This window comes from Orcinus orca, chromosome 9 (assembly GCF_937001465.1).
Source record: "Orcinus orca chromosome 9, mOrcOrc1.1, whole genome shotgun sequence".
Classification (NCBI taxonomy): Eukaryota; Metazoa; Chordata; class Mammalia; order Artiodactyla; family Delphinidae; genus Orcinus; species Orcinus orca.
The window spans coordinates 60,679,269-60,751,357 of NC_064567.1; the positions used below are offsets into that span (position 1 = coordinate 60,679,269).

At 38.7% G+C, this 72,089-nt stretch overlaps 1 protein-coding gene across 3 annotated transcripts; it reads left to right on the forward strand.

Moving 5' to 3' along the window:
• Window positions 1–4,734: 4,734 nt before the first annotated feature.
• C1GALT1 (core 1 synthase, glycoprotein-N-acetylgalactosamine 3-beta-galactosyltransferase 1) lies at window positions 4,735–44,725 on the forward strand. 3 transcript variants are annotated; one of them, XM_033420447.2, is made up of 5 exons: window positions 4,735–4,986; window positions 5,287–5,543; window positions 29,909–30,145; window positions 33,355–34,022; window positions 39,786–44,725. In XM_033420447.2, the coding sequence occupies exons 3-5, from the start codon at window positions 29,926–29,928 to the stop codon at window positions 40,002–40,004; spliced, it is 1,107 nt and encodes a 368-aa protein (XP_033276338.1). In that variant the 5' UTR covers window positions 4,735–4,986; window positions 5,287–5,543; window positions 29,909–29,925; the 3' UTR covers window positions 40,005–44,725. The 3 variants fall into 3 exon arrangements, with proteins under 3 accessions (XP_033276338.1, XP_049570786.1, XP_004265604.1); XM_049714829.1 differs by lacking the exon at window positions 5,287–5,543 and adding an exon at window positions 11,513–13,364; XM_004265556.4 differs by lacking the exon at window positions 5,287–5,543 and having other exon boundaries at window positions 4,738–4,986.
• The last annotated feature ends 27,364 nt before the right edge of the window (window positions 44,726–72,089 follow it).

The window sequence follows — 72,089 nt, forward strand, 5'->3', positions numbered from 1 at the left end:
CTTCCTCTCTGAAAGAGAAAGACATGTATTCTACCATTTATTTTCTTGCTCTTGGGTGTAATTTTGCTCTAGAATAAATGCTTACATTCAGACCAAATTATTGGTTAAATGTATGTTTATTACTAAGTATGTTTAACTACCACTGTTACCATAAAGAGGGGCACACACCCAACCATCCATAAAGAGGGGCACACACCCAACCATAATTACAAATTAAGTCCTGAAAAGAGAAAGGAGCCAGTCATAATTATGTATTCTTTTTAAAGTGCAATCATATTTCAACAGACTAATAAAATGAGCTCTGACATATAATAACTTACCATCCTTCCATACTCTTAAATCCTAACTGCTTACTGTGAATGATGCTAATATTTTACAAAGGTACACAGTAAAATCAGTTATTAGTTATCACTTCTTGAAAGAAAAATCAATGTTATACACACCTAAAATATTTAATACTCAATTGCTTAAAAATAAAAAAGGACAGGGCTTCCCTGGTGGCACAGTGGTTAAGAATCCACCTGCCAATGCAGGGGACACAGGTTCGAGCCCTGGTCTGGGAAGATCCCACATGCCGTGGAGCAACTAAGCCCATGCACCACAACTACTGAGCCTGCGTTCTAGAGCCCGCAAGCCACAACTACTGAGCCCACATGCCACAACTACTGAAGCCCACGTCCCTAGAGCCCGTGCTCCGCAACAAGAGAAGCCATTGCAATGAGAAGCCCACGCACTGCAAGGAAGAGTAGACCCCGCTCATCGCAACTAGAGAAATCCGTACGCAGCAATGAAGACCCAACGCAACCAAAAATAAATTAACTAATTAAAAAAAAAAAGTAGGATAGACATTACAAACCTAATGTAATTAAAAAAATGATATTGTCACATATAATCACATCGACTACCTTTTGAGGCCAGTCAGGATTATTTCCCCCACTTTATGTATAGTGAAATTGAGATTTAGAAGGCTTAGGTGACTTGTTACTCAGCTAATCACTGATAAAACTGGGAGCAGTATTCATGTCTCAAGGGTTCCATTGCTTTGTTCACTATATGTTTCTTCCAGGATTGTCAATGTTCAGATCTCAGTAAGATTCACAATTGATCTCCCTATGATCATGTCAGAAAAACCTTACGTAACACAGGTGTCAGGGATCAAAAATAATACCAGCATTGTATGTTACCCTTTAAGTGAAAAAGATATATTGATTCAACTGTTTACTCATTCAAGCAACAAATAATACCTACAAATGTGTCAGGCATTGTTCTAGGTAGGCTCTGTTAGACCCAGCTATAGTCATTACCTTTGCTGCACAACAAATTATCCCAAAACTTAGTGGCTTGAAACAACAAACATTTATTATTGTACAGTTTCTGAGGGCCTGGAATTTGGGAGTGGCTTAGTTGAGTGGTTCTGGCTCACAAACTCTCTTTGGGTACAATAAAGATACTGACAAGGGATGCAGTCATCTGAAGGCTTGACTAGGGCTGGAGGATCTGCTTCCAAATTCACTCACATGGCTGTTTCCAGGAGTCCTCAGTTCCTAACTGGCTGAAGCCTTAATTATTCATAACATGGGTCACTCTATAAGTTGCTGAGTGTCCTTATGACATAACTACCTTTCCCCAGCGAGCAAACCCAGAGAGAGAGCAAGAAGAAAGCTGGCATATGTTTTATAGTCTCCTCTAAGAAGTCACACTACAGCATTTCTATATTCTCTTCATGAGAACAAGTCACTAAGTACAGTACAAACATTAGGTGAGGGGAATTAAGCTTCACTTTTGAAAGAAGTATGAAAGAACCTGTGAACATATTTGAAAACTACTAAACCAGTAAATATAATTTAATTTATAGAATTTAATCTAATTATTACAAAAAGATTTGTTAATCTAATCGTAATATTTGGGTATTTAAAGGAAAACTAAGTTTATTAGAGAGTGTTTTTTTGCCGTTGCTTGTTTCCATTTTCTGCCCCCATTTTCATCTTACCCTGTCTATTAAAAAATTCTACATGTAGTGCTAAATAAATAATGACTTTTCCTATCTTGTTATGTCAATTAGGACTTTGATTCAGTGCTTATAACGGAAAACCCAAACAACAAGACCTTAAAGAGGAGGAATTTTCCCTCACATAACAACAAATCCAGAAGTGGGTAGTCCAGAGCTGGGTAAGCTTACCCTCCAAAGCAATCATGAACCCAGGCCCCTCTGGCTTCCTATGCTATTATCTTGTTCTTGCGGTTGAAATAAGGCTGCTCCACCTCTAGCATCATGTCACTGTTCCAGGTAAGATAAAGGACAGGTATAGGTCCAATGGCTAACAGGAAATTTCTTCCATAAAACTTTGAGCCTCTCCTAGCAACATCTACTTTCATTTTGCTGACAGGTCACATGGCTAAACCATGGCTTATTAGAGACTGAGGAAGTAAATATTTTTAACTGGACACACTGTCACCCTGAAAAAAATTAGAGTTCTGCTAGTAAGAAAGAAAGGGTTTAATCAACTATCAGTGTCTATCACCCTGCTCCAAGGAGCCTTGACACACATTATTCTGCTCCAAGGAGCTTTGACATACATTACTGAAACGCTACACCAGACAGACAAACATACTGTCCAAGGTTTATCTGTGTTTCAAATGGGAAAATCTGGTCATTTTGAGTCTCACATATAAATTATATTCAAAGTAATCACACTTTCTTTTTTCTAGTTGATGATGAAGAAAAATTGGCTGACATGAATGTCATTTCCAGGAATTTATTCAAGGTGACAGCTGCACAGTTGTGCAAAGGTACATGCATTAAGAAGCTCATCACAGAGTTGTTTAAAATAGTAAACATTTGGGAAAAAAACAGAAATAAATCTATAGAATACTGGTTAGATAAATGATAGTACATCCACTTAATGGACATTATGCAACTTTTAAAATGCTGTTATTCATGATATAGTGTTCAGTGAGAAAAGAACTGTGTACATAATGAAATCCAGTTTATCATACATTGTATTTATATATCTTTATGTATTTTTTATTCTTAGAGATGTCTGGAGGAGTATAACATGAACTTTTAAAAATGGTTACCTCTGAATTATGGGATTTGGAAAATTTTTTTTTATTTGAATAAGTATGTATTGTTTTCATGAAAATAACAGCTATTTTCAAAAATACCCAGAAGGGTAGGAGGGGCTGATTTGATCTGGTGTTGTTCGTATCAACATACCTTCTTGTCACTAAGAAAATTATCTTAGACATGCTGTATCTGAGCTTATCCTTGGAAGGATTTCTTATCTTTGCTCATTGGAAAAATATTATTCCTTGTTCATTATAAATATTAATAAAATTAAAATAAGAATCCTGAGGTATTTTGTTTCATTTTGCTTTCTAGTTGGAACACTTTGACCTCTGAAGGGTCTCTTTTCCCTGTTTCACAGTGGCTGTGGAAGGAAAGGGGGTGAGGCTGGGAAAGAAAGAAAATGATGGAGGTAAGGATCCAAGAGAGAAGTCTGGAGGTATGGGCCCAGGAAACAGCACTAACCTGGACATCAGATACTTGCACTTCTCTTCCAGAACGGGTTTCTCAGTTTATCTTTCTGACCTCAGCTTTCTCATCTGAAAAAATGAGAGGTTTGGATAAGAATCTAGATGTTTTAAAACTCTTTTGGAAGATTCTTTCGGATTTATTAATCGCATATACTGCTAAACTACACTAAAGCTGAATGTAAACAAATTAAAGGGGGGTGGACAACAACAATACCTTACTAACGTTATTATTTCTCCCGGACATGTTAAGTAACTTGCCAAGGTTACACAGCTGATAGGTGGAGGAAACCAAGATTCCAGCCCAGAGGCCAAGGCACTAAAGAACTGCTGAGGAGGGCATTTAAAGGAAGCAGGGTAGCTTTCTCACCCTCAGGCTAGGCCTTGTAAACGACTGTTAACACCAATAAAGTCAAGACCTTACCCCACCTCCTGACTGCTGTGGGGTTGCCTCAATCGCTCCAGGACTCCTCACTCTAATCCAAAAACAGTTTTCTGATACAAAGTCCCTTTGCCAACTAAAGCGGGGAGGGGGGGGTGAGGTTTTGCAAGGACCCGAGGAAGCTCTTCTGGCCATTGCCTGACAGCAGTGAAGTAATTACAGAACCAAAGACCACGTGTGCCTTCAGGAGGCTTTGTGGTATCACTAATTGGGTTTTCAGCCCCTGCTGGTTCACATACCTGGTTATGCAACAACAGTTCGCGTACCTATCTTGCCGTATTTCCTTTCATTAAGGCCAGAGAGATACTGAGTAAAGAGAGTCGGGAGAGGGGCATAACAGGGGTAAAAAGAACTGTTTAAAAGCAGGCTAGAGGCCATAAGACTCCTGCAGGGTAAGAGCCTGTCCCTCAGACAAAGGTCTCTCAGGTATCCGCAGTCTCGGTCCCTGATGTCTCACTGCTTTTAACTCCTCTCAAGGTCCGCAAGCTAACGCAAAACCCTAGAGCAAGATCAGGAAGCCGGAGGCCGCCAGCGAGGAGCCGCAAGAGAGCTGCGACTATCGCTCAGAGAAGACCCGACTTCCCAGACCCCTTCGCACAAGGGCGGGGCGTGCTCTCGACTGCCAATCCCCGCGCCCACACGTCGTCGTAGCCCCGCCCCACCCTGCCCCCTCTCGCTCCTCCCTTCCCTGGGGCTGGTGCGGCGGCGGCGACGTCAGCGCTAGGAGAGCCCTGGGTGGCGGCTGCGCTGTCCGCGGGCCGCGGCCTGGACGCGCTGCGGGGAGGGGCGGAGCGAACGGACGGGAGCGCGCGCTGGGCCCGCCTCGGCTGCTGCCGCCGCCGCCGCAGCAGCAACCGCTGCCGGGGAATGATCTGGGCGGCAGCGGGCGGCCCGGGCTAGCAGCCACGAGCCACTTCTGCGGCTGCCGAGAAGAGCGAGGGTCGCCGGGCTCGTGTCGTCCCCCTCTCTGCCCCCCCGGAGGGGCGAGAGGGAGCCGAGGCTGATGTCAGGTACGCCGGCGGAGGCGCCCTCAGACTGTGGGTCCAATGTCTCGGTTCCCCTCGCCCTCCCCCTCTCGGAGCGTGAGTGTGTGAGTGGGGGAGCGTGGAGGGTGGAACCCCACCCCCGGCGCCGCCAAACAGGTGTCTCGGAGTCGTCGCCGGGGCTGGGGACGTGCGGGTTCCTGAGGGAGGCGCGGGGCACTTCCTGCTCCCGGCATCTCTGCGAACTGCCATTGGGGCCGCCCGCCCACCGGGCCGCTATTTTGTTGACATGTAGCCTTCTCTGGGTCGTGGGTCCTTCCCTTTTAGCCTCTCGTGCCCCTCGCCTCCTCGCGCGTCGCCTGCCGTCGGGTCGCGACGGTGAGACACGGGCTGCGCTCCGGACCGCGCGGCTTGAGCACTTAGCGGTCGTGCCCCGTTGGGCCCTCTCCCTGCGGACCTGCGGGCGCTCAGGTGTGGACATCTTCCAGGAGAGCAGCCGGGCTGCCGCGCCGCCCCGGCGCCCAGCGAGCGGGCGCCTTCCGCAAGTGCCGGGGGACTTCCTCAGGGCTCTCTTGGACCAGCAGGTTTGTCTGTGGCCGATTTGTTCTTTTAAATTTCCCTGCCTCTAGTGAGGCAGGTGTGTTTTGGCACTAGCTGCGTGGAGGACGAGGAAAGGAGTTTTTTCCTTCCCTCCTCCCTCCCCCACCAAGTGTGATGGGATTCGTAGGTGCTGACAAATTGGCTTTACAGCTCTGAATTTGGATGTATTGTATACGCAAAAAAATGAACGAAATTTAGGGGTGGGGATTTATTCTTGCCCAGCTCTTACCCTCTCCCTTTATTATTATTGTCAAATGACAAAACATCACAAGCTTTGGAAAAGTTGACTAGATTTATAATCTAGTTCTCTCAATTCCTTATAGTTATTGTGGTATATCCTTTTAAAGCATTTCAGGTTGAAAATTATTATCCTAACCATGAATTGGTTTCCTTATGATTTTAAAAGTTAATTATAAAGTTAGAACTTTAATGCAATAGAGTAATTAGGCCAATGTGTAACGAACAGAAATATGTTCATTTACCAAAAACTGGGCAGTGATAGCTCTGCCTGGGTGCCAGGAAAAGGTGTCATGCATAATTTCAAGTTGTTTAATTCTGGTGTTGGTTTAGACAGTGGGAATCTGAGGTTTTAGGAGGTAAAACTAACTTTTTGCAACTTTCCACACTTTTATCAGATAAATGTCACTTGATGCTGTGTGTTCTAAGTATTGTGTATAGTAATCATACTTATTTTATTTTCTGCCAGCTGTAGTGTATACTAATGTACAGTTTAATTGAGTGTAAAGTTTCAAGTTACCAAACAGTTAACTCTTTTTACCATATGTTAAGTAAAACAGTGATTTAGTAAGGAAAGTATGACTCACTTAAAATTCTTCACAGGAAAAGAGCATGGTATTTTAGTACTAGTGGAGAACGATTAGATGTCTCTCTTATATTTGCTTGGAGTTTGTGTTTTTCTGATCTTTTTAGTTAGGGTTCAGCATTTTAAAAATATTTTGTGGTTACTACCCATTTAAAGATAGGTATTTTTCTTAAATATGGTTTTTTGGGGGTATAGATTATACTAGTCTATATTTCTGAGTAAATTCAGTATCCAGAAATTATTAGAATTTTATCACAAAGTCATTTAGGAGTACATATCTATTAATGATCACCTAGTCATAGAAATAGAAAAGTGTGTCATTTAGGTATATGCTATATACTATTTGTATATTGACTTGTGCTCACTAAGATAAAAATTGCATTATACAGCTTACTTTATAAACCATGGTAATTTAAAGTAGAGTTTCTGTGTGAAGAAATCATTGATTGGAATTCTTGTGACAGTGCACCTGTAAACAAACAGTAAATGGAAAATGGACAACTTGATGCTGAAATTTCATTCAGATTCACTTAAAACTTTAAGCTTCCCAGTACAACCATGTTACTTTTAGAAGATTTATTGAGATTTGAGTAAAGAGGCTAGTGTACAAACCACAGCAAGGTGGAAAGAATATGGCAAAATTCTTTTACCCAGACCTAAGTGGGATTAAGGTCATTCTTTTAGAATAAGGGGGAAAAAATGGAGAATTGTTCCATAAAAGAGAAGTTAGCATTTTATCTTGAAGTCTAAATGTGTATCGAATGTGTATTTAAAATTTCACTTTATAACTAATTCAGATGTCCTATGGGAAAATACATGCCAAAATCTATAATATGTGAAAATAAGAAGTGTCCCTTGAAGAAAAAAATATAAAGAAGCTGTTGTATGTGAAATAGGGTAGCCCATAGGAAGGTAGGAGAAACCAAAAAGAAAATCTGAGTACATTATCTAGAACCTGTAATGTGAGCTGCCTTGCACATTGAAGGGACACATGGAGGGCAGAGAGAGGCGGTATTAAATTGGGGAGATTCTGAACAGGAAGTCTGATTAGTTCACAATGAAAGCTATATATTAAAACAAATTGGTGCAAGTTGGATAATAGGGAGACATGAAATTATACAGCTTGGTGTAGTCATTTGCATTTTTGGTCATTGTGTTAGTTTCCTAGGGCTGCTATAACAAAATACAGCAAACTGAGTGATTTAAAACAACGGAAATTTATTGTTTCACAGTTTTGGAGGTTGGAAGTCTGAAACCAAGATGTTGACAGGGCCATGCTCTACCTTCTAGGGAAGAATCTGTTCCGTGCCTCTTAGCTTCATGTGTCACTGGCGTTCCTTGGTTTAAAGTTATATCACACCAGTCTCTGCCTCTGTTGTCACATGGCATTCTCCCTGTGTGTCTCTGTCTTAGTATGGTGTTCTCCCCTTTTTGTAAGCACTTCAGTCATATTGAATTAGGGGCCACCCTGCTGACCTAATCTTAATTTGATTACCTCTCCAAATGCCTTATTTCCAAATACGATCACATCCATAGCTCCTGGGATTAGGACTTCAACCCCAGTCTTTTTGGGAGACACAGTTTAACTCATTACAGTCATGTAATTTATCTTTTACAGTATTCAGTAAAATTTTAGCACCATATAGCAGACCAAATCAGAGGGTGCCTTGGGAACAGAGTAAATTCATTTACCTATCTCACTGCTTACCATGTGCCAGGTCATAGAGGTAAAGCAGTGAATAGGTGAACAAAAATCTCTGTTCTCATGGAGCTTACATTCTAAAACATTGGTTCTCAAAATGTGGTCCCTGGAACCTCAGCATCATCTGGTAACTTGTCAGGAATGCAAATTTTCAGGCTCTATTCCCCAGACTTCTTGATTCGGAAACTCTTTTAACAAGCCTTTCAGGTGATTCTGATGTAGACTCAGGTTTGAGAACCACTGATCAAGATGGAGAAAAGAGACAATAGACAAGATGAGTAAGTAAAATATGTAATATATTAGATGTTAATAGGTGCTGTGAGTAGGAATAGGGTGGCCAGGGAAGACCCCCTGAGAAGTAAAGACCTGAAGGAGTTGGGGAGTGAGCCATGTGAGTATCTGGGTGAGTTGTGTTCCCAACAGAGAACAGCAAGTGTAAGGACCCTCATGTGTTTGAAGAACAGCAAAAAGTCCAAAGTTAGAACACAGCAAGGGAACAGATAGTAATAGGTTCAGTTTTTGAAATTGCTATTTGTTCCTTTTTGACCTACAAAAACCAAATACTAGAAGGAGAGTTCAGCAAGAGAGGAGTGTGGAGGGTAGGATTGCATACTGTGTGAGGTTCATCTTAAGGTTTTGGTTATGTCTCTGAGTGACATTGGGAAGACACTGGAGGGTTTTGAGCAAATGAGTGACATGATCTGATTTAACTTTTAAAAGGACTGGTAAAAATGGATTGAAGAAGCCAAGGTTGAAGAAAGGGAAAAGTTGATTAGGAGGCTGTTGCAGTAGTTGGGAGAGAAAAAGTGGGAGAGTAAGAGGAAGGGGGAAAGGTGGCTTGGATTAGGGTGGTAGCAGTGGAAAGGTTAGAAGAGGTACGAAATTTAAAACACACAGGATTGTAGTGAAAAGTAAGCTTTTTTCTTCCTTCTCTAGTTACTTCAGTCACCCAGTTGCGAATGTAAGGATACACTAGTATATAATCTACGTATATTTTATGCATTCATTTGGCAGTGTCTGAAGACATTTTGGGTCACAACTAGGGGGAGTGTTACTGGCATCTAGTGAGTAGAGGCCAGGGATGCTGCTAAACATCTCACAGTGAACAGGACAGCCTCCAAACAGAATTATCCAGCTCATGATGTCATTTATGCCATGGTTAAGAAACACTGGCTTAATGGGATTTACAGAGGTTGGGGTATGGACGGTGGAGGGAAGGGGATGTTGTATAGACAGAAAAGACAGTAAGAGTAGAGCAACTCACTGCATTGAGATATTTATTGAACTGTAAATAGTTCATAATTGCTGAAGCATAAATTATAAGGGAGGGAGAGACAGAGGGGGGGCATACTGTACCTGTAAGGTAATGTAATTCTTTGAAAACAAAGTTATAGGGCTTCCCTGGTGGCGCAGTTGTTGAGAGTCCGCCTGCCGATGCAGGGGACATGGGTTCGTGCCCCGGTCCGGGAGGATCCCACATGCTGCGGAGCGGCTGGGCCCGTGAGCCATGGCCGCTGAGCCTGTGCGTCCAGCGCCTGTGCTCCGCAGCGGGAGAGGCCGCAGCAGTGAGAGGCCCGCGTACCACAAAAAAAAAAAAAAAGTTATAAAACAGGAAAACTAACACATTATTAATTCTGTGTTAAATATCACTCACCTTATGCCTATGTAAGGATAGGCTAGTATCATATGTATTTTATGTATTCATGACATACCTTTTTATTAATTTTTTCAATATTTCTAACGTACATGGTTCATCTACGAGTTTTTTTCAAATTGTCACAAATCTCAAAAAAGTTTTCCAGTATATTTATTGAAAAATATCTGCATATAAGTGAACCTGGGCAGTTCAAACCCATGTTGTTCAAGGGTCAACTGTAGTTACCTTTGGTGAGAACCTGGGGTAGAGATGGGCATGAAAACATACTCTTTGTGTGTGTGTGTGTGTGTGTGTGTGTGTGTATATATGCATACATATACATATATATGTATGTATGTGTGTGTGTGTGTGTGTGTGTGTGTATATATATGTATACGTATTTAATCTACGCTTTCAGTTAGGGTTTGTTTGTTCCTTACATTTCTCATTTAAAAAGTAGCCACTACACCTTATTAACAAAAAGTCATAACCTGCCAAATGTGCAAAGATTTTCCTTATTAGTTCATATAGATCATTGTTTTTAACATCTATAGCATATTCTATGCTATGGATGTACCATATATTTTTTTTAACTTGTTCCTCATTAACAAACATCTGTGGCAATGGCTGCCATGAACATCTTTGCACAGTTCTGTGTTTGTGTCCATAAGAGAAATTTCTGATCATGAAATGATGGGTCAAGGCATACTTGAAAAATTTTAAAGATGTTGCCAAACTGCCCTTCCAAAAGACAGTAAATATGTACATTCTGAGAAACAACGGATGAGTGCCAGTTTTCTCTCATATCTAAGTCAGTACTGGCTGTTACTGATCTTAACGTTTTTTGCCGCTGTGATAGGTTAAAAATAGTATCTCTGGGCTTCCCTGGTGGCGCAGTGGTTAAGAATCCGCCTGCCAATGCAGAGAACAAGGGTTCGAGCCCTGGTCTGGGAGGATCCCACATGCCGCGGAGCAACTAAGCCCGTGTGCCACAGCTGCTGAGCCTGCGCTCTGGAGCCCGTGAGCCACAACTACGGAGCCCGCGTGCCACAACTACTGAAGCCCCGCACCTAGAGCCCGTGCTCCACAACAGGAGAAGCCACTGCAATGAGAACCTGCGCACCGCAAGGAAGAGTAGCCCCCACTCGCCGCAACCAGAGAAAGCCCGCATACAGCAACAAAGACCCAACGCAGCCAAAAATAAAAAAAAAATAAATTAAAAATAAAATTTTAAAAAAAATAGTATCTCTGCATTTGAGGTTTACATTTCTGTAATATGAGTGAAATGTGAACATTCCTGACCATTTTTATTCTTTTCCTTCAAATCCTTTATTTTCTTTAACTGTTTTTATATTAGGTTGGCCTTTTCTCTTTTTCTTTATGATCGTTTTGTTATTTTTCGCTGTACAGATTTTTTTTTTTAACATTTTATACAGAAACATACCTTTGAACCAGCAATTTCACTGCCAGAAATTTATTCAGTGCATAACCTCATACAGTTTTACTATAGTTATACCTTTTGAGTTTTGAAAAGATCTCAGTTCATGATGTAAAGATGTAAAAAGATGTTTTCTTCTAGTTTTTTTTTTAATTTCATTTTTTAAAAATATTGAAATCTTAGAAACATTTGGAATTTTAAAGAGAAAGGTAGGGATCCAGATGGTTGCTTTTTATCTTTTTCCCAGAAGGTTATTTCAATATCATTTCTTGAATAAGCCATTTTTTTCTTGATTTGAAATGGTATGTGTATTATGTATTAAATTTCCATATGTACTTTTTTTTTTTTTAACAGACTATTTCGATCTGATGAAGACCACCAGGGATATACATCTTTAGGCTAACAAAGTTAAGTTAATTAACTTGCTGCTGTGAGGGAGATCACACCCCAGAGGAACTGCCAGAGGGGACAGGGTTATTATAGGATTCTGGAGAAGGGTGGAGTTTAGACAGAATTTAAATGAAACAATATTTGATAGGTTTAAAGTACAGCAAGACTGTGAATCCGGTTAATTAACATCAGGCCTGGGCTGAGAAGTAGAGTTAAGTGTCCTGTTTCCTTGAAGACTACAAAGTTAAGATAAATGTGGAATGTTGTGTCTGGGAAACACTTATCTGAAGCTCTGGGTTGGAAATTGAAGCTGTTTCTGATTAGTGATTCATCGTACATGTCAGAGTGGGGTGTTCCAGTCTCACTGATACACTTTCAAATAATTCTAACAGTCTGATTGTAGAGAAAAAAAAAAAGTTTCTCAGCAATATATCTTTAGTATGAATTAATAAAAGTGTTTAAAAAATTTTTTTCCGATTCACAGGTACACTGACATGCCTGTTCAGCCTGAATATCAAATTGTTTTAATTACTATAGCACGTTTTACTCACATATTTATTTTTCCAAACAACATTTACCATAATTTTTACCACATTATTTAATTTTTAAAAATTGTATATCTTAAGTAGGTCTGCCTAGGCTTAGTCCACCCCTACACCCCTTTCAGGAATTTCCCAGGTATACGCTCATGTTTATTTTTTCAAACTTTTTAGTTACATTTTACCAAGTTACTTAACTTTTAAGTATCTTATATTTTAGTTAGGATGACATTTTAGATAGATAGATAGATAGATAGATATAGATTAATTTGGAGCAAATCTACATCTTTATCATTGATTTTTTTTCCAATTTTTATATTGTAAAATACACAAAATATACCATCTTAACGATTTTTAAGTGTACAGTTCAGTGGTATTAAGTACATTTATATTGTGCAGTCATGACCACCATCTTCCTCCAGAATTTTTCTCATCTTGTAAAGCTGAAGCTCTACACCCATTAAATAGTAACTCCCCATTCCCCTCTCCCCCTAGTCCCAGGAAATCATAAATCACTTTATGACTTTAGCTAAATATCTCATATAAGTGAAATTACAGTAAGTCCCCTACATACGAACCATCAAGTTTCGAACTTTCAAAGATGCAAACGTGTTTGCACGTCCAATCACATAATGTATGTTCACGTGTCTGGCGTACATTGTTACATGCATGCATCCTCTACAAGTGGTTGTACTTTTGTGTACTTTACAGTACTGTATAGAGTCCATAGTACAGTATCTTTATTTCAAGCCCAGGATGTCCAGAAGCAAGAGTAAAAGCAGTGGTGATGTAGCTGGTACTGCTAAGAAGCACCAAGCAATAATGATGGAACTTGCTGTGCAACACAAGGTGCTTACTAATGAAGACCTGATGGAATTGGAGGCCCAGAGAAAGGATGACAAGAGACAAGGGGAAGAAGTAACTGAAGAACCGAAGAGACTCACGATGCAGGAAATGGCAAGGGGATTTTCTTTATTTGAGGAGGCACTGTTAGTTTTTGAGGCACAGTACCCGAACGTAGAACAGTACACGAAGGTTGCAGCAGCTGTTCAGAATGCAGTCCAGTGCTACCGTGTCATATATAACAAGAAAAAAAGAACCACTACCCAGACATCACTGGATCCGTTTTATCAAGAGGGTAGACAGAATTGAATCCAGCAAGGAGCCAGAACCTGGGCCATCAGCGTCAGGCGTGAGTGAAGTTGCAGCTTGCCCTCCATCTCCTGTTGCTGATGATCCTTCAGCTCTACTATCTCCCACCTCCTCTCCCTCCTCCAGTCAGTAACTCTTCTTGCTTGTTCACTGGATGCCAGCCCCTGTATGCCAGCTGTTGTACTGTACTACTGTACTTTTAAAGGTACTATACCAGAAGATTAAAAATGTTTATTTTGTGTGTGTGTTTGTTTTTTATGTATTATTTGTGTGAAAAGTATTATAAACCTATTACAGTACAGTACTATATAACCAATTGTGTTACCTAGGCTAACTTTGTTGAACTTACAAACAAATCGGACTTATGAACAAGCTCTCGGAACGGAACTCGTTCATATGTAGGGGACTTACTGTATATAGTATTTGTGTTTTGTGACTGGCTTTTTTCACTTAGCGTAATGTGCTCAAGGTTCATCCATGTTGTTGCATATGTTAAATTTTCCTTACTTTTAAAGACTGAATAATATTCCATCTTGTATATAACACATTTTGCATATTCATCAATCATTGATGAACACTTGGGTTGCTTCCACATTTTAGCTGTTGTGAGCAATGTTCCTATACAAATGGGTGTACAGATATCTCTTTGAGACCCTGCTTTCAATTCTTTTGGGCATCTACCCAGAAGTGGAATTGCTGGATCATGTGGTAATTCTATTTTTAATTTTTTTGTGGAACTGCCATGCTGTTATCCACCGTTGCTGTACTATTTTACATTCCCACTAGAAGTGCACAAGTGTTTCCATTTCTCCACATCCTCACCAACACTTGTTTTCTGGGGGGGTTTTTTGTTTGTTTTGTTGTTTTGCGGTACGTGGGCCTCTCACTGCTGTGGCTTCTCCCGTTGCAGAGCACAGGCTCTGGACACGCAGGATCAGCGGCCATGGCTCACGGGCCCAGCCACTCCGCAGCATGTGGGATCTTCCTGGACCGGGGCACAAACCCGTGTCCCCTTCATCGACAGGCGGACTCTCAACCACTGCACCACCAGGGAAGCCCCTTCTGGGGTTTTTTGATAGTAGCTATCCTTAATGGATGTGAGGTGGTATCTCATTGTGGTTTTGGTTAGCATTTTCCTAATGATAAGTGATGTTGAGCATTTTTTTCATACTCAACATGTTCATGCCTATTGGCCATGTGTATATCTTCTTTGGAGAAGTGTCTGTTCAAGTCCTTTGCCCATTTTTGGGTTGGGTTTGTGTTGTTATTGTTAAGTTTTAGGAGTTCTGTATATATTCTGGATATTAGTCCCCTACTAGATGCATGGTTTGCAAATATGTTCTCCCATTCTGCGGGTTGCTTTTTTACTCTGTTGATAATGTCTTTTAATGTACAGGTTTTTAAAGTTTTATAAAGCCAAGTTTGAGTATCTTTTCTTTTGTTGCATGTGCTTTTGGTGTCATATCCAAGAAATCATTGCCAACTCCATGTTGGGAAGCTTTTGTTTTATGTTTACTTCTAAGAGTTTTATACATTTAGGTTTTAGCTTAGGTCTTTGATCCATTTTGAGTTAATTTTTGTATATGGTGTTAGGTAAGGGTCCAGCTTCATTCTTGAGCATGTGGATATCCAGTTTTCTCATTACCTTTTGTTAAAAAGACTGTCCTTTGTCCATTGAATGGGCTTGGCCCCCTTGTCAAAAATTTTTTGACCACGCATGTGAGGATTTATTTCTGTGCACTCTGTTCTATTCCATTGAGCTATATGTCAGTCTTTGTGCCAGTGTCACCCTGTTTTGATCACTGTAGCTTTTATAGTAAGTTTTGAAATTAGGAAGTGTGAGTCCTCCAGTTTTACTCTTCTTTTCTAAAATTGTTTTGGCTCCTTGAGGTACCTTGAAATCCCATATGAATTTTATGATGGATATTTCTTCAAAAAAAAAAAGTCATTGGATTTTGATACAAATTGCATTGAATTCGTAGATCACTTTAAGTAGTGTTGACATCTTAACAATATTAAATCTTCTAGTCCATGAACATGGGATGTCATTCTGTTTGTGTCTTCTCTAATTTCTACTGAGGATGCAAGACATATTAATGTTCTCATTGAAAAGTAACAAAAAGGTATTCTCACTTTTGATCTTCTGAATCGGAAATTGTGGGAATAGTTTTAAAAATAGAGTTATAGTTTGAGACTTAATACAACTTGGTTTTGCAGTGTTACATAATTTTTGGAAGGTTTATTTGTTTCTAATCCTTACATACTTTTTCAGGATTCATAAAATTCCAAGGTCCTTTCTAGTACTGAGGTTGTGTAACTGTAATGCTCATAAAATACTTCAGGGTCATTAGGTGAAGGCTGTGTGTTAATATTTTCTATTTCTGTAGTTTTAATAAATTACTAATAGAAAATATTTTTAGTCTTTCTGTTTCTGAACTAATATGTACTTCTGTTATAATTTGTATGAGTTGAATACACATCAAAGGAAATAGTACATATAGTTCATGTTATATATCTAGTTTATGACTGGGTTATATAAGTGTATAAATGTGTCAAATGATGGGACCATATGATTTTTTATTCAGTAAATTAGGCAGTATAGATAAAGATACCTATTTGCAAAAAATAATTTCATCTGTGCTCCCCACATACATACACTTAAAACATTTGAATGCATTTTACAAGCCACGCAATGTGTTAGTTGCTGGAGAGATAAAGATAAAAGAGTTATAGCTGTTGTTCTTGAGGATATAGTCTAGGGGGAAATAGATATGTACATACCTACTATGATGAAGTGTGATAAGTACATAGTAGGAGATGTGAATGAAGGAACAAGAAAATATTTGATGGGAAAGCAGTTAATTTGATCATGGGTGATGGGGAAGACTGATTATGAAAAGTACTGAAACTAAGGTAACCATGAAAGATAATTATGCATTTATCCAGTAGACATAACTGAGGAGGGCACTCCAAGCAGAAAGAATAGAATGGCCAAAGTCATCCATATGAAAGGCCATGGCAGATTTGGAGAATGGCTCAGTATAGGCTTTATGGATAGGGAGTATCAAGAGTGCAGGAAGGTAAACTAGAGCTAGATCTTGTTTACCAAGTAAGCAGTATGGACTTGATCCTGTGGCATTGGAAAGTATTTCCTTTAAACAGGACTGCTATGTGAAGCCTTTATTAAGTTGGGAAACAGAGGTAAGAGAGTTGAGCCCAAGGGAGAATGGTCAAGGAATGGAGGGAGAAAAGTGTTTACAGAGTGTAAAATAGATGTGGAAATATAATCAGGTTTGGGGACTTGGGGCATGAATAAGGAGATGCTTTGCACTTTTATTTCAAGCCAGCTGATACTTACTGTACCAATGTCTTGTGAAAAGCATCATGGTCAAGAGCTCAGAGGTAGGAAACTATTTTTTGTCTTCTGGGAGTTTATATTCTGTAAACAGGAGAAAATATACCAGTGACCATATCCTTAGTTCCTAGGACAGTATTTGACACATTGAAAGGTGCTCAGTCAGTATCACCTTCCAAAGATTTCGTAAAACCTCACAGTCAGGTTAAAATCAAGTTGCGTAAATCTCAAACTGTAATTCTGTTTGTTTTTTAAAAATATTCCCACCATAGGGCTTCCCTGGTGGCGCAGTGGTTGAGAGTCCGCCTGCCGATGCAGGGAACACGGGATCGTGCCCCGGTCCGGGAAGATCCCACATGCCGCAGAGCGGCTGGGCCCGTGAGCCATGGCCGCTGAGCCTGTGCGTCCGTAGCTTGTGCTCCGCAACAGGAGAGGCCACAGCAGTGAGAGGCCTGCGTACGGCAAAAAGAAGAATACGATGGCACGACTTTTATCTTTCAGGGTATTAGTGATAGTTTTGAGGGTTTTTCTTTAAGTTTTCGTCTCATTACATGGTCTCTTTAAAGTTACATTAAATTTGACTATGTTGATCTTTTTCTTTCATATTAGAGGCTTTCTTTAAAATATCTGGTGATTCTTACCTGGCTATTTATATTTTAGAGTAGATATTAAAAAATAATTGAAATCTCTGTACATGTTTTTAGGGCTTATTACCAGTAGTTCTCAGTAAGTCCTCCTTATTACAGTAGTCCTGTATGATGGTTGAACTGGAATGATTCATTGCTTAACCTTTTTTGGGGATTTCATAATGCAAAACAAACCAATTGGTTTTTAACTTTACCTGTGCAACAATCACTGTAACAGATGATGCTAATACTCTGTCCATAGGCCTTTATCTCCTTCCTCTTCACAGGCTTTGTTGTAGGGCTGCCCTCAAACTGCCAGATCCTGTTTTGCCAATGTACAGGCTCTGGAATTGTCTGGGGAATTTGTTTCCTATGGATAGCCCTTAACCAGTGATTGACTGTGTGGGTACAACTCTGAGGTGTGGCCTACACTGCCTCTAGAACTACCTTGAGGGATTAAACTAAAATTACCCTCCATGGACTTTGCTTGGTATCTTACCCTTTCTTGACTTCCTACCCTTCCCTGTCCTACTTCCCTACAAGTTTTTCCCAGAAATACTTTCTAATAAATCACATTTGCACAAATGCGTCATCTCAGAGTTTGCTTCCTGGGGACCCAACTTAAGATAACTACTAATGTTTGGCATTTCCTGTTATAATGTATTATTTGGGGGTAAGATTGGACTGAGGTTTTCTATTTTATTTTTGGCCTCTCCTTGTCAGATATCAGTATCCAACCTTTTACATAAAAGAAGAATTGGTTAAGTTCTGCTACTTAATTTTCCAGAATGATTTATGTAGTATAATAATTATGTTTTTTGAAAGACTGAAGTATTTTATCCAGGAAAAACCTGGACCTCTTTGAAGTCTGGCTGTTTGACAACATTCTTTATTTCTTCTCTGGTTTTTTGGTTCATTTAGGTTTTATATCTTGAGTCAGCTTTGATTATTTGTTTTTTTAGAGAAATGTGGTTTTCATTTAGGTTTTCATGTTTAATAGTTATTATATAAAATGCTCTCTTTTTTTTCATTTCATCTGTGAATTTGGATATAGTTTGAATCCTGATTTGCACGAACCAAATATGAAAAGACATTTGTGAGCTAATTGAGGCAATTTGATTATAGAAGACAGTTGGGAAAATTTGATTACATACTTGAGTTGGATAAGTCCAAAGAATTATTGTTAATTTTGTTAGGCATTGATAATTTTGTTAGGCATTTGATAAGGGCATTTTGGCTTGTAAAAAAATGTCCATATTTTCGAAGAGGTGTACAGATGTACATAGAGGTGAGATGACTTGATGTCTGGGATTTGCATTAAAATACTATCATCAATTGAAGAAATAATAAAGTAATGTAGCAAATTTTAAAGTTATAATTCAGTCGTGTGATGGATATATGGGGGTTTATTGTTATACTTTTGTGTGTATTTGAAGTTTTTTTTTTAATTTTTAAATTTTATTTAATTTATTTTTTTATACAGCAGGTTCTTATTAGTCATCAGTTTTATGCACATCAGTGTATACATGTCAATCCCAATCGCCAGTTCAACACACCACCATCCCCACCCCCCCGGGGCTTTCCCCCTTGGTGTCCATACGTTTGTTCTCTACATCTATGTCTCAACTTCTGCCCTGCAAACCGGTTCATCTGTACCATTTTTCTAGGTTCCACATACATGCATTAATATACGATATTTGTTTTTCTCTTTCTGACTTACTGCACTCTGTATGACAGTCTCTAGATCCGTCCATGTCTCAACAAATGACTCAATTTCGTTCCTTTTTATGGCTGAGTAATAGTCCATTGTATATATGTACCACAACTTCTTTATCCGTTCATCTGTCCGTGGGCATTTAGGTTGCTTCCATGACCTGGCTATTGTAAATAGTGCTGCAATGAATTAAATTAAATTAAATTAAATTAAATTAAAGCTTAAATTAAGCTTAAAAAAAAAACTCTGAGTTACCCCTCTAATGAAATTAGAGTACATACTTGTTAGCACATTCTCTCCTACCCCTCCCCACTCCATTTTTATTCACATGATATGCCCTTTCTGCCTACGTGTCTTACAGTTAAATTACTATTATCACTTTATCTCATGTAGCTTTTCTTTCTAGGATAATAATATTTCTGCTTTGTTTCATCATTACCACTCCACAGTGTTATATTGGAAAGGATTACAACCTTCTATTAATGCTAACCCTTTCATTGTGTGATTTCTTCATTTGTGAATTTGGGTTTTTGTTTTTGTTTTAATTTGGATTTTACTCTCAGCTGGTAACTCTCATTACCTTTAAGTAGGTAATGTATCAAGGGTATGTGCGTACTGAGTCCTTTGCATATTTTAGAATGTCTTCCTGTTACATGGATTCTTGAATGACAACTTGCTGAATCTTTAAGTCTATGGGAATGTTGTCCCCCTCAAAAACTTGGGTTTTTGCAGCATTTCTTTTGACATATAATAACACAGAGGAGAAAGCTGCCTAATAATTTTTCCCTTGTAGTTCTGCCTCATTTTTCCCTTTGACTTGCTTATTTTTCCCTGGATACTTATAGAGGTTTTTTTTTAAGTGAAGTTCAGGATCTCTTTTTTTTTTTTCTTTTTTAATTTAACTTTTTAAATTTAATTTTATTTATTTTTTATACAGCAGGTTCTTATTAGTTATCTATTTTATACATATTAGTGTATATATTGTCAATCCCAGTCTCCTAATTCATCCCAACAACAACAACAACCTCCCCCCACCCCAAGTTCAGGATCTCTTAACCAAGGTTTTTCTTGATTATATGTGAGACCTTTAAATATTTTGATGCATGGCCTCCTTTTCAGTGCATTTTCTTTTATATCTTTGACTTTTTTATTTTCTATTTCATTTGTTCTATTCTCTTTTGAGAAATAAGTTATTTCTGTGTTGACTCTCCATTGCCCATCTTTCATAGCTATCATTTCCTGCATAATTGCTCTAATCCCTTCAGTTTCTAAAAGACTACAAAATAGTCTTATGTAGTTTAAGATTTTCTTTCCTATGGAGTAAGTATTCAGGTCTGTGCTTTTCCCTTGTCTTTTGCATCCTATGTTTAATTTTGTTTCCCACTACAAGGTTTTTATGTAGGTTCCATGTATTTCTGCTTGTTCATTTTTTTGTTTGTTTTGTTTTGTTTTTTTGCGGTATGCTATGGCCTCTCCCGCTGCGGAGCACAGGCTCCGGACGCGCAGGCCAAGCGGCCATGGCTCACGAGCCCAGCTGCTCCGTAGCACGTGGGATCCTCCCGGACTGGGGCACGAACCCGCACCCCCTGCATCAGCAGGCGGACCCTCAACCTCTGCACCACCAGGGAAGCCCACTGCTTGTTCATTTTTTAATAGAATCAATCCTAGGTAACCTTGCTTAAAAATCGTGTAGTTGAAAATCTCTTTTATTACCTAGATAGATAGATAATTGTTTTATGCACCATTTGGATCTTCCCTTTAAATTTTGAGCTAGAGATCTGTGCTGCTGCTGGCTGACAGTTTCTGTCTAGTCAGTTAGCTTCCTGAGAGAGGTAAATTGGGGAGCTGGGACCTTGGACAGCTGCAAGTAGGAACTTTGATTTTTTAATGATTTTTTATTTTAAGACTCTAGGCAGTAGGGGGGCTTCACCAGGTTGGAGGCATATCATTCAAATTTGTTTGGCTGTTTTCCCATTTTGTCAGGGTGAATAGTTTACCTTGATAACAAGCTGGGTCAGAACATATTTTTCTCTGCGTAGTTACCTTTGATCTGTAGTGGCTGGACATCCTTTTACATTCCCATCAGCAATATATAGTGATCTAGTTTTTCCACATCACCAGCATTTGGTGGTATCACTGTTTTTTATTTTAGCCATCCTTATGGGTAAGTAGAGATATCTCATTGTGGTTTTAATTTGCATTTTTCCTAATGGTAAATGAAGTTGAACATTTTCTCATGTGCTTGTCATCTGTACATCCTCTTCAGTGAAATATCTGTTCATGTCTTTTGCCTATTTTCTAATTGGATTGTTTATTTTTTTCTGTTTAGTTTTGGGAGTTTTTAATATATTCTAAATACTAGTTCTTTGTTAGGTATGTGGTTTACAGATATTTTCTTCCAGTTTGTAGCTTGTCTTTTCATTATCTCAGTAGGGTCTTTCACAGAGCAAAAGTTTTTAATTTTGATGAAGTCCAGTTTATCAATTTTACCCTTTTATGAATTGTGCTTTTGGAGTCAAGTCTAAGAACTCTTTGCCTACCTCTCAATCTTGAAGATTTTTCTCCTTCCTTTTTCCTAAATTTTATAGTTGCATGTTTTACATTTAAGTCGGTGATCCATTTTGATTTAACTTTTATATAAGATGTGAGACTCGGGTCAGGGTTTATTTTTTTGCTTAGGGATGTCCAGCACCATTTATCGAAAAGTTTATCTTTCCTCCACTCAGTTGCTTTTGTACCTTTGTCAGAAATCAGTGGAGCCAGTTAAGTGGTCTGTTTCTGGTTCTCTAGTCTACTCCATTGATCCATGAGTCTCTCCCTCCACCAGTACTATAGAATCTTGATTTCAGTAGCTGTATGATGTATTGAATTCAGGTTGACTGATTCCTCCTACTTTATATCCAATTGTGAGGATCAGAGAAAACATATAAAAGTTTCAAACATAATGCCTCACATGCAGTGTATTTGTAAGCATTTATAAGTTGTATCACTATATAACATTCATCCCAATTTTATAAGGAAAGTCTTTGGGGAAAAAAGTTTTTGAACATCATTTTAATGTGATTTGAAGAGGAAATATATTTTGAATATGTAAATATAACAAATATGATAATCCAGAACAGATTACAAATTCTAGACTGACAACCCTGGCAGGATATGGTATAAAGTACTAAAATTTAAAAAACAAACAAAAAACACTGAAAGCCTAGGACTTTATTGTGAATTCCACTGACTTTCTGAAAGCCTAAAAAACTGGAGGAAGGATTTGCTCGTGTAATAAAGGGCATTAAAGTCTTGGTGAGAGGATGTTAGTGACCAGTGAGTGACTGAAAACCAACCGTAAGAGAAGAGGAGCATTTATCTATATACAGGGATAAAAGATCAGTCTACCCTCAAAGTCTCTGGCACCACTGTGGGAAGACGCTGAGTAATTTTTAGAGTTTTAAGAAGAAGAGAGATTGTACTAGGTCAAGTTGTGCTTCAGGTATAAAGGCAGTAGTAAACATTCTCCAGCCTGCAAGAATTTAGAATATAGCACCAATGAGCACCATTACAAAAATTACTTGCTGAAATCCAGCCAACAAAAACACGACATTAATAAAGAACTCACATTTAGAGCAGCTGTGATAAAAGAACTATTAATGAGCATAGAGTCCAATTTAAAATATATTCAAGATCAAGCAGTCATGGGAATTAGTGTAATTTACAGAACATAAACTATGTAAATTTTACAGAATAAAAGTTCACAAAAATTGATTGTTGTGGGAGTATGTATATATATGCTGATTTATACATTCTCAAAGCAAGAAATCAATAGGTACTGTCTAAATTTGAAATATGTAATAAAAAAATAAGGCCTCTGATTGCTTTATGTTTTTCATAATCCTTATCTTTAGAGGGATTGTTTAGAGGAGGGGGTTCACATTCTAAATGTTTATTAGCTTATGTTCAAAGTTAATTTAGATTCACTTAATTTTCCTTTTTCTATAAATTCAAATAAATCTAATTTACTATGTTAAATCTTTAAAGTAGCATGACTAATATAATCCCAATTCTGTAAAACGATAGCACAATGGTTAAGAATCTGAATTCTTGATTCAGATTGCTGGTGTGACCTTGGGAAGCTTACTAAGCCCTCTGAGTCTGAGTTCATCTGTAAAGTGGGATTAATAGTCCCTAGTTTATGGGTTACAAGTAATCCATGCTCTTATTAGTACAGGGCCCAAATGTTAGGTATAATTACCCTCCCTTCTATCTCTGTTATTCATAAAGATGTTATTCATATTTGTAATGATACTCACCAGATGTTAATGATAGTTGTTTCTGAGTGATGGGATTTGGGGTGGTTTCTTTCTTCTTCACATAGTTCTGTATTTGCTTGATTTTTTTTTTTTTAACCAATGAATAGCACAAAGCTGTTCCTTAAAAATTAAAATATAAATTTTAGTTGTCCCAGCACTTTTGCATCTGAAATCTGTAGTTTTAAAATCTCTTCAAATGATTCTGATTATGCATCAGGTTTGGAAAACAGGTGGCATTGATAACTTCCCTGCATTCAATTCTAATCAATATATATTGAAGCCCTTGTAATGTGCGGTGTTGTTAAGCAATGTCTTCTTCCAATCTGGTCTACTTTATACTCTTGTGTTAAGAATCTGAAGAGGTGGGGGTGATGATTTTTGCCGAAAATCTGAGTGGGGCATTCCACTCGCATGAGGTAGCTCTTTTATGCCAGGAACAAGAAAGAAAAATGGAGGTATACAGAAATTTAGTCATAAGGCAGGAGCCCTTGAAATTGGAAGGAGATGGGGTAAAAGCAACAGGGATAAGCCAGCACATGCTGACTGAGAATTCTCTGGACCAGAAGGGGTAAGAGTATGACAGGCATCGAACAGCATCACAAAATATTTTAAAGTTAACAGATTTTGTAAAATCAAGAAGTCAGTTTTCCCTCCACTTACCCCAGAACAGGTGTCTTTCTAAAAAAGTGCTACCTCAGCTAAGAAAACCCTATCCATCTACAAATAATAAAACCTCCATGCTGCAGAAGTAGGCTTGTTCTGAAGCTCAGTATCTTCTTGGAAAAAGGCTGGGTAGCAGGTTAGTATTCATGGTTACTGGAGCTTGATCAGCACTTCCTTCACTTCAGATATTCACTGTGGTGATGGAAATAAAAATTTTCTCAGGCCCTACAGTCCTTACTTCCTGTTCTCAGTCACAGTGCTTTCTGTCTGAGTGGTACTGAACGCCACTGTGACTATTGCTTTCCAGTACCAGGAGTGGTAGACTCTGCAGCCATGGAAATTTCAGATGGATTTGTGCCCTTCTGAGACTGTAACGTGATTATATCTGGTGTTAAGGTAAGGAAAGTCACAGCCAGTACAAAAAGAATAAAAGATCAAAACTAGTGTGTTAGAAGGCAGAGTGTCAGTGGGAGAATTACAAGATGTGGGGGATTGCTTGCATTGTGGCTCCTAGTTGACTTCTCAGTTTCTTAAGTGCCTGCTAATGTTGCCTTAATAGCTTTCCTTCGGGTTTACGGCTTCAATCTTACTCTGCCAGTCTTTCTTTAATTACCATAAGAAATTTGGTGTTGTGATGCCTTTCACTTACTTCTCTCAGCTTCATGTTTTCAATTCATGATTCTTTGAAATCACTGACCTCAGTTGTATCAAGTCTTAATAATGTACACTCCAGTTAAAGGGAGAGCTCACATAATAGCAAAGATAGTTAAATAGTTCTCTTTGGCTTTTTTTTTTTTTTTGCGGTACGCAGGCCTCTCACTGTTGTGGCCTCTCCCGTTGCGGAGCACAGGCTCCGGATGTGCAGGCTCAGCGGCCATGGCTCACGGGCCCAGCCACTCCGCGGCATGTGGGATCTTCCCGGACCGGGGCATGAACCCGTGTCCCCTGCATCGGCAGGCGGACTCTCAACCACTGCACCACCAGGGAAGCCCCTCTTTGGCTTTTTGAATGTAATCTCAGACCAAGATTTTGGCTAGAACAAGGTCTAATGAACTGGGCTTCAAATAATCTGGAGAATTTTAGAATTTCAGAAGAAGCACTTAAAGCAGAAAGGATATTTTTCTGGGATTGTAGATTACACCTTTTGAATTATAAGGATTTTGTTAAAGGGCAGTTTGAATGGGGAAAAGAAGACAGTGGGCGGGAGAATTTGAGGACACTGCCCCTCAGGGAAAACAGCAGAAAGACTTGGTAAACTTGTTTCTGCTTTTCCTCTGGGAAATTGAATGGGGGAGTTGAGCAGGACATATATACTCTTTGCCCATGAAGGCCTACCTTTCTAAACTTGAAGTGATAGTAAAGATAGAGCAAAAGAAGTAAACAAGTGCCTGCTGGTTTCATATTGGTAATTTGCATTTCTGGTGTTGAGCAGCTTTGCTCTCCACTTCCCATTAGGGTCATTCTTCTCAAACTGGAATTGCTATTCAGGAGAGAGGGCCTGAGATACAAGATACAGGATAAGCATGGTATATAGTTCCATGGCATGCCAAATTTACTTACAGATTTTGGAATAAATATTTTTATGTCAAATATACATATATTAAATGTGTATTAAATGGGATAAAATAAAAGGTCATATGAAAGTATTTTTATATAAAGCTTTTATTAAAGTAAATGTTAATACAGAAAAGTGTGTGAATCATAAATGCAGAGTTTAATGAATGCCATGAAAACAACAAACCAGGTAACCACTACTCATTTGTTTTGTCTGATTTTAACATACTTTCTTTTTATAAGTGTTTGGGTGACGTATCTCTTTCCATCCTTTTACTCTTAACTTTCTGAATATATTTGATGTATGTCTCTTGTAAGCAGCGTATACTTGGGTTTATTTTTTCTCTAGTCTGGCTGGTAATCTGTATCTTTTAAATCAAATTTTTAGTCTTTTTATAGTTAATGCTATTGCGGATAAATTTGTATTTAGTTAATCATATAACTTTGTTTCCTGTTTGTCCCATGTATTTTTTTATCCATTTCTCCCTTTTTTCTGCCTTGAAAATACTTGTATTATTTTATCATTTAATTTTTTCTATTAGAGTTTTACTTATATATATTTACGTTTTTAATGATTACAGCAGCGATTATAGTATACATTCCTAGTGTCTTTTTTTAATTTAATTTATTTATTTAATTTATTTTATTTTTGGCTGCGTTGGGTCTTTGCTGCTGCGCATGGGCTTTCTCTAGTTGCGGCGAGCGGGAGCTACTCTTCGTTGCGATGCGCAGGTTTCTCATTGCAGTGGCTTCTCTTGTTGTGGAGCACGGGCTCTAGGTGCACAGGTCAGTAGTTGTGGCTCACGGGCTCTCGAGCGTAGGCTCAGTAGTTGTGGCACACGGGCTTAGTTGCTCCATGGCATGTGGGATCTTCCCAGACCAGGGCTCGAACCTGTGTCCCCTGCATTGGCAGGAGGATTCTTAACCACTGTGCCACCAGGGAAGCCCTCCTAGTGTCTTAAAGTCTGATATTAGTATTTTTACACAAAAAAATGATTTTAGAACACTTAAACTCTTTGTATCCTTCTCATACTTTTTGTGCCAGTTTTGTCATTTATTTTAATAATAGTAATAACACCTTGTGGGAACTTTTTAATGTTTTATGTAGCCTGTGTTCATTTGTATTTATTCATATACATAAGCTTTTTATAGCTCACCCTTCCTTTTTACATCTCTGAATTTTCATGGAATTCTTTTCCTTCTGCCTGAAGAATTTGTTTTAGTATTTTTTTAAATTAATTTATTTATTTGTTTATTTATTTATTTATGACTGCATTGGGTCTTCGTTGCTGTGCACGGGCTTTCTCTAGTTGCGGCGAGCAGGGGCTACTCTTCGTTGCAGTGTGTGCGCGGGCTTCTCATTGCAGTGGCTTCTCTTGTTGTGGAGCATGGGCTCTAGGTGCGCAGGTTTCAGTAGTTTTGGCACACAGGCTCAGTAGTTGTGGCTCGCAGGCTCTAGAGCACAGGCTCAGTAGTTGTGGCACACAGGCTTAAGTTGCTCCACGGCATGTGGGATCTTCCCAGACCAGGGCTCAAATCCGTGTCCCCTGCATTGGCAGGCGGATTCTTAACCACTGCAGCACCAGAGAAGTCCCTCCTTTTAGTATTTCTTTTAGAGTAGACCTGCTTATTATGAATTCATTAAGATTTTGTTTTTTGAAAAATCTTTTTCAGATTTATTTTTGAATGCAATTTTTGCTGGATATAGAATGCTTTCTTTGTCTTTGGTTTTTGGCAGTTTCACTGTAGTGTTTCTTGGTATCATTTTCTTTTGTTTCTTTTTTTTTTTAGTTTTTAAATTTTTTTGTGTTTCATAGAGCCTCCTGAATCTGATAGTTGGTAGTCTTTTGTCAGTTTTGGAAAATGTTCAGTCATTATTTCTTCACATACTGGTTCTCCTCAATCATATGTCTCTTTTTCTTCAAAGATTCCAGTTAACACATATGTTAGACCTTTTCACTCTATTCCTTATGTTTCTTTCGCTCAATTTTTAATTTACCATCCTTATGTCTTTTTGTACTTCAGTCTGTGTAATTTCTTCTGACCTGGCTTTCAGTTTATTAATTTTCCTCTTCACCTATGTCTATTCTATACCTTATATCTTTTTTTTTTTTTTTTTTTTTTTTGCGGTACGCGGGCCTCTCACCGTTGTGGCCTCTCCCGTTGCGGAGCACAGGCTCCAGACACGCAGGCTCAGCGGCCATGGCTCATGGGCCCAGCTGCTCCGCGGCATGTGGGATCCTCCCCAATCGGGGCACGAACCTGTGTCCCCCACATCGGCAGGCAGACTCTCAACCACTGTGCCACCAGGGAAGCCCTATACCTTATATCTTAATCTTGTCATTGAACTTATTGACTAACTAAAGTTATTAGTAGGAAAATCTCTTATCTAAGTCTCCTGTGGGTCAGTTTCTATTTTCTACTATTTTCTCTGTTTTCAGTCAGACTTTTAATTTTGATACCTGATTATTTTTTATTGTGTTGGACATTATCACTACCAAAAAATTATAATAATAATTTGAGGTTCTCCATAATTTTATATTTATCCAGGAAACTTTATTTTTGCAGTTAGGCTAGGGGTAGATCACCCTAATCAGTCAGTGGTTAAGATGATTCCAACTTGGGCTTCAGTCCTTGTGAAGGTTGGTCTAATTTCTGCTCCTTCCTTATTCCTAGATTGTAGCCTTTGAGGGTCCAGATAAAAGCCTGGCTGTTTTCCAAGACCTCTTCTCCGAGGCAGATGCTGGACTCTGTTTTTTTTCTTAGCTTCTATGCGTCAGCTCCTGTTTTCTCTGTCAGAATCAGTAGCTGTCTTGAGGAATGAAGCTGTGCCAAATGTCCAGCCCACCTTTCCTGATTTCTTTCTTTTTCCAGACCTTGTCCCCCCTCCCCTCAATTCTCACTGCCTTGATATCTTACCAGTGTCTCCAAACATATATATTTTTACATTTTGTTCAGTTTTTCTGGTTGTACTCAGCTGGATGGTTGGTTTTAAAGAACCTAGCCATTCTGGAAATATAACCACATGAAGTTGTTTTGTTGTTCCAGTGATGATCATTGGTTTGTTTATTTGTTTTTACAAAATACTTCAAAGCAGTTTTTATTTTGACGGTCATATCTCCCAAACCCCTACCTTCACTATACATGTCCATTGTCCTGTGCTGTTAGTGGTGATTGGGTAAAGAGTTTGAGAAATGCAATGGAAAGAGCACTGACTTTTTAAGCAGACAGACTTGGGTTCAAATTGTGACTTTTATTGATTTTTGTCAACCTGTGCAAGTTATCTGTTAATTTTTATAAATTTCTGTTTTCTTATCTGCAAAATGGTCATAGTGAGAATGAAAAATGAAATTAAAATTTTTTTCAAGCGAGATAAAGTATGGACTGCATCTGGCATGTGGTAGATGCTTAGCAAACGTTTAAAAAATTATCTTGGGGAGTTGGAAACTGTAGAATTAGGACTATTCTCATAAGAATTTCATAGGAATTTATAAGTTCACCATGTAGTAATTATTAGCAAACCCTTAAGAAGGGCCTGTTTCGTTGTCAGGCAGTTCAACAGGCATTTGTCGAGCAGCCACTGTCCCAGGCATCCTACTTAATCCTAGTGATATATAGATGCTGTTCGGGGTCTTGCAGTCCAGTGGGATAACAATGAAAGATGGTGAGCAGGTGGCAGCTGCATTCACCACTGCAGTGAAGCCTGGGTATTAGGGCGAGGAGTCGGCAAACTTTTCTTTTAAAGGGCTAGATGAGGCTTTGCGGGACATACTGCCATTGTTGCAGGTACTCAACTCTGCTGTTGTAGTGCAAAAGCAGCCATAGTCAACACTGGGTGTATTCAAGTAAAACTTCACTTACAAAAACAGGTGGCAGATAGGTTTGGCCCTGCGGATCCCGAAACAGTGCTGACTCTAGCCTTCTACAAGCTAAGAATTCTTCTTACATCTTTAAAAGATTGTTTTAATAAAAAGCAAGAAAAAGAATATACAAGACACTTTGTGGTCCACAAAGCCTGATGTATTTTATTTCTAATTCTTTACAGAAAATGTTTGCTGACCCCTAATGAGAGTAGGTAATGATTACTACCAAAAGAGAAAAAGGGTAAATATAAGTATTTTGATAGCAAAGAAAGAAAAAGAACGTGGCAAGCAGGCTTGGGTCCATGCAGGATCCTGGCTAGAAGAACAGGAAATTCCGTGTGTAAATACTGACATATTTGCCCATGCCCCCCACCCCAGCAGTGATCCTCCTAGTTGCTACTCGTTTATTTTATTGAATTGTCCATACTGTGTGTTTTCGCAGGAAATAGAGGGACAAAAGTTAAATACTCTTAGATATGTTCTCCTGTATGAAAGGAATTAACTTCCCAGTATAGCTAAAAGTTATCAGTCCTTACTCTTGGTATTTATATTGCTTTATAATTTATAACATCCTGCTAATTTTTTTCTTACAGAAATACATTTTCGGGAAATGGCCTCTAAATCTTGGCTGAATTTTTTAACCTTCCTTTGTGGATCAGCAATCGGATTTGTTTTATGTTCTCAGCTACTTAGTATTTTGTTGGGAGAACAGAGGGACCTCCAGCCTAATATTCTTCATAATGATCCTCATGCTAGGCATTCAGATGATAATGAACAGAATCATCTAGAAGGACAGATGAACTTTGATGCAGATGCTAGCCAACATAAAGGTATGGCTTACTTTATTAAGGAGTAAAGATAAACCATATTTTTCAATCTGTTTAAGTGTTGAGAGAATTGGAAAAAGTTATTTATATGAAATTTATTATATCACTATATCTTTTGATGAAAATGAGCTTAATTCTAGATATTAAATGACAGTTCTTGGTTTGCCTAAGGAGAAGGAAATTGCTAAAACCCAGATTTATTTAGGGTGTAAGATATTAACTTTGAATTTATTTTTAAATAGAAATAGTTCAGAAATCATAATTTGGGGAAAGGCAAGACTTTCAAGTTAGATTTGTTTCTAAAAATTTTAATTTTGTTATCATGGTTCATATCTGTGTCTTTGGTTTTTGCTATCATCTTGTTTTAATCTTGGTTTTTGCTTAGTCTTGTTTTCCTAGAAAAGCTCAAGAGATATATATAAATCTCAATTTATATTTTATCAGTAGCTAACGTAACTAATCTTTTCTTGTTTTGAGAGGCATAAAAAATTAGGGAAGTAGAAAACTAGGAATGTGTTATATATAATGACTTCATTTTCTCCTGGTCTTCTACCTCTATCCAAATGTTCTGAATTATGTCCTCTATGTGCCCCTTAAATGTTGGTTTTCTCCAAGTTTCTGTCCTTTGGCTCTTTCTTTGCCTGTGTGATGTCATCAATCCCCATAATTTTAGTTTCCATCTGTTCCTTGCTGGCTTTACCTTAGCCCAGTTCCAGACACTACGAGAAGACGTTCAGAATTCAAAGATCTCTGCAAATTGTGATTTATTTGACAGAAAACAGTATAGCAGCTTGAAAAACCATTGGAATTCTGGAATGCAGAGGGTCCCCCATTAAGGGTTTTTTCTCTTATCTTTTTGGCAGTAAATTGCTTCTTTCCTATCTCTCAAGCTGAGGTTGAGGGCGAGGTATCACATCCTTGTTGAGTTTTATACACTAGCAAATACATGCATACTATTACAAAGTGTGTCGTGTGTGTGAATGTTTGTATGACAGTGATTCAGCTCTGAGCAGCCATGTTCTTATCACAGAGCAGTTTAATCATTGTGCACTTGATCTGTATCATTGCTCTAGGTCTTCAGTTGATCAGTTGGGGCCAGGCTTCTCTACTCCTGGTAGGCTGTACTAGATCGGCCTCACTGCAGGCACATATATTAGGATCTACTTGTCCTACTTGATGGTCCACAGAATGTGGGGTATGCTAGAGGTCTGTTTCTCTCAGACTTAACATGTGTAAATCACACTCCTTTTCCTTTATAATCCTAAAATTCGTTCTTCCTCCTATTTTTATATAGCTCATTACTTTCTGCCTAAGCCAGCCAGAAACTATGAAGTCGTGGTAGGTGCTTTCCTTTGCTTACCAACCAATCCTGTTTCTCATAAATTCTAACAGTCTGCTTCTTTACCATTTTTTAGGTTACTTCTCTCAATCTGTAGCATGCTTGCCCTAGTTCAGGCCGTATATCCATGTACCTGCTCTCAAGCAAACTTCACCATGCCTTTTGTCCTTTCTTCTGGTGAGCTTCATTTAGAGACCTAATTTTTGCATCATCTCTTATTTTTCCTGATATTGCTTTATATCCCCTTCTTCTCTATTCTAGCCAACTTCCCATTCCACTGTTCTATAGTGTTTATAAGGCATTGCTTTATTTTACCCTCAGCACATTGAAACCTTCATACATACCTCTATTATAGCATTTCTGGTGTATGGCAAGTATTGGTTTGCATGCCAAGCTCCCATGCTAGAATGAATTCTTCTGAAGACACATGAATAAGGCATGTGTCTTATTCATCTTTTTATCTCCTGTACCAGTACATGCCTACTACAGAGTAATGAATGAATTAATAATTGAAAGAATGAGAAAGACTATCTACCAGATTCCAGCAGTAGGGAGAAGGATGTCTTGCTCTAAGTGAAACATATTGGGGATTGCTGCTTCCACCACTTTCGCCACCATCCAGGATTTGGTATATCTGTACAGCTAAGAGATTGGGCTCCTCAAGTATATGAAATGTGAATGCTCTCTGACTGAAAAGAGGGTAATTTTCTCTGTTTTTGGATTGTGAATTCTTGAAATTCAGAGGGACATGAGAATACTTTCATGCCCTGCCCAATCTTTCCTTCTACTCCCTCTCCATCAGTTAACTAGAAATTTTTGCCTCCAGTTGTTAATTTTTCTCAGGGCTGAGCTTTTGTAACTTACTGGTTGACCTTAACTTTAAGGATGTTTCCTCAGAATTCTGCCTAGAGCATTGCTACACAAAGTGAGGTTTTGCAGACTCATGCTGGTCCACAACTAAATAAGTATTAAAATCAGGATTAAATAGTTAGAAACTTTTATGGTAATTTGACAATAATTTTGAATAAATCTAGAAATAAAAACTTTGGGCTTGTACTTTATATTTATTTTTTAAATTTTATTTTATTAGTAATTCATTTTTAGCATATTTACAGAAGTATAGGTCTCTAACAATGAAATAAAAATTGATCCTTCACCAAGCACTGATCTGGAATATCATAGTTGGATTCTTCCTCTAGAGCAGTGTTACTCAAAAGGTAGCCTTGGCCTGACAGCCTGTGAATTGTTTGTTACCTGTCTGCATCCTAATAAGGATCTTGCACCAGGATGTAACTCAGTTAAGCTCGCTGCTGAGTTAAGTGGACGTTTTGATAGGTTGTAGTAAAACTTCCTTGATGAAAGAAGTAACATGTTGCTTTATATTCTGGCATAAGCTCCCTATTTCTTTGCCGACCAGTGCTTTGAAAAACACTGCTCTAGACAATCTTGGAAATACTACCTCTACCTGTTCTTCCGTTTCTCACTGTTAGATTTGCATTTTGGAATGAGGTATGTTACTGTAAGAAGTAATCTCTGTTTTGCATTAACTCCTCTTCTTCGAACTGGGGTAGTCATGAAAGCATTTTTAAAACCACCTCAGGGTACTTGTAGAAATTCTTAACACTAGACTCTTGTGGACTCCAAAATGAACTGCTGCTTCATTAGTTTGTCTTTACTGCCCTTCAGAAGCTTATTCACAGCAGTGAGAAATTCCTGTCAATGTTCTGTTTCTTTCAGCTAAATCACTAATGGTAAAGAGGTATATGGGGGCGGGGGGGATCTTTGAAATTGTTTAAGAAAATGTCTTCTTTGGTATAATTTATTTGGATTTTACAACTATGTGAATTAACTTTAAACAATTTCTGTTTAATAGATGAGAACACTGACATCGCTGAAAACCTCTATCAGAAGGTTAAAATTCTTTGCTGGGTAATGACAGGGCCTCAAAATCTAGAGAAGAAGGCTAAACACGTCAAAGCTACATGGGCCCAGCGTTGTAATAAAGTGTTATTTATGAGTTCAGAAGAAAATAAAGACTTCCCTGCTGTGGGATTAAAAACCAGAGAAGGCAGAGACCAACTATACTGGAAAACAATTAAAGCTTTTCAGTATGTTCATGATCATTATTTAGAAGATGCTGATTGGTTTATGAAAGCAGATGATGATACATATGTTATATTAGATAACTTGAGATGGCTTCTCTCAAAATACAACCCTGAAGAACCCATTTACTTCGGGAGAAGATTTAAGCCCTATGTAAAGCAGGGCTACATGAGTGGAGGAGCAGGATATGTACTGAGCAAAGAAGCCTTGAAGAGATTTGTTGATGCATTTAAAACAGACAAATGTACGCATAGTTCCTCCATCGAAGATTTAGCACTGGGGAGATGCATGGAAATTATAAATGTAGAAGCAGGAGATTCCAGAGATACCACTGGAAAAGAAACTTTTCATCCCTTTGTACCAGAACACCATTTAATTAAGGGTTATCTGCCTAGAACCTTTTGGTACTGGAATTATAACTATTATCCTCCTGTAGAGGTAAGTTTAAAAATTTTATTACTGTATAAATACTTAGACTGACTTTTGTTTACTTAAAAAAAACTAATAATGTGTATGTTTCTTTAGTATCAATAACTAAGAATCTACCTTAGTCTTTTTATATCGAATGGCAGTGTAACAGAGTAGATGAGAACAAAGGTGTCGGCAGTGGTAATTCAACAAATATTCATACTACTGTATGCCAGGCACTAAGAATATAGCAGTAAATATGGCCAAGTTCCAGTTCTTATGAACCTTACGTTCTGGATGAAGAGACATGCAACAAACAGGCAAGACAAGTCAAGTTATAATATGATTTTAGGTAGTGGCAAGTGCCCTGAAGAACAGTAAGCCCAGGTGAGAGGATGGAGAGTGACCCAGAGTGGAATGGGGTACTGTAGTTTAGGCAATTAAGGAAGACTTCTCTAAAGGGTAACTTTTGAACAGAAACCTGAATGAGGTTAGAAAGCAGGCTACGGGAAGATCTGGGTAAAGAGCCTTCACGTCTTTAGGAACAACGCATGAAAAGACTTTGAGGTTCAGAAAGGCCTACATTCAAATCCTGCTGTCCCACCTAATAGCTGAATGACCTTGGATGGACAGAATTTGCCTAACTCCTGAGCCTAAGTTTCCTCATTTGTAAGATGGATCTGATGTACCTGTCTCATTCAGTGGTAGTTACGGTGTAGGACCGTGTCTGTCACACAGTGAGCACCTAATAAGTCCTAGATCTCACTTGACACCTTAGCTTACATTCCTGAGTCAGAATTTTATCTAAAATACATTATTTCACTAAATATTTCAGATGTATAGCTAAATATTTGAGAAGGATATACTGGTTGTTGGGTTTTGTACCCAACAACCAGCTTTACCAAATATTAATCTTTTGTCACATTTGCTTCAGATTTTTTTTTAAAAGAAAAAGATATAGAACTAAGTGAGGCCTATGTACCCTCCTCAGTCCAGTTCTCTTACCTCCTTCCTCAGAGTTAACCACTATCATGAGTTTAGTACTTATAATAACCATGCGTGTTTTTATATTTTTCCTACATGTTTATGAATCTATAAATAATATATAGGATATTGTTTTGCAGGTCTTTAAGTGGAATTATACCTCATGTATACTTGAACATATGCCTTTTTCACACATTGAAATTTGTCAACATTAATGTATGTATCTGCTTCATTAATTTAGACCGCTGTGTCATAATCTAATATATGAATATACTGTAACTTACCCATTCTTCAGCCGATGTATATTTAGTAGGCTGTTGCTGGTTTTTCACTATATGAGCATTGCAGCAGTGAATGACTGGAGACCGGGAGTCATGAAACCTAGCTTTTAGACTCAGTTCTCTTGTTGATTAATATGTCTCAAGGCAAGTCGCTAGTGCTCTTCACCTTCTTTCCTCTGGCCCTAAGGTACAAATAATACACTTTGTGCTACCTTTCTCTTCTTCATGAGCCAGTGTTTTCAGATCATCAGCTAGAACAGTGGTTCTCAACCGGGGGCTTTTTTGCTTCCCAGAGGACATTTGGCAAAATCTGGAGACCTTTTTGCTTGTTAACTTAGCAGTTGCTACTGGCACCTAATGGATAGAAACCCACGAGACTGTAAACCCACTAGGTGCTAAACATTCCACAATGCACAGGACAGCCCTCACAACAAAGATTATCCAGCCCAAAATGTCAACAGCACTGTGTTTTCAAAACCTTGACCGAGAATATCTGACCCAAGCTTTAAGCTATCAGCTTTAAAAAGGAAAACTTGAAGCAAATCACTACCGTTTCAGCTCTCAACCACCAGTGTGTTCTTGTTACTTACACAGAAATGATAGCTAATCCTTACGGCAATCCTGCATTTAAGAGGGGACAGAACTGGGGCTCAGGAAAATCAAGTAACTGGTCTATCCTGCTAAGTAGCCTAGGCAGTATTGCAAATCCACTCTGGTTCTAAAAGCTTGTGTTATTTCCATCATGAGCACCCCTCTCTGATTAATGGGATATGTGCCCCCGAAAGGAGGGTAGGGGATATGTTAGAATAAATATTCTTTTGTTGGGATAAATTCCACTTGAATAAACATTTTAAAACACAGTTTTATGTAATGAGGTTGTTTGAAACTGTATGCTAGCATCTTATTACTATTAGAGATGCAAGAATTTCCTAAACTATAAAACAGATGTATTCCCAAGTGTGCTTTTGATAGTCTATTTTTGTTTTGGTTTTAGTGAGGTACTACTTTGGATGCTTCTTTAGTGTAAACTCTTCTTAAACCATTCCAAGATTACTTGACCTCTTCCCTTCTTAATTCTGCACCCCTTCCCATACAAAAATATACCAAACTCAAAAACATTACAAATGCATGATAACAAATACACCTAATGCATGTAAGATGTTACTGAGAGTATCTGATATTGAGTACACATAACAGTAACAGTAAAGGGACATCATAATTGTCATTATTTTGTAACTAGCAAAATGTCCTACTTTCTCTTTAAGAGTACTGCCCACAGTTCCCACCTACATATAGGGTATACCCAACAATATACTTTATATTAACAAAATAAATATTTCTATAGTACATATTTTATTTAAATTGTACTAGCTTTTTAAATGGATGGAAAATTTTATGTTCCTTCTATAATAATTTGTGAGTTGTATTGAAGACTGTAAAATGGGCTTGGAAGTTCCAAAATTGACCCAACCTTCTGATATTGTCTCTTCTCTCTCAGGAGGTTCTATATAAACCCAAAGTGAAATCAGACTTCTATTATTACTCATCATTTAATAAATCGTCTTCTCTCTAAGGGAGTTACTGTTTTCAAAGCCATCCTGAGTCTCATACATACACTTCTTCTCTCTAGTAATCACTAAAAATACAGTGTAGAAAATTTTTTTCTAGAGGTTAGGGTGTGAGATATTCTAGATGATCAAAGAGTTATGTTCTTAAGCTGGTTGTTCAGAACTTTGCATGCAGTTCCCTTCTCATACCACTTTCTCACTTCCCTAGAAGTAAGTCTATTCCTAGGAATAAAGTCTGTTCCCTAGGAATAAAGTCTATTCTCTAGGACTACATACAGTCTATTCCCTAGCAGTAGATTTTTCACCAGAAAATTTGCAATCAGTCTTAATACAGTGGATTTAAAATAAGTGGATTTTAAAATATTTAAAAAACCCTCTACTTGTGAAATTGCCTTTTCATAGGTCAGAAATGATCAAATATGGTTTATTATATTAATTCTTCAGTTTTATTTGCATTAACTGTAATCCATTTGAAACTTACTGATATATGGTTGATGTAGAGAGCTCTTGATTTTTCCAAATTGTTAACTGATTATTCCAGTACCATTTATTAACTGAGTCTTGCTTTCATTACTGATTTAAAAATACCTCCTTTATTATCATCCACTATAGCATTACTTATAGTAGGATCTGTATGTGAGATTTCAGTTCTGTTCTATTTGGTTTTGGCTCAGTACCATATTGTTTTGAACCTTGTAGCTTCACAAAAATTTTAAGTTATTAAGAGTGTGTCTTCCTCTCCTTTACTTCTCCCTCTCTTTTAAATTGTTTTGGCAACTCTCATGTCTTTCTTCTTGTGTATAAACTTATTAATTTAGGAATGGTGGACATCTTTGCCCAGGATTTTTTAAGTTCCTTTTAGGTCCCTTAGTAAAGTTTTATACTTTTCTTCAGGTAAATCTTTATTTCTTAAGTATCTCCCTAGGTTTTTAGTATTTTTGTTACTCTTCTACTTGGGCTCTTTTCTTAAAACTTTTTAACTAGTATATACATGAAAGCTGTTTTTTTTTTTTAAAAAAAAAAAGCATCTTTAAAATCTGGCTCTGTTCCTGGATTTTTTATTTCTGATGATTTTTCACTCTACTCTCGAGTTTTTGGGGTATCCATAATCATATGCAAAGGACTAGGTATTTTGTTTCTAATAATATTAGCTGTTTTTTTATAGCCTTTTATTGCTTATAAAGCTTAATAAAAACAGTATCCTGGCCATCCAGTCACAAAACAGCACAATAGAGTATAACATAATTAATGCAGTAAATCTTATCAAAAATATTATTGCAATATTTCAGAGTTATATAAAATTGCTTCCAGAAAGGATCAGTAATTTAATATTAACTGCTCTTGTCCTAGTCTTTAGTTTACTATGCACTGGCCACTATAGTATCCACTAACCATATATGACTACTGAGTGTTTGAAGTATGGCTATCAAAATTTAGATATGCTCAGGTATAAAAGTCATACTTGATTTCAAGGACTTAGCACAAATAAAAAGAATGATTTCATCAGTAATTTAAAAAATATTGATCACCTATTGAATATTAAGAAAATAATATAGATTTATTCAGTTAAAATATATTCAAATTAATTTCACCTATTTTTACTTTTTAAGTATGGCTATTGCATTGTGTGGCTCACATATATCTACTGGACAGAGCTGGTTGGATAATCACAAGTTGACTTATCTGTTTACTTTTCATATTTGTTCCTATTATTAAATTCCCTAAAGTTGTAAAAAGTAGGCACCAGATAATTTTCCAGCATCTACTTAGTGGTCCAGGAAACCCACATATCCAGTGTTTGTTTCAAAGGAAACATCAGAGAAAATACAGTGGACAATTTCTTGATTTTTTACTGCATTGTAAGCTACATACTTCCAAACATGAATTATTAAATGTTCAATTTAATAGGTCAATATGAATCTTCTCTGGGAACTTGCCAGACTGTTTTTCTCCCTGGGCCCCTGCAAAGACGTTAGAGACTTAAGTTTTCATGGAGTCATCTGAGTGAAACAGTCTCCAGATACCAATTCTGACCCCCAGATGACCTTGTGACTATTTAAGTCTGGGACCAGTTTTTAAAATTTGTTTTATTTTCTTGCGTTTTCATTCCTCTTTGTATGTTTGTTGTATTTTTGTTATTTTGTTTTTGTCTTGTTTTATTTAAATCTGCTCTCATGCCAACTCTATTAGAAATCTATGAGAATTAGATAAACTGAACAAAGGTTTTACTTCGACCTACTTACTGAGGGCCACCTGAACTTGATTATTCTGTCAGTAATAGCTAACATTTATTGAGCATTTACTATAGGTAAAGCGTGGTACCAAGTGTGTGACACGTTGTCTCCTTTAAGTAAGCATCTTTTGAACATAGGGAAATTGAAGCTTATAGAGATTAAGTAACTTGCCCAAGATTATATACTAGTAGGCAAAATTTAGACGCAAACCCATGTGTGACTCAGCACTTCCTCTCTTAAATACTATACTGTTTGGGTTGATTTGTCGATGAAGTATTAGGTTGCAGACACATACTGGGCAAGGCTTTGTAGTCATTGAATGTTCCAAAGGTGTCTTTCTGAGGCTGAGCCAAGCAAAACTTCATAGTAAGAAAGTTATGAAGAGAAAGCAAAACTTGGAGAAATAGAACATTATCCTTTGTATAGCTGACCCTTTTATTTGAAGAGGTCTCAAGCGTTTTCTTTTTTTGCTAATCCATAGGGCATGAGAGAATATTGTTTCAGTTAGATATACTTCAGTAACTTCATGTTTGATTTTAAATCATTGGGAACTCTGAAAACTCTTGGTTTCTTTCACAGGTCTAATAAATTTTGTGCCTCTGCTTTACTTTGCCAGCCTTAATGCTTGGATTCTGTTAAAATTAGTGTTTCCTTTATCAGTATTTGAATATTGTATGTTAACAATGTGCTATTTATTAATAATGCCTGTTTCCATTACTTTTTTAGGGTCCTGGTTGCTGTTCTGATCTTGCAGTTTCTTTTCACTATGTTGATCCTACAACTATGTATGAGTTAGAATACCTCGTTTATCATCTTCGTCCGTATGGTTATTTATACAGATATCAACCTGCCTTACCTGAGAAGATGCTAAAGGAAATAAGTCAAACATACAAAAACGAAGATACAAAAGTAAATCAGGAGCCCTTGAAAGAAAAACATAAATGAACAGAGGTAAAATGTCTAGCATTGCACTGAAGAAGAACTTCTCCATTTCTGATATAGAACACTGGAATCCCAGTGAGGAATTCTTTCTAAGTGAACATTCCATATTAGAAATTTTTCATATGAATGACTGTAAACTGAAGCTTTAAGTGAGCTGTGAAGTCTGTTGAAATGTGTTTTGATACAGTAATATATATACATATATGAAAAACTTGTGTTTTTAAAATGGTGGCCAGGCAGAGGAACAAGAAGAGATTTTGTTGCCTGTTCCTGACCACATGTATTATTTTCACTGAGAAAATTAAACAGTTAAATTTGCTAAAACTACACTGCATCATTGTTAGTAACCCACACACGATGCTACACAGATCTGCCTTAAAGAAAATTTAGAAGGAAATATTGTTGCTCAGTGTTGCTTGTAAACTCAAAACATGAGTTTATATTTGCAGTATGATATAAATGAACCAACCCCCCCCCACACACACACACATCCAACTTTTGTCTAATGAAAATTTTGCTGTGACTATTTATAATTGGCAGTATTTCTTCCAGAGTAAGGTAGAATAAGAATGGCACTTGACCTAAAGTGCATTAATAAAACCACATTTTGAAATTATCATGGGCCTTGACTGTATTATCTACTTGGTTCTAATTAATAGTTAATCTTTTACTGAGTCCCCGTTGTCTCTTTCCTAAACATGTTTAACCATTCTTGAATGCCATTCTCAACTATTAATATTTATTTACTGAAAGTGTTAATAGCATTCTGTAAACATGCATTTTTAAATATTTTATTCCCAAATTTGCCCATTGTTAATTATGGGTAACTAATAAATAGTAAATGTAGTGCTATTTGGGGATGCTTTTCTTATATTAGTGCCACTCTCAGGAATCACTAAGTAACATTTTTAGATGATTATTTAAAACTGTCCAACTACATAATTATAGTTCCTTTCATTCTCATCCTGCTGAGAGATGAGAACTTGTTTGTGCCTTTCATAACTTGTTTAAAGCAGAGTTTTGAGACTCATTTTCAGGCTCTGAGGTGGCTGTTAGTTACACTGGCAAAATAATTTATGAGATTTTGACCAGAGTTAATTAAAAACATTAAAAAATGCAGAGTGCTTAAACAAATTGAAATATGTCAGATATTAAAAGACCAAATACTTAGTTTACGAATAACAGCCTGAATTTTGATGCTGACTTATTTGGGATGATTGTTTTGCCAGTGGACAGTTGTAAGAGAACTCAGTCTTGATGACATCAAAAACACATTCATAAATGTTTTGTTCTAATTTTAGGTACCCTCTATTTAAAGAATTTCTGGAAGGAAAGAAAATTTAAAATTTTTGTTGTCTTTAGCAATATCATCTGAGTGTATCCTAACAGAATACTTTACAGACTTTCCGTAAGATTATCTTAAACGTTACAAATAATTTACATTTCTCTTATGTTTTATCATTATGCTAATTTTATGTGGCTGTCATGCCACTGATTCTGCTGCTTAGCTAAATAGTTTATTGTGCCAAAACATGTCAAAACCATGACCTCTTTCAGCTGTATATTTGAGAGGATGTTCATCTTAGTAGCTAATTATGGATTACTCTGTCAACATAGTGAAAACTTATACCAGTTTTTACCAATTGAATTGTTTTTTGTTATTTTCAAGGTGATATCATCTGCCAGAATTTCAAGGCGTTCATTCTATTCTTTGAACACCTCTTTACCTTGGTATGGATAGGAATTTATTTGCAGTCCGTACATGCTACTTTTCTGTACTAGAAGTATAACTGGTTTACCATAAACATTCAAAAACCTTAAAATTGATTCATAGGAAATCAACATTGTGATGAATCCTGGGGTCTGAAGTCAGACTGCCTGGATTTAAATTCTTGCTCCATCACTAGTTTTGTAGCCTTGAGCAATTAATCTCTCTGTGCCTCAATTCCCTCATCTGTAAACTAGGGACAATAATACTACCTACCTCACAGGATTTATATGAGGATTAAACGAGTGAAAATGTGTATGGCTTTTAAAAACACTGTTTGGCCCAGAGTATGGAGTGCTAAGTATAAAGTTTTCTTATTATTCTTTAGCTTGGAGTGTAAATATTTGTTTTAAATGAATGAGAAATCTGCTTTAATCAAATCAGGTAATAAAGGAAATAACTCATACATTTCTTACAATAAGTAATAGCTAGTTTTTATTTGATGCCTACTGTATGGCAGGTAACGTGCTGAGATACTCTGTGTTAATCCTCACAAATTGGGGGTTATTCCCATATTATAGATGAGAAAACTGAGGCTCAGAAAACTAAAGTCATTTTCCACTGTCAGAAAGCTACTAAGTAAAAGAGCTAGGATTTATACTGGAAGCCTGTGTATTCTTTGCCCCATGTTAGCCTTGAGGTTAATCATTAGCATTATTTCCATTTTTACTTAATGGCATGTGACATCTGATGCATTGGCCAGCAGTAGTCAAATTAACCAGCCAAATTATCATAGTGCTTCTTAAATTGTTATTGTTATTATACTCGTGCCTGGGAGCTTGTTAAAACGGAGATTTCAAGACCCCAATTCCAGAAATTTTGATTCTATCATGGGACCCAGGAGTATGCATTCTTACCAGATACCCTGGGGCACTGGTTCTCCACCAGTGTGTGGTCCCAACCATCAGTATCAGCATCACCTGGAAACTTGTTGGTAATGCATCCTCTCCTGGGTCTCACCCCAGGCCTACTGAATCAGGAACTCTAGGGGTAGAGGCTAGCAATTATGTTTAAACAAGCCCTCCAGGTGAGTCTTATTCAGCATTTCCCTAAAACCTGGTGATTCTGATGCCAATCATCCTTGGATACTTGCCCCATAAGTAAGGTTATCTTTCAAAAATTTAGATAAAGCATGTTTTAAATGAATGTAGTTCAGCATCACACTATATTAAATGTAAAAGACTAAAGATAATTTAAAGGATCAGTGGATCATTCATTTTGGCAAAATTTTTCAGCTTCTTCAGTGTTACTAATATCAGGGCCCACAGTAAAATATGAAGTTTAGTAATTTCATATTGGGGCAGAAAAGTTTCAGTAAATACTAGTAAGTATATATTAATTCATTAAAAGCATACTTAAATGAATGTCATAAAAAATGTCCACAGTTGTTAGTAAAAACATTTTAAATGGAGGTAGCAAAGTACTATTTTATAATGTGCAGAATGTTTTTCTGCCAATTCATACTATCAAAATTTCATCACTTTTCAAGAATCAGTTGACTGTCCTATAGGACCTAATAAAGAAAAAAACTCTCCAAGTATTTGATAGAGCACATAAAACCAGATTTCATGATGATAATGACTTACTGTCTTTTGAATTAAGATTTTTGTCATCTGAGTAAATGATTTTAGTATGGTCTCAAAACAGGCTTTTGCTATCTTACGTTCTCCAATATATACTTGTATTTTCAAGTGGGAAGTTCATAGATGATACAAAGCAGATTTTTATCCCAGAGTTCAATTATTTGTTTTCAAATAAACTTCAGAGGAGTTTTTGTTACTGTAAGAAGATTCGAAAATAAATCACTGACCGATTTTTTTTTTAAGTATGGTAATTGGGTTTGAGCATTAAATTTACTAACTGGTTATTTTCATAATTGTTTGAGTATTCATTTTTCACTTCCTTGAGCCGTTATACTGTATTATTATGAGATTGAGTCTTGAAAAAATCCTTCATTTGATTGATTACATCAAGTCTACCCTTTTATTCATTTAAATTTTCATTTCTTTAGAATATTCTCTGACAATTTCTGCTTCTTTGTATTTATTGCCCTTTATTTCCTTGATAACTAACTTCCATTTTCTAACTACTCTTAATTCTGCCTTCGCAAGGTTAATTTGGCTGTTATTAGTGATTAGAGTTTGTATGTATCACTTACATTATTTTATACCTATTAATGTTAGGTTTCCCTATGAGGTTGGAAGTAAAAATTTGTCTAAGAATAATGCCTGCTGGCTCTCAGGATACTTGACCTACTTAAAAGTCTACAATGTTAAACTAATGCTAGATATACAATTAAATGAAGTAAAATTATTTGGATTCTATTACTTCCCAAATTCCCCTTTTCACAAACAAAAAAACCTCATTTGCCTCATCTCTCTACTTATTTATAGTAAGCCTGACAGAAGCATACTTAAGAAATCTAGGGGACAACCTGTGGTTTATTTTGTGCTAAATGTAACCTCTGTTGATTTTTAAAAGATGGCTTATGTTTATATATTGGAGTTGAAATAGAGATTTAATTCAAATTAGAATAAGAAATTTTATAAATTCTCTTTAGAGAAACCAACTCTGAAACTAGTTTCAGAGTTGAATAATGCTCTATTTCAATTCCTTTACCTCTCTAGTTTTTAGTTTATATGTGTTAAGTTTAAATAACTTTGCAGGGCCCTGCAAATTAATAATCCATACGAAGTATATTATTAGAGGGAAACTAATCTTACTGCTAAGCAGTGTGTTATATTACCCAGTGAGCGTTTGTGTTTTGGAATTTAAAAATTATGTAAGGTAATAGTATCATGAATGATTTAAAAATGTCTGGTGACTTGCTTATTTTAAGTGATCACCAATAAGTCAGAAAAATGTATTTTTAAATATGTTTTTTAAAGTGCCTTTTGAACATTTTTAAACAATGGATTTAAACAACTGCATAAAATAAATTACCATGTTTAAAGCTGTTTTATCTGATTATTTTTAACTGATGTAAAAGTTGTGGGAGAAACATTGTCTCTAATGGGTAGTTTTGGGGTTGTTTACCAAAAATATTAAACTATTTTCCCATCAAAATTATTCAATTTAAATAGGCTTAAATAATTTTTACTGCAACATATATTATTTTTCTTTAAAGCAACAAAATATTCCACCTCTGATTTTGAATAATGTGCCTCAAAAAACAGAAACACCTACGCTGTAGGCCAGGTAAGTGTGTGTCTATGTATATATGTGTATAGGTATACGTATATGTTATCGAAAGAGGAAAAGATTGCTTTTCTATTTCTTGGTATATTTTGATCTGTCATGTACACTGAGAAATTAATTTATTCAACTAATTATTTATTTAAATAATTGTGCCCAGCATCTACTAGAAATACAGTGGTGAAGAAAATATACAGGATTTCTGTTCTCCTAGAGCCTTAATTCTACAGCTAGACAATAAACAAATTAATAGATGAAGGAAGAAGATATTTCAGAGAATGGTGGTAGGAAAATAAGAGTGATATGGTAGAGCAATTTTCTGGGTGGGGTGTCAGGGAAGACCTCTGAGGTAATATTTGAGCTGACCTGAATGACAAACATTTTATATGCTTCAAAAGGCATTTATTTATGTCTATGAAGTTCTTTGCTCCTACTATGTAAAAAAATAGTAATAATAATGTTTCCCACCTTTGTGTAATCATGCTTTGGGCATATGTGAAGGCTCATTGAAATGTGATCTATAGGCCAAAATCTTTGTGGTTTTAGGCATATTTCATACAAAGCTCAGGTCTATTGATATTAGATCGGCCTGGGACTTTTAGGATATGAATAAAAATTGACCTACCTCTTCCTAAGCAAATTATTACAGATGTTCATAAGGCCCCTGAGGCTAGCCTGTCTGCCTCAGTTTTCAGTAACTGCTACCCAGTATGCTACTTACTAGTGCCCAAGCACATATATGTATGTACCAACATATATATATACATGCAGTGCCATTTGGATTAAGCAGCTTTAGAAAAGCTAAGGAGATAAATGCTACTTCATGTTGCTTTAGTATCAGAGTTGTACAGTTTAACATATCCAGAAAGTCCCATGTTTTCCAGTCAGTAGTGTTTAGTTGTACTGCTAGTTAATGTCAGAGAAGAGATGTATTTACCTAAATATATACAGGTTTATTACCTATTTTAAGTTTTCCGAAGGTATAATCCTGGAAAGGATACATGATTATTGTTGAATTTATTTTCTTGCTAAAGGAAAGGGCTCTACCCCAAACATATTTTATATCAGATCTAATAATGCTGACGATATAGATTGTGCAAATAGAAATTCCTTTACTGTTTAATTAAGACTGAATGAACATTTAACAACTGGAGTTAAGCCACACTGACATTCTCCAGATAAGTCTGTATTAACAAACCATGAAAGTAAACTTTGTTTTGCCATAAGTTTGATTTTTTTGCTAATTAATGTTTAGTTATTTTGCCTATAAGTTTAACTACCATAGTTCTTAAAACTATCGTTGTGTTGCATCATTTCTTCTGCCAAAAGAACCACCCATTATTTCTGCTAGTGTTTCTTATATTCTGTTTTAGATATTTATTTTTTCCAGGACTGAAAATTTGTCCAGGGCATTTACACTTTTTTTCTCCTATATATTGCCTCTGTATAGTGCAGCTGAATACACCTGTTTACTTTGCATTCATGAAATACACATTGTTTTTATTTATTTTTTATGAGATTCAGTCCTAGGATTTTAGCTATTTCAATTTTCGAATGAATGTGTAGTTGAAAGATTAACAGTAGTTCCTCATTTGTAGAACTGCTAGATAATGTGTCTACGTAGAATTAGAGTGCAGTGTCTTAGTCTTAACAACTAATCGTTTTGATTTTTGTCAGCTTCAAATCTTTTTTTATAGAACTTTAAACTGAATTGTCTTTCCTCCTATTCCTGTTAACACTGGAATCATTCTCCTGGTAGCATTTCAGTTGAATTTCACTTTCCATTATTTTTGTTTTTAGATTGTAGAGAAATGGTAATAAAATCTAGAAAGGAGTTTGAGAGAGAAGTAATGATTCAACATTTTCTTTAGTTTTATGCAAGGCTGTCTTCCTTGTATCTGTACTGTTCAGTGGGGTATATATGTGCATGTGTGTGAGAGACAGGAATAGAAAGGTATGATTATTTTAATAGTTGGATTTTTTCTTTAAAATGTTGAAACTTGCTTTTTCATGCTGTTTAGATTTACATAATAATTTTATTTGATGAGGTGAAAGTATATGCTTAGAAAAATTAGGCACGGAAATGATTGATTGTTCATAAAAATTTTTACAAACCTACTTGCCTGGTTGAATTTTCCCTCTCTTCTTGCCTGTGAACTTCTGGCTCTTTGAACCTTCCCCTATTCTTTTCTTCTCTCATTCCATGTCTTTGCTTTTTTCCTCTTCTTCCCACTGGCAGCAATTCTTTTGTTTCTTTAGACTTTTTATTGCCCCCATTTTCTATCAGCAGGTGTGTTTTACAGACTTTTTTTAAAAAAAATCACATACCTTTTGTAAATTTCAGTTCCCTCTCACCAGCTGAAGAAACTTTCTTAGAATTGACAGAAAGGAGAAGGAAAATTTCCTAGAATTAATAGAAAGGACTCATCAAAATCCTAGAATTTTCTCTTTTCTGTGGAAATGTTTTCTTCTAGAGCCTGCCCCCCAAAAATACGGGTGCATTTTTTTAAATACTTGAAAACCAGTGAGAATATGCCTTATTATTTTTAACCCCAAATTGATAGCATCTTGTCTGGCAAAAGTGGTTCGTGAGGTTTTGAGTGGTGCTCATTGTGGCAGAGGTAGATCTTAGGAACAGAATCGCAAGTATTTTTCTACTTTATTTGAAACAGTGAGGCAGAGGATTCTCTTCTGGTTGGCTGTTGCCTGCTTCTTTGGGCACTGTCGTCTTGGGCTGTGACTTCCTCCTACCATCGTGTTTGGCCCTGAAGAAGGAACTTGTCCTCTCCCTTATTACCACAGCAAAGCAGAGACCAGACATTCCTGAATGCTCCAGAATAACAGAAGAAAAAGTCCAGAGGATAATTTATGAGAGCTGCCCAGATCCAGTGGGACCCTCTTGCCCCTCACCAAGCTGTCTTTTCCTTGCCACCTGTTTCCAAGGCACCAGAGGTAGCTGAACCACCCCCATTAGAACATTCCAGATACTACCACATCTTTAAGAGTGTCAGCCAAATTGACAGCTACCCTGTAAAAAATGAGGAAGCTCTCCCTTCACCCCAGTCTAAAGCTCTCACGCTTCACTTCCTGCTGGAGAACTGACCCCTCCCCTGGGAAACTGACAGTGGAAACGTTCACTTTCTTCAGAGGAAATGCCATCTTCACCCAGAGGAGTTTGGTCTGGATTTGTGGCCCCAATATGGAAATACCCAGTAATCTGACTTCAGTGTATTTCATGAAGCCTGTATTGTTCTTAAATAAATCACATTTGGAGCAGCAACCGCCAAACCCAGGTGAAGGCTACACCAGGCTGAATTCTGTTCCTGTTTTCATAACAGTTTCCTGTTAATGGAAACTGCATTAACGGTTTCCAACATGTCTTAGGATCCTATTTCAGCTGGGCTCACTTCACGGTAATACTAATGAGCTTTGAAACTTAACAGAAGTTACTTTATAACTTCATTTATATCATGTTCCTTTTTTAAATTTTTATTTTTTAAAATTTATTTATTTTATTTATTTTTGGCCATGTCAGGTCTTAGTTGTGGCACCTGGGCTCTTCGTTGTGGTGCGCGGGCTTCTCTGTAGTTGTGGTGGTGGGTTTTCTCTCTAATTGTGGCTTGCAGGCTCTGGGGCACGTGGGCTCTGTAGTTGTGGCTCACGGGTTCCAGAGAACCTGGGCTCTGTAGTTTGCGGCACGCGGGCTCTAGTTGAGGCTCACGAGCTCAGTAGTTGTGGCACGTGGGCTTAATTGCCCCACGGCATGTGGGATCTTAGTTCCCTGACCAGGGATCGAACCCCCTTCCCCTCCATTGTAAGGCGGATTCTTTACCACTGGACCACCAGGGAAGTCGCCCATGTTCCTTTTTAAAATTAGCCACTTTCAAATATTCATCCTCAAGTGGAAGCAGAAAAAAAGAGTTGGGAAATAATAAGTGAATCACCTGTGTCTTCTTAGTGTTCCTAAATGAGACATGTGCCCTGCTATTTTCTACAATCCTTAAGTAATAATGATATTTGGTGTTATTTTCCACCTGAAACTCTCATAATTTTACCAAGTTAGACCTTCTTTTCATGTTTTATTGTCCTTACACTCTCTTAGGCTACTAAATCCTCAAACAGATTTACTAAATGGAAAACTGGTATTCAGAGGTCAAGTGAAGCAGAACTTAGTGGTGAAATTTAACCTGAAGTTTAAAAACACACCAAGATCCAGTCTTCTTTATAATATACTGACTTAGGAGGGTGGAAAAAATGAAAAACTGCTTGGTGCTCATAAATTTTAAGATCACAAATGACCTAATTTAGGGCTAATGATTACCTCATAATAATGTAAATTAGTGCTTTACTATAGAATCTTTGTATTAAGTAGTAATTGAGCCTTTTACTAATTAGTACTCCTAAACTTACAGAATATTTTCTAAATTTGCTCTTTAATAACTTTAGATCACTGCATAGATTATTTCAAACTCACTTATCAGAATCTCCTTTAAAGGGTTGTCTTTTTAACTTTTTGCATCCAAAACTTTTGATGTAGAATTACCCAAACTTCTTGCCATTACCGAAATTCAGATAAGTGAAGCAAGGGAAATAGAAGGTGTTAAAATGTGAGGCAGTGACTTAACCCAAAAGCATGGTTACTATCATCAGTGAGATTATTTTTTTTATGAAATTAAAGAAAGTAGATTGGTTTACTTGGACACTTTTTCTCCAGACTCCACTTTATGTGATAGGATGGTAGGATGGTTTTCTCTCTAAAAGGTGCTGTACTTTTTACTGCTAAGAATTAAAAGTTAACGTCACCCCACGGCATATCATGTTAAAATTAGGAGCTGTCATGGTTACTTCTTCTTTCTCCTCTCCACAGGTAATTCTTCCCAAGCTATTGGTTCAATCCAAGCTATTCTGTACACACAAGGTCAACAAACATTTGATTTATTTTCTTTGCATTAATATAAGTCAAAATCACGCCCAGGAGACTAGGGTGTGGTAATACAGACATCAAATCTCCTAATACCCTAATTCTAAGCCCATCAGTCCACATCCTTTTTCATGTGAGAAAGAATGACAGAAACAATCTGACAATTAACAGTCCGGCTTCTAGAGCCAAGACACACTAAAATGTAAGAAAAACTGGCATAACAGGGTGACCTGCATTAGGGCTAGAGGAGTGGTCAGTGGTAAATCCAGCCCAAACCCCTTGGACTGTGACCGCAGCACACAGATACATTATAATTATAAAGTTTAAGTAATGAAGTGGCAGTCTGAGATCCTTTTAGTTGAAAAAATATTTATGGATGACCTACTCTCTGCAAACATCTGTGGGAAATAAAAAGATGAATGAGATATAATTCTTGCTCTCTCTGAATCCACAGTGTCATCTTTCTAATTTTCAACTAAATATGTAATTCAGTTTTCCCCAATACTCTGTTTTTATTCTTACATCTCTTCATGTAAGATTGTCTCCTAGAAGTCATTTAATATAATGCTCATACAATTCCAACTAGTAATTTTATTTTTTGCTCTCAATTCATCTCCCCACTCTAAGATCAAGACCCGGGTGGTGAATGGATGAGTTTGTGAATAATTTCAATCTACTCTGCTCTCAAGCTGAAATCACATCAGGCATGTGGCTTTAACATACAAAATCAAAATATATTCACAATGTCTGTACCACTGAATTTTTCACCTTTTCACTGTTAGCTTTCAGAACCGTTTTTGGCAGATGAAATTGAGACTTTAAAAAGAAAAATTGAAGCTCATGATGCAATTTTAAAATTTAATAAATTTATTTTCCGCTCGTGTTTTAAACTGCTAGATCATTTTCCCATTCTTCCTTGAATTAAACGCAACACACACGTGTGCCTGTACAACACATACACACGCAGACACATCCACTTTGGAGACCTCTGGTGACCATATCGTCAGGGTTAATGGGACTTGTTAGGATCTGTTGCTGGCCTCGGAGGAGCATGCAGGAAGGTGGATGGGAAGTGCCCTTGGGATTCATACCTACGGAGGTCAAGGGAACAGGTCTGCAGAGGGAGGTGTTGAAATGTAAAGCAGACCTAACAAAGGCCTGAGCCAGCCCCTCAGGGAAACTCTGAAACTGGGATGGCCTTTCAGTCTTGTCCTACTTGGGGTAAGACTGCCTGACCGTTATGCACCAATACAGGTACCCCCCACTTTTCAAAAGTTGCTTTCCTCCACTTTACTTTTAGGAAACACCTATATTAGTACCTGCTTTTGCTAACACAAAGAAATCCAAAGAGGATTTTCACTTTTACGAAAAAGGTGGAAAGTGAAAATAGCATTCTGCATTGGTTTTGCAGCGATGGAGCCATTATAGTGGCAGCACACACCCTGAACAGAGCAGGGAGAGTGGAACCGCCAAGCTCCTTCCCCAGGGAACGTCACTCAGCATCAAGCCACCAGAATTTTGAACTGTGTCGGTGAGCATCTGTGCTCTATTTCAGTTTATTTTGTACATCTGTTAGCAAGATGTGTCCTAAGATAATTGCCTCTTCGCTTTATGCCATTTCAGCTTATAAAAGCTTTTGTAGGAGCGCTCTGCTTTCAGATAGCTGGGACACCTGTATTTAGCAGGTCACTGGATAAGGACTGCCCAGAGAGAAAGGCATGATCTTGGACAAGGTAGCTCTCTTCAGCTGAGGGTAATTCTTGGAACTTGGCTGAGAGCCATCAGCTGCCAGCACTCCCAGCAGCTGGGGAATAAGTGCCTCAAACATGAAGGGGAGACCGGACCACACTCCACAGTGTCCACTACAGAATCAAGATAAAAATCTGGCCATGAAAGCTCGCCTATGGCTTCTGTCTTCAGGCCTTTATTTTTTTTGTTTTCTTTTGGCTTTTCGAGAGTATCTAGACTTTCCCTCTTTCTCTTTGTGCTTTGATTTTTCAATACTGGAAAAGTTTCTCAATTGAAAGATTAAAAGAAAAGCTAAAACAGTACTTGCCTGACAACTCCTTAAGTTACTCTGGACAACTACCAGTTATGCTTTGCTCCAAAGAATACGTTTCTGGACCAATTTGGGCTTCCGAGAAAAGTCAAAATGAGTTTAGGAGGCAGGAACGTTGGGGGCTGCCTGTGCCGTGTGATTAGAATTGTCAATTGTGGAGATCTCCCAGGACCATTGGCTCTGACATCGTCTTCATTTGTAACTACCTCTGAACCCCAGTGGTGCTACCTGTCAGTGTCACTCACCTTGCCCTTGGAGTGAACTGTCTCCTTTTGTTTATCACTTTGTGTCTGATTGGAGTTCCCAGGCTTGACTGCCTGATACCTCTGATACCTCGAAGTCAGGCCAGCCTACTGTCCTCCATGTCCATGACATTTACTTGGGAATTGCATGAACACTTACCTGGAGATTGCTAAATACCAGCTGATAACACAATCGAAGAATGGATAAGAGCCAATGGGGTGAAGGGGTGCTAAGCAGGAAAGTGGATGAGCAGCTATAGTAGGCAGAATTTCTAAAATAGTCTCCTTTCCCCAAAGATACCCCATCCTAATCCCCAGAACCTGTGAATATGATGAAATATCACTTCCATGACTCTGTTGTGATAAAGCATAGTTTACTTTCTTAAAATAAGGAGATTATCCTGCATTATCCACATGGGTCCAGTGTAATCACATGAGCCTTTAGAAATGGAGAGCTTTCTCCAACCAGAGCAGAAAAGGAAGTCAGAGCTGAAGCATGGATGAACTTGACACCCCGTTGCTGCTTTGAAGGTAAAGGGGACCACGTGCAAAGAAATTTGCACGTCCTCTAGCCACAGAGAGAACCCCAGCTGACATCCAGCAAGAAAATGGGGCCTCAGGGGACTCCGTGCATGGAGGCCACCCTAGTCTGCCTGGACATCTGACCTACAGAACTATGAGATTGCAGATTGGTGTTGTTTTAAGCTGCTAAATTTGTGGTAGTTTGTTACTGCAACAATAGAGAGCTAGTACAGTAGCCAAAATCAACAAGTTTACTCCTCACTGTTTTGAAAAGCACTGTTTCTTTGGAGAAAACTAGAATCTGCCTCTAAAACCAGTCTGTCAGAAGGGGAGGGTAGACTGAGATCAAAACTTATTTTGCATCATTGAGCTGCAAATTTATGTACCTTTTACTCTGAACACCTATCCTATGTGACAAATGCTGTTAGTATCCTAATATCATCTCCGTAGGCTGCTAACTGATGTTCACAGAAACTAAGTTATTGGTCCAATGAGTTCTCAATCCAAGTGCTCACCAGAATCACCTAGTGAGCTTTTAAAATATCCTGATGCTCAGGCCTGAATCATTGTGGTCCAGGCCTCTGGCACTTTTTTTTTCTAACTTAGTTCTAATCACAGGGCTTATTTGTTAATTTACTGCTTATTTTTCTTCCTGTTTTACCGAGATGTAATTGATGTACAGAACTGTATACATTTAAGGTATACAGTATAATAATTTGACTTACGTACATCATGAAATGATGACCACGATAAGTTTAGTGAACATCTATCATCTCATATAGATACAACATTAAAGAAATAGAAAAAAAATGTTTTCCTTGTGTGAAAACTCTTAGGATTTACTCTCATTTATAACATACAGCGTTGTTACCTTTATCATGTTGTACATTACATCCCCAGTACCTATTTATCTTATAACTGGAGGTTTGTACCTTTTGACTGTCTTCCTCCAAATCCCTCTCCCCGACACCTTTTACCTGATCTCTTTTTCTATGAGTTCATATGTTTTTGAACTGTTATCGATCTACAACACTCTCTTAGTTCCTGGTACACAACATAGTGATTCAGTATTTCTCTATATTTCAAAATGATCACCAGGATAAGTCTAGTTACCATTTGTCACCATGCAAATATACTACATAATTATTGACTCTGTTCCCTACACTATACATTTCATACCCTTGACTCATTTTTTTTTTTTGTAACTGAAAGTTTGTTACCTCTTAATCTCCCTCACCTATTTCTCTCGTCTCCCCCACTTCCTCCTTCTCTGGCAACCACCTGTTCATTCTCTATATCTATGACTCTCTTTCTATTTAGCTGGGTTTGTCTGTTTTATTTCTTCAGATTCCACAGATAAATGAAATCATACAGTATTTGTCTTTCTCTGCCTGACGTATTTCACTTGGCATAATACCATCTAGGTCTATCCATGTTGTCACAAACAGCAAGATTTCTTTTTTTTTTTTTTGGCTGAGTAGTATTCCGTTGTGCATATATATACCTCACCTTCTTTATCCATTCATCTATTGATGGGCACTTAGGTTACTTCCATACTTTGGCTATTGTAAATAATTCTGTAGTGAACATAGGGGTGCACCTCCGGCACTTTCTTTTTTTTTTTTTTTTGCGGTACACGGGCCTCTCCCGTCGTGGCCTCTCCCGTTGCGGAGCACAGGCTCCGGACGCGCAGGCTCAGCGGCCATGGCTCACGGGCCCAGTCGCTCCGCGGCATGTGGGATCTTCCCGGACCGGGGCACAAACCCGCGTCCCCTGCATCGGCAAGCGGACTCTCAACCACTGCGCCACCAGGGAAGCCCTCTGGCACTTTCTTAAGTTCCTTGGATGATTCTGATATAACCAGATGATGTTTGACAACCACTGATTTAAAATGTGGTTCATAGAATCCCCTCAGGGCCAGGGCAGACACAATGGTTGTCCCATGACAGCCATCCCCTACTTCTTCATTTACAACAGAGCCCCAGTTATGTTCAGGTAGCAATGTGCCTAGCCTTAGGGGTCATTGCCACAGTCATTTCAATTTTACACTCTAGCCATGTTATCCCATTGCACTTTCTCAAATACCTTCCTGTCTCCTTGTAGCTAGAGGCAACCAGTAACACGGTTCTGGTGGAAAATATATAAGGAGACTCTGCCAGGGTGATGAGTTTCTAGGAAATTTTTTTTTTTTTTTTCAGGAAAACAAGGGGCACCAGGAGAGCTGTCTGGTGCCATTCTCTGAGCATGGTGGTGAGAGGATGTGTTATAGGGAAGAGTGTCAGCCTCGCCATGAGTACTAACATGCTGAGAAAGTAGGATAGAAAGAAAGAGCTTGGGGCCCTGATGACCACATTGAGCTACACCAACCCTGGAACCATTATTAGGAGACTTCTTGTTATGTGAGATAATAATAAGTTCATTTGTATCTTTTTTTAAATTAGATTCCACATATGAGTTGATACCATGATATTTGTCTTTCTCTGACTTACCTCACTTAGTATGATAATCTCTAGGTCCATCTGTGTTGCTGCAAATGGTATTATTTCACTCTTCTTTATGGCTGAGTAATGTTCCATTGTATATATGTATCACATCTTCTTTATCCATTCCTCTGTCAATGGACATTTAGGTTGCTTCCATGTCCTGGCTATTGTAAATAGTGCTGCAGTGAACATTGGGCTGCATGTATCTTTTCAGATTATTGTTTTCTCCAGATATATGCCCAGGAGTGGGATTGCTGGGTCATATGGTAGCTCTATTTTTAGTTTTTTAAGGAACTGCCATACTGTTCTGCATAGTGGTTGTACCAATTTACATTCCCACCCACAGTGTAGGAGGGTTCCCTTTTCTTCACACCGTCTCCAAAATTTATTGTTCATACACTCGTTGATGATGGCCATTCTGACCGGTGTAAGGTGATACCTCATTGTAGTTTTGATTTACATTTCTCTCATAATTAGTGATATTGAGCATCTTTTCATGTGCTTTTTGGCCATCCATATGTCTTCATTGGAGAAATGTCTGTTTAGATCTTCTGCCATTTTTTGATTGGGTTGTTTGTTTTTTTTACATAGAGCCGCATGAGCTGTTTGTAGCTGTTTGTATATTTTGGAGATTAATCCTTGTCGATTCCTTCATTTGCAAATATTTTCTCCCATTCTGTGGGTTGTCTTTTCGTTTTGTTTATGGTTTCCTTTGCTGTGCAGAAGCCTTTAAGTTTAATTAGCTCCCATTTGTTTATTTTTGTTTTTATTTCTTTACTCTAGGAGATTAATCCAAAAATATATTGCTACAATTTATGTCAGAGTGTTCTGTCTACATTTTCCTCTAAGAGTTTTATAGTGTCCAGCCTTACATCTAGGTCTTGATCCATTTCGAGTTTATTTTTGTGTATGGTGTTAGAAAATGTTCTAGTTTCATTCTTCTACCTGTAGCTGTCCAATTTTCCCAGCACCACTTATTGAAGAGACCGTTTTTTCTCCATTGTATATTCTCGCCTCCTTTGTTGTAGATTAATTGGCCATAGGTGTGTGAGTTTATTTCTGGGCTTTCTTTCCTGTTCCATTGATCTATATTTCTGGTTTTTGTGCCATACTGTTTTGATGACTGTAGCTTTGTAGTATAGTCTGAAGTCAGGGTGTCTGATTCCTCCAGCTCTGTCCAAATCACCCTTCTTTAAAACCAATCTCCAACACATCTCCTCTATGAAGATTACATGGAACAGAGAGGTAACTATTTACCCTCAACAAATAACATTCTGCCATTTTAAAGAAAAAAAAAATGCACATTGAAATAGGGATTCTGGTCCACAACGGCTAATGATCAAGAGAAAAACTTCCCTAAATTTCCTTAAAATGTGGGTGAAATCAAACTTGGTCAAAAGGAGCTGCTGTCTCCCAAATGCAAATGGTCCTAGCTGTCCCCTTCCAGGATATCACTTAAGAGAGCAAGAAGACCTCTTCCCCAATTCAGACAGATGAGATCTCAAAGATCATACTCTGATGCTACAGATCACATTCAAGAGATCCCAAACCAGTCCAGTCCCTGTTCAAACTTGAGGGAGCTTGTTTGAGGATAGAAACAGACCAACAAGGAAACAAACCTTACATAGCAAATGGAAATATGTTAAAATTGCTGTTTCCAATAGATTGTATGGGTCCAAAGAATAAAATGATCTTAAAAATAAAAAAAATTTTTTTCAATTTTTAAAAGAAAGAAAGAAAAGCCTGTTTTTCCCAGATTCGCCAAACAGATATTTCTTACCTTTAGACAAAATTTTTATTTATAAGCTAAAAAGCAAACAACAACAAAGGACTCAGAATTTGGTTTTCTTAACTGCTCCAACATCAAAAGAGTTAGTTGATCACCTGGGAGGGAAATAAATCTTCTGTAATGAATTGAAAACATATTTTCTTGGATGTGGGTTGGCCCCCTGCCCAATAGTAAAACTGACGTATTTTCCCTGTTGAATTATAATTGACAACTCATTTTTGGAGGAATATGTGGGAAAATAACAATGCATTACTCTATTTCCTCACCTCTAATGTTGTTATTCCTTGCACTGTGTAGATGGAGACACTGAGTCTCAAGGAACTGGGGGGGTTCCTTCACTGCTTGATGGAGAGGACCCAGCCATGTGCTTCATGCTGACCTCACTGACAGCCTCTTACTCCCCGGTGCCCCTGTGGCACTTGCAGAACACACTTCCCTCCTGCTCTGTTCTTACTATCTTTGCACGTTCTCATTCTCCATCTCCAGCTGCCCAAGTGCTCCTTGTCTCTTCAGGCTCAGTTCAGATGCCTCCAGGAAGCTCCCACCACTCCTCTCTGTCCCTTCCATGGCACTTGTTAGAACCATTTAGTGCAAGCCTCTTGTAATAACTTGATTGGCACATCTTAGAAGGCAGGGATTCAGTCTGTATCTTTGCATGTCCTACAATGTCCAGGACAAGGTCTTGGACCTAAGATATAGTCAATAGATGCTGGCTGAATGGTAACCTGCCCTAAATTGGTCAGAACAGCCTTCTCCCTATAGGAAGGGGTTTCTTCCCATGGGGTAGGCAAATCTGTCTACAGGCACCTGCCTTGCCTAGTCCTGAGCAACTTCCTGACACCCCATCTGCCCCCAACCACCCAGGCCCTTGTTATTACTTACTAGTTTCCTTTTCTAAAAGATCAATACAGTGGGGAATGGCTGAATTTGGTTTCATCCACTATTTGAGTTTTAAATTGTATTTACAATGAGTGAGGGCCTACTAGCCTAAAACTATGAGATTAAATCATTTATTGAATGAATGAGTTTGATGGGGTTCAGGGGAGGCCACTGCAAGATGTGCCACTCAGGCATGTGGATTATTTTGAGCTGAAAACAAGCAAGGCCCAGAAGACTCAGGAAGAACCTTTGAAATTCCCCTTTACTGCCTAAAAGAATTTAAAATAGAAGGCCTGTTCCAGGAGGTAACTATCACCATAGACAACTGTAGCAAAGTATGAACTAGGTGTGGTAGACAGGGAAGAACTTAGCAAGCCCTGTTTGATCAAAGTCCTCTCTGTGTCCCATTGTCTTCAGATGGCTCAGCAAACATTTATTTATAAGACATTAATTCTTTTCATCTTCCTGTGAATTGCCTTACTTCCCTTCAAAGTCTCAAACCCCAGCCTCCTCCTCCAGAGTTCAGAATGGTATGTGTATATATATATATATATATACCTTAGCTTTGCCGTCTTTGAAATTCTTCATGCTCATGTGGTTTCCCTGTACATATGTAATAAATTTAATTTTCTCCTGTTAATCTGCCTTATGTCATTTTAGTTGCCAGCCAAAAGAACTGAAAGGAGAAAAAGGGCAAAATTCCCCTCCCCCACAAGTTCACTGAGTCCTGATTTCGGGCCAGCATTGCATAGAGATTGAGCCATCAGGAAGTTTAGAGAGATTAAAGGGCATACAAACAGAAGGGTAACATGAGATCTGATTCTGTATCAGATTAAAATTATCCTTTGTATGTGTGTATGCTCTTTAAATCCTAACTCTCAACAGGCCTATATCTGCTGTTGGCCTCGCCAGGAAGAAGAGCTTGAGACACACACAGAACAGGCCTACCTGGATGGCTGGAGACCTTAATAGCTAAAGCCTGAGAAGTGCTGAGACCCTTTAGAGACACTGGTAGTTTTCCAAATAAGAGTTCCTGAAATTATGGTGTTAGCTTTTGATGGACAAGCGTGAAAGTTTTGTTTAAACATAAATCAACGATGTCTTGATTCAGGAAAGAAGTTTATCTATGACAAATAGCAAGTCTTCCTCAAGTGTCTGGGTGTCTACTGTTTGAGCTTTTTTGGGTGCCTGTTGTGCTTCCAGAGATATTTATGTGTTGGTAATACTCTATTGCATAAATACTTTCTGGATGAAAATATATCTCCTTAAGTACTAGATATATTAAAATATAAGCCTAACTGCTAAAGAATTTACCAATTCTAAAATATGTATGTTTCAATTCAAGGATGGCATTTCGTTTAGAAATGTGACACGAAAATCACATAACTGATGAGGTATGGTAGGCAAATATGTTGCAACATGACTTTCTTAAGTGAATTTTTTAAATGATTTTTTTTTTTACTTTTTGGAAAAAACATTCTGAAGGAAAAGAGTGCAGGAAAAAATACACGTCTCCTTTATCGTGTTTTAAAAATGATGCAATAGGAAGAGGTCCAGGACAGTGAACAGTACACAAATAGTTTAAAAGGAGAATAAAACAGAATGGAGAGAAAATATTAAATGAGTTTTAGTCCATAGTTTGGAAAAGAAATGGAATGGACAGAAGCTGTAACTCAGTCTGCAGAGAAGACATTTAGGGGAAGCAAAAGTTAATAGATTCTATGTATGTCTCAATACCTAGTACCAGACGTAAGGTACCTGCCATAGATTTACTTATTTGTTACACAATCACTCTGCAAGGTAGGATAAATTGTCCCAATTTACGAATGAGGCTGAGATTAAGTAATTTTCTTGGGTGTGAATCCCAGGTCTGCGTCTTGCCAGCTGGACAATCTTTCTTTTTTTTTAATTTTTTAATTTTATTTATTTTATTTTTGGCTGCATTGGGTCTTCATTGCTGTGCGTGGGCCTTCTCTAGTTGCAGCGAGCCGGGGCTACTCTTTGTTGCAGTGCACAGGCTTCTCATTGTGGTGGCTTCTCTTTGATGCAGAGCACGGGCTCTAGGCATGTGGACTTCAGTAGTTGTGGCTCACGGACTCTAGAGCGCAGTCTCAGTAGTTGTGCATGGGCTTAGTTGCTCCACAGTATGTGGGATCTTCCCAGACCAGGGCTCGAACCCCTGTCCCCTGCATTGGCAGGCATATTCTTAACTACTGCGCCACCAGGGAAGCCCTGGGCAATCTTTTTTCTTTTTTTAATAAATTTATTTATTTATTTATTTATGGCTGTGTTGGGTCTTCGTTGGGTCTTTGTTACTGCATGTGGGCTTTCTCTAGTTGCGGCAAGCGGGGTCTACTCTTCATTGCAGTGCGCGGGCTTCTCATTGCAGTGGCTTCTCTTGTTGCGGAACATGGGCTCTAGGCACGCGGGCTTCAGTTGTTGTGGCACGCGGGCTCAGTAGCTGTGGCTCACGGGCTCTAGAGTGCAGTCTCAGTAGTTGTGGCGCACAGGCTTAGTTGCTCCATAGCATGTGGGATCTTCCCGGACCAGGGATCAAACCCGTGTCCCCTGCATTGGCAGGCAGATTCTTAACCACTGTGCCACCAGGGAAGTCCCAGCTGGGCAATCTTAAACGTGAAAAGTTCTGACCCACACTTTCCTTATCTATAAAATGTCATGAGTACGCATGTACGTTCCTTAGCATGGTGCCTTGGACATGTAAGAACTTAATTCTTTTACTATTATTGTCTGCTGGAACCTCTCAGATCTATGCTGGAAAATGGCAGATTAGAAGGAGCCCCACTCTAGTTTCCTGTAGTCTTGCTCTCAAGATCTAACTCTAAACTAAGCCATCTCAGCCCTCATCCTACATGACTGGAGTTTTATTTCATAAGAGGGAAAATGGGTCCCAAGAATCTCATTTGCCAATAGAAGTGATTATAAGTCATTAACATTTTGCTCAGTCTCTGTGAATCATGATCAGGTTACAAAGACATCTAATTATATTAAAAAAAAAAGAAAGAATAAGGCCCTCTATTTCCATTTCTTACCTATGATTCCCTGATTCTATCATTGCATGAGCCTCACATCCCTCATGCTGTCCATGGAATATCAGTTACAAAGGTTTTCAGCCTTCTGTAGAGTGGTTTGCTACATCTTTTCTCTTAGTAAACTCTGTTAACATGTGACCACCCAGATAGAGGAGAAACTTTTCTGGGGTCTAGATATTTTCCAAGCTAGATTAAGGAGAAGGTTAATGAGACATCTGACAGAGACACCAATCCAAAGGGGCACCAAAACACTTCTGGAGACATAATAAGATTAAGAAAACTGTGCTGTCCAGAACTTGCCTCAGGGAGAATACTGTACATGTAGGAAAGTTTTTGCTAGACTGCTGAAGATGAGAGCTCAGGTCTCCAGGAGCATTTGGAGTCACACCAGATGTTCACTGAAATAACCGAGTGTAGGTTCTGTTAACTGAACACTTACGCTTTGATCCTAGGGTATAAAGGATGAGACATGAGCTGGGTCCCAACTTCTCCCTCCACTTTTTCCATGAAAAGCTGGACCTCACCTATAAAGAAGTGTTGAGCAGATATTATATGGAGATAAACTTTAATATGGTAACCAGATACTCATAGGTCTTGTTTTATGAAATATTTCCAAATATCACCTGGGACAGTGCTCATAGAACTTACACTGTATCTTTTTTTCCCCAGGTAAGGCTTTATTGGGGCACCTGCTGCAGCAGGGGGGAGCGACAACAAACAACATGTTCCCTTGCTCGCTTGCTCCCTGAGGGGGGATGAGCTTGTTCCTTATATGGTGTGAGGGTAGGGGTGTGTCCAGGGATCAGGCTAGAGGGGTGGCTTAGGTGTTTTGCCCACCCTATCTTGATGTTGCGTGGTACATTTCAATCTTCTACACCAGAGGTTCTTTACTGGAGCTCTTCCCTTTCTGGAAGAGGGAGACGTGCGTGATTTCGCCATCAAGAACACAGATTTAGCTGTCACAGTGGAATTCACTAGCCCCACATCTTGCCCGTGCCCAATTCACCAATGTATGTAACTGAGTTGGGCACAACTCTCTGCTATTAATTAAAATATAAAAGCAAATGCCAGTAATAATAGGTGTAGTGGTGGGTTGACCTGCTTATATAAAGCCATTGTGTTGTGGCTTCATCTCTCTTGCCGCATTGTGGGTTATTTCTTGATGTATGTGTAGATAATGACATGCTGGCGGCAAAGATGGATTTGCTTGAATAGTTAACCATTAATTAATATGTTGACTGCAGTTTATTCCATAGCAAAATTCCATATCTTTGTTAATTTTTTGTGCCACATTACGTAGACGCAAACAGAACCAGAACTGAAAGTTTCATTCAGCTTTTCTTGGACATAGAGAGGGATGGGACTCAACAGTTGCAATGTGTTCTGTGCACCCTGTTATTTCAAACGCTGAAACTGTCTGACCATAAAATTTTTTTAATGTGAGGAGGGACACCTGGTTATCATGCATGTACAAGGGAATGATTTGATCATAGCAAAATCTTGAGGACATGTGAGTTTATGTGACTTGGGAAGCTCTGGATTCAAACATTCTAGTAAGTAGCAAATTCATAAGCCAAGGAAAAGAGACTCCTGTAATGGGTAAATTTCTATGCATTGGAAATGTTTTTTAAAAATTGTATTGAGAGGGAATGGACCAAAGAAGCTTCAACATGTTCCTTTGTGTAATGATGAGATTTGTTTCAAAATGTATGCAAAAGCCAGGATATCCGGGCGTAAGTTATAGAGAATGCGGAACCTATCGCTCTGAAAGGAGGTATTAGTTTGACAAGCCACGTGATAGTAATGGCTGCAGTCAGCTGTTGGTATTTTTGCAGTATGTAAGGGAGAGAGGGTAGGTGAATTCTTCTTTTGTGTACTGCTTCCGTTAACTATGAGAGGAATTGATGTCTTCAATCTCATCTAAGATTTCTTTTTGAGCCATAAGCCAACACTTCAGGGGTGTGGATCAATTTGTACTGATAGTAACCCCTGCTGTGCTTGGTAAAATGTCAAGCTTTGCTCCCTATATACAGAAAGGAATAGCTATTTGTATAATACACTATCATGCACTTAGTGCAAGAAATGTGTCTGCAAAAATGAAGAAGTCTCTGTCTTCTTTATATAGTAACAAAAACTCCACTGGGAGATAAAAAACAAATCTTTGCTTCTCCTGTGATTTTTGTTAAGGAATTGTTAGGTGGCACAGCATCCATCTCCATGTAGAAGTGAGGTGAATTCCCATGGCAGCACATTTATTTTGCAACAGGGAAAATGATGAAAATGAGTAAAGTGCTTCTTTCTTTTGCCTCTCTGAGAGGGTATCCTTTACTAGTTTACCTGAGTACTCATCTAATTGAAAGTGATGGGGGTGCGTAGTCTTTGAGACTAGGATTTATAGTAAGAAGAAATGCAAAAAAAACCCATACTATTTTGTCTTATTCCAATTCTGGCATAAGAAATAAGATTATACAGGAAAAAAATTTAAAAAGACTTCAAAGTCAGACTGTTGCCCTCTGAGAGAGGAGTTTTCAAATGGTCTCTGTCCTCTTTAACATACGGTAGCCCCAGGCTGGAGGAGCCAGCTTATGCAGTTCTCCTGTGGGGTAGAGAAGAAACCTGGGCCGCCTGTGACAGCAGAACTCTAAGACCTGCTGCCACATAGAAGAAGATGCATCACAAAATCAAAGACAGCCCATCCATTTTTCTTCCCAGGGGATGGTGGAAGAGGGAAGCTGAATGGAGTAGGACTAAGAAAGCAAAGTACTAGGATGATGTATTCACACTCCCTCCCCACCCTGCCACCTGCCCCACTCCCCAGCCCAGATGAGTGAGGAAAACACACAAGTAGAGAAGGCAGAGATGTTCTTGCCCCCAACACTCCACTTGGGACTCTGGGAGGAATAACCTCACAGGCTGTTCTGCACCATCCTGGGGAGAACCCACATCACTTGGCCATGCAGGAAGTCGGGAGGAGGTTGTGGTTTCCCCCAGTGGCCTTGGTTCCCATAGGTGTATCTATAGGGTCCTACAGTCCTTGAGCCTGAGGTGGAGAGCATCCCCGTGGGGGGTTGCTATAGTGGAGGTGCGGTACTCTGTAGGGCAGGTTACAGAGCAAGTCACCTGGCCAGTGACTCAGAAGTGTCTGTAGCCCCTGAGGAACCAGAATGAGGTTGAGTCAGTCAGAGAGAGACCAGATGACAGAGTGACCACAAGTCCCTTCATGAGCCTGTGTTCTGACCACATGAAGACCTAAGGACAGCTCTCGGGAACTGCTCTAATGGTTCCCAACCATCTACATTGACGAAGAGGTCCAGAAGAATATGAAGAAAGTTCAAACTTGTGTGGAGAATGGAGGGGGAGCATGCAGATGATGCCAAGCCAGCACATATAAGGACTTTGGAGGAGGTCTGCATTGTACAGAAGCCACAGAATTGAGCCACAGGTATCAGCTGGGCAAGAACCAACCAGGTGAACTAGGTCCATCGCCCCAAAGACCACTGTGCCCAATATTCTTCCTGGCTATCCAGGAGTTGTGAAAACCTTGCCTGTCCCCCATGTCCACAGAAGCCATCTTGCAGTGGGGTCAGGGGGACATACCATAGAGGAGATCTGGGAGGCTGTTTTTGTGTGTGTGTGTGTGTGTGTGTGTGTGTGTGTGTGTTTCCCCATAGCTGAACATTATCTAAAGGGATTGTTTTCTATATTCATTTGAACTAAGATTTCACCCAGATAGGGCTAAAAGTTAGTGATTCTTTCCCCCATGACTAGAGGTCAGGAGGGGAAACCTACAATATTTATAATTAAAAACAAAGGAACGGGCTTCCCTGGTGGCGCAGTGGTTGAGAGTCCACCTGCCGATGCAGGGGACGCAGGTTCGTGCCCTGGTCCAGGAAGATCCCACATGCCGCGGAGCGGCTGGGCCCGTGAGCCATGGCCGCTGAGCCTGCACGTCTGGAGCCTGTGCTCCGCAACGGGAGAGGCCACAACAGTGAGAGGCCCGCGTACCACAAAAAAAAACAAAAAAAAAAAACCACAAAGGAACATATTTCAGTTGTACTGTAAGTTAAATTTGCAACCCTGTTACTTTTTTTTTTTTTTTGGTCACAGCTTACCCTTCCCCCTCCCCATATCCTCAAGTCCATTCTCTAGTAGGTCTGTGTCTTTATTCCTGTCTTACCCCTAGGTTCTTCATGACATTTTTTTCCCCTAAATTCCATATATGTGTGTTAGCATATGGTATTTGTCTCTCTCTTTCTGACTTACTTCACTCTGTATGACAGACTCTAGGTCTATCCACCTCATTACAAATAGCTCAATGTTGTTTCTTTTTATGGCTGAGTAGTATTCCATTGTACCCTGTTACATTTTTTTTGAAAGCCATGAGAAACAAGTCAGTTTTTCACAAAGTAATTCTTTATTTGACAATTTAAAAAACAAAATTTATCCTTCACCTACCATATGTATCAGTTGTACTCAAACACAAAAATGAGTTCATCTAAACATTGATCTAATAAGAACATGGTGTGGCCAGAGAGAAATTATTTGCTTGTATACAGCAATTTCTAGTTGGGATAAAGTATGTTGAAGTAACTTTCCTTTTCTTAGAGAAACAGTTTTAGAAAATGAAGAAATGACCATCTCAACTGATGTGACAACTTATTTGCAACAATTGAGTGACTCTTTACATGGATATCTTCCCACTGGAGATACCATGCAGAAAAAAACAAAGAGTAAAAACCAAGGATACTGGAGCCATTTTTGGAAAAATCTCAATTGTATCAGTGAAAGTCCTCTACATAAAAGATAACCTTATTGAATTATGACCCAAAGAATAGGTTTTAGCAAAAAAGGCTTGGGAATTTCTGGTGAACTTGATTAGCACACCCTACAAATGGCAAAGCCAGCAGTGGAGATTATGTGATTTTAGATTTTCTCACTTTCATACATCAAGAAAAGGTCTAGAAACTGATAATGACATGAGTGTGTAAAATGTCTTTTATTTCTTAAATATCTTTGAACAAAAACTATAGGAGAAGAAAATACTGTTTTATATGGCTATAATTTTAATGTGTTCTTATTAATTCAGAATTATGGTAAACACTGATTATATTTCATTTATAACTATAATTATCTAAAAAGTATTATTCTCTTTCAGTGGTTTGTAATACATGGTGTAAGAACATAATTTGAGAACAAAAGGATGCCCTTTGCCGTCAAGTTACGGACCAAGTTCAGTATCCAAGTTGCCAGCACAGTCTTTCAAAGATCTGGTGCTTATACTCCAATGGCAACAACTCAACGCAAAGCCCCCTGCCCCGATTTAAATATAACTGAAACCTGATGAAGGCATCTATTTGCCTTTCATTTTAAATGAGGTCTAAGAGGATTTGATAGAATATAATGTGTGTTGAGGAGCAACTCAAAAAGCTGGCATTACCTAATCACTCTTGTTGCTATAAAACAAATGTGATAACTATGTCTAAATTGTCAGAGTACATGGTGAATGTAACATAAAATCTTTTCAAGTAGGCCTTCTTATCATGAGCTATTGGATTTTGAAGGCTCAGCGTGTCTGTGTCCAGTGTCTTAGCTCAGCGTCATGTCACCTTCCCTCCAGTGTTTTTCCAGTTGGCACTCCCTGTCCATTCATTTGCCAAGGATAACTCCTTTACATTCTTCCGTGGCAACTGGTCTTATTTGAAAATGATGGAGCCTGCTCTCTCAGCCTCTCTCCTCTTTACTATCCTCCTTTTTGTCCAGTTATTACATCTTCTCACTTTCCAAAGGGGCAGCAGATCCATTGTCAAAGTCTTTACCATGAGCAGATATAGGTAGTGTGGGAAAAGCATTTTATAAAAGTGTACATTGGTTAGAGTTTTGCAATTAGAAAGATTATCTGGATTCAAACTGGATTTCAGTTTTGCTGCCCAAAAACTGTTTGCTGCTCCCAAAAAAGAAGTCTGTCTCAGTCACATCCTCAGGTCCCAAGCTGTCCAGTTGGGATGTGTGAACTTGCTTCTTGGGAGGAAAGTTGCTTAGAATTCTCCCAGACGGCCCCAGCTGCTGTCGGCGGCTATGAGGTTCTTAACTTCCGACTTTACATTTTCCTCTCTGTATGTGAGTCCAGCTGCCCACTTCAGCACCTCAGCCAACCACCCCTTTCTACCCCCAGCAAGTGCTCAAAGTATATTCAGTATTGAATATGTATGCTTTCTTTTCACAGTGTCATCAATAAATCAGCAAGGCATTCTAGCATGTCTACAAATGCTGCAAAGGCTGACATTTTGCCATCTCCACCCTGCCGTGCTCCTGCCAGTCTGAGACTCTACACTCAGACCTTTCTGGTTGTGACTAAGACTCTGCCTTTCTGGCCCAGGGATATATCCTTGAGCAACCTGAGCTCATGCCCCCAATCAATAACCAAAGACTTACTTGAGTGCCACCCTGCTTGTTAGCAAGCTCACACTAATTTTACAGATGCAAAATTTTACAAATATAAAAATATCTGATTAATGTCTGCTGTTTAATGACAGACTTAGAAGAGGATATACATGAAATTATTTCTGGGTGTGTTTTGACTAACAGAAGAATTTTGGATCAGGAGCAGCTCCTGTTAGAGGTACTTAGAAAAAAGGAGAGAAAAGAGCAAAGTAATAGACGTGGACAGAAGGAGGCAGAGAGAGTTGGCAGGAAATGAATAGAGATTTTTGCAGTGAAATACTGGAAAGATAAAAGAAGATAATTAAAAGTAACCTAGGGGGCTTCCCTGGTGGCGCAGTGGTTGAGTGTCCGCCTGCCAATGCAGGGGACACGGGTTCGTGCCCCGGTCCGGGGGGATCCCACATGCCGCGGAGTGGCTGGGCCCGTTGAGCCATGGCCACTGAGCCGGCGCGTCCGGAGCCTGTGCTCCGCAACAGGAGAGGCCACAACAGTGAGAGGCCCGCGTGCCGCAAAAAAAAAAAAAAAGGAATCTAGGGCCTATGAGCCAAAGTCTGTGGAGTGTATGAGAACAGAGAGGTACTGAAGAGCTGAGGAAATGGGAAGCAGGAGGTAGAAGTCAATAGCTCCAGAGTTACACATTCAGAAAGAGAGTTGTAGCAAACATTGCTGGTTTTCGCCTTCTTCCAAATTAACAAAGTACTCATTTGTTTAGGGCAGAAATATCATCAGTTAAAAACTCTAGTCTTCCCAGATTCTCTTTCAACCATGGGAGTGATGTGACACCAATGAGACGTAGGCAAATATCCCTACAGACTTTCATTCTCCAATAAATGTCAAAGCCTCCGGAAGGAAAGAGTACTGTTGTCTCCTTTGCCCTTTCTCTTTCCTGCCTTGTGAGTGGTCCTGACTCTGCAGTTGCAGCAGTCATCCTGCAACCACGAGGAAGAAAATCACATGACCGAGGATAGAAGGAGCTGGAAGGTGGAAAGACCATGATTCCTGATGAAAACCTGGAGCCGCTGCATTTTCGAGTATTTGAAGCAGAGCGTACTTCTAACAGACAGAGGAAGGTACCTTTGGGAAGGGACCCACCAAGATGAGAAAAAGGACTCCTTTATATTATCTTGAATATATTAATCTGTAACAAAATAAAACTAAATTAGACACCTCTTCCTGAAATAGTGTAAGAGGGAGGGACAGCCAGTTAAATTTCCAGTGAGTAAAGAATGATAAAAGGAAATTAACTACATTAGTCATATTATTCATGTAAAATGAATTGAATAATACGAATATCTTTCTATTTCAAATTCTCTTTGTTGTATTTTAGTAAACCTAAAAATATAGGGGCTTTCCTAAGTTGATGTACAGCTGATTCTGCCACGGTTTCTTATTTTTTCTGTATAAGGGTTTAAGTTCTTCCACTTCAAATAGCACTTCCTTTGGTGTTTTTAAGGAACCTAAGTCTGAATGAGGAAGAACTACTGTATGATAATCCTCTAGGACTTGGAGCCCAAGGCTATACTCATCCCAACAATCATAGTCTTATAGGCACAGGTTCTATTCTTCTTGAAGCTTTGGAGTTTGGGTGTAACCTTTCAGAAACTAAGTAAACTCCTGGGATGACAGCCCAGTTGTTCTGATCCCTGAATCATGCTGTTTCATAGACTCAATGCACCTTAGATAAACTTAGTATTTATTTTTGATAATGCAACTAATATGAACACATTTCTAAGTGACTTCTTTAGGAAATTTGAGTATATATTTGTTACACTAGTATGTAGTGAAAAGAATCTGCCTTCTAAAATTTAGACAACAAGTTGAAAAAGTGACATTTCTGTCCTTTGAATAAAAAGCAAATGCATTTAAAGTATATACATAGTGTAAAGTGTGGAAAATAAATTTATCAGAAGGAAAAAATGATCAATTCTATTTAAACTACCTGTTTTAGAGTTATACTTGTTTCTCATTCAGAAATGTATCAGGTTAACATAAGTACATCAGAACTGCCAAAACCTTTGTTACCCAAATTGGAAGAAAAAACATGGATCAGGTGTCAATTCCACCTTAAATAAAATGGGTCATTTCCTTCTATTTTAATAGTTGAGATTTAAGAAAGAAAATGGACCCGATGGGGATTTGATCCCATAAGCAGGAGATGAACACACTCTAAATCGTAGTGTAGTTCCAAGGAGACCTTCAGGTCTTTTATTCCAAGGATTGGCTCGATACTTCATTACACAGAAAGTGTGTTTGATCAGGCGAGACCTTCAAATCTGAGCTCCTCTGTGGTCAGGGGAATGCTCATGACTGTCTGACAGCTAATCACAGACATTGGATTTTCCCTCTAGCATCCCTGGCAGGCTTTCCTTCTATCTGGTGGCTGGTTTGGTACAGACTGGCAGCTGGTACCATGTCCACTATCTTGGGAGGATCCTGTTTCCAGTAAGCCTTCCTTTACTGTCATCTCTATATTGCACCTCTATTCCAGGTCCCTCTAGAATTTATAGCTATTTGATTTTAATTTGCATTTGTTTGCTATATTGCTTTACATGGCTCCTTTTACTATTTCATGAATCTATGTTTGATCTCCCCAGGACATCAAAGTACCTGAAGGATCTAATTCTCTTTGACACAAAAAAGCTCCCCAAAGGCCATGCCTTTGACTTAGTTTACAGTCCTCTAGGACAGTGTTTCCACCTCAAGACTTTCCTACAGACTAGTAAGTGACTTACACTATTGAATGGGAAGAAGTGAGAGCCAAGACAAGTCACAATGCCTGTCCCCAAAGAAGGGGATGGTGCTAGACGGGAACACTTTGCCTTTCAGTTGTCACCATCTCTTAGAGAGCATTACAGGGAGCTGGTTATCAACCAACATCAACCACTTACTCTTACCTTGGGGTAAAATTATCTTGCATATCTTGTATGCAAATAGTAATAATTCTCATAATGATATATGATGCCTATACAATATCCTCAGATGGTAATAACCTGGTAATGTTCCAGCTCAGGGTGCAATCCTGAACCTGTCCAGTCAGCCCATGCCCAAGTACAGGGGCTGGGGGTTTTGCTTCCACTCCCCCACCCTCCTTGGAGTGTCCAGGCCCAAGTCTCAGAGACCTGGTTATTCTGATTTTTTCAAAAAGGCAGGGGCGGGCTTCCCCGGTGGCGCAGTGGTTGAGAGTCTGCCTGCCGATGCATGGGACACGGGTTCGTGCCCCGGTCCGGGAGGATCCCACATGCCGTGGAGCAGCTGGGCCCGTGAGCCATGGCCGCTGAGCCTGCACGTCCGGAGCCTGTGCTCCGCAACGGGAGAGGCCACAACAGTGAGAGGCCCGCGTACCACACACACACACACAAAAGGCAGGGGCCCAGAAGAATAGTTCCAATTGTGCAGACTGATGTCTTGGGGTACGGGGGTGGGCATCACCCCCACTGAGGCCTGCAGGCATGGCACAGCCTGCAGTACATGGGAAGGAGGATAGGTATCATTGTTTCTCAGCAAGGCACATGTGGTGGGCACCAGAGTAGAGAATGTGCTGGGAGTCATCTCTTGGTTGGCTGTGACGGCCAGCAGAGGAGTGTCTACACAAAGCAGCACTGGGAGGGGTGCATTAAGAGCCGAGGGCTTGTAGCAAAACAAGGGCAAAGCAGGTGTTCTGTTGTGCCTGGAAGTCCATCAAAATGGAAAGGGGGGAGTGGGCTCAGGCCTCAGGGCTTGGCTAAATCCTCAAAACTGCTCATGGTATTCCTGTTGCAGACAATGCATAGGAGTGAACAGGGCAGAAAGTGAGACCATGAGGATGAATAAGAAGAGTGAAAACAGTGTAACTGAGCCTGTGTAAATGGGGAGTCAAGAATGCAGGGCTTGTTGTTATGTCAATGGTCCCCTGTAGGTAGAGCATGTGGTTGAGAGGTCAAGGACATGCAAACAAGTAAAATGTTGGAGACTTGAGTCAAGGGTCCTGGGATGATCAATGCTACCAGGATGCTGGCTTTTTACTCTTTAGAATGTTTATCCCCAACCCCTATCCCAGCCCAGGAGATGAGCTCCTTGACGTGTTCACTGCAGCTCCTGGAACAGCTGGTACATAACAGGTATGCACTAAATATTTGTTGAATGCATGATTAATTAAACTAGCTGGTATTCCTTCTCACTCTCATTATTGGAGAGAGGAAGATTCAGCCAGCCCACAAAACCCATTCTGGATTTAGAAGCAATAGGAAGCCATGCATCCCGGTAGAAGCAGAGAAACACTCTCGTGTTTATTCCCTTCTCTACTTTGCCCTGTCCCCAACACTACTCCCCTCCCCCACCCCCCGACCTGCAAAAGATCTGTTCTGGTCATGTTGGGTCCCAACACCAGCCCTCACCATGACTCTCTACCCCCTCTCCCCCGCAACTAACTGTGTTGTACCACATGGTGGGCCATCATCGGCTCCTCCATACAGGGAGCTTTTCTCAGCACCACTAAGATTATTGGTAACTGGGAGTGATTCTTCTCAATACGTATGAAACCTAGGTAAAAAGCAGAGACATGGGCCAGAGATGGATGGGGCTTTCCTGGAGGAAGCTTTCTATCTTCATGAATTTCATCCCTTATTAAACCATGAACCAGCCCTACTGATTTTAATGCCTTGGCCTGGTGCACAGCTCGATTCAGCAAAGCTTCAGAACAGCACAGAGTGACTTCCTGTGGCAATACTCAGTTTGCTCCCCTGGGCAGATGTAGCCTTGAC

Coding starts and splice junctions, on each gene's coding strand:
- C1GALT1 (XM_049714829.1), top strand. CDS start 13,142: ATGCAGTCCAGTGCTACCGTGTCATATATAACAAGAAAAAAAGAACCA. Junction 30,146..33,354: donor AGATGCTAGCCAACATAAAG/GTATGGCTTACT, acceptor TCTGTTTAATAG/ATGAGAACACTGACATCGCT. Junction 34,023..39,785: donor ACTATTATCCTCCTGTAGAG/GTAAGTTTAAAA, acceptor TTACTTTTTTAG/GGTCCTGGTTGCTGTTCTGA.